Source organism: Eschrichtius robustus, chromosome 20 (assembly GCF_028021215.1).
Source record: "Eschrichtius robustus isolate mEscRob2 chromosome 20, mEscRob2.pri, whole genome shotgun sequence".
Classification (NCBI taxonomy): Eukaryota; Metazoa; Chordata; class Mammalia; order Artiodactyla; family Eschrichtiidae; genus Eschrichtius; species Eschrichtius robustus.
This window is the reverse complement of record NC_090843.1, coordinates 17661299-17722246: the sequence shown is the minus strand read 5'-3', so window position 1 is coordinate 17722246 and position 60948 is coordinate 17661299. Positions and strand designations below refer to the sequence as shown.

General features: G+C 53.5%; 2 protein-coding genes across 5 annotated transcripts; both read left to right on the top strand.

The window, feature by feature from the left end:
- Window positions 1-308: 308 nt before the first annotated feature.
- TBKBP1 (TBK1 binding protein 1) lies at window positions 309-17736 on the top strand. Of its 4 annotated transcripts, none has more exons than XM_068530876.1 (10): window positions 309-371; window positions 2305-2564; window positions 2974-3096; window positions 3331-3435; window positions 4476-4656; window positions 5268-5440; window positions 5634-5695; window positions 14139-14257; window positions 14476-15203; window positions 16271-17736. In XM_068530876.1, the coding sequence occupies exons 2-10, from the start codon at window positions 2340-2342 to the stop codon at window positions 16397-16399; spliced, it is 1845 nt and encodes a 614-aa protein (XP_068386977.1). In that variant the 5' UTR covers window positions 309-371; window positions 2305-2339; the 3' UTR covers window positions 16400-17736. The 4 variants fall into 4 exon arrangements, with proteins under 4 accessions (XP_068386977.1, XP_068386976.1, XP_068386975.1 ...); XM_068530875.1 differs by lacking the exon at window positions 309-371 and adding an exon at window positions 959-1909; XM_068530874.1 differs by lacking the exon at window positions 309-371 and having other exon boundaries at window positions 959-2564; window positions 3031-3096.
- A 21604-nt stretch (window positions 17737-39340) lies between these two features.
- On the top strand, window positions 39341-50151 carry TBX21 (T-box transcription factor 21). The gene is made up of 6 exons (XM_068530574.1): window positions 39341-39850; window positions 47081-47235; window positions 47621-47742; window positions 48348-48506; window positions 48661-48722; window positions 48959-50151. The coding sequence occupies exons 1-6, from the start codon at window positions 39360-39362 to the stop codon at window positions 49575-49577; spliced, it is 1608 nt and encodes a 535-aa protein (XP_068386675.1). The 5' UTR covers window positions 39341-39359; the 3' UTR covers window positions 49578-50151.
- The last annotated feature ends 10797 nt before the right edge of the window (window positions 50152-60948 follow it).

Genomic DNA, 60948 nt, shown 5'->3' with positions numbered 1-60948 from the left:
GGGCCGCGCGGCAGGGAGCTGGTGGGCGCCGGGCGCGCTGCCAGGCGGGGCCGCACGCCGGGCCGGCAGCCCCTCGCCACGTGGTGGTGGCCGCGGCCGGGTCCGGGGCGCCTTCCCAGCCGGAGAAACCCGGAGCAGCCGGGGAGGAGGAGGAGGAGGAGGAGGAGGCGGCGGCGGCGGAGGAGGAGGAGGAGCGGGGCGGGAGCGAGGGAGGGGGGGTTGGGGGGAGGGGTGGGGGGTGGGGAGAGACCCGGCGGCGACAGGGCGAGAGCAGAGCGCGGTGCCAGGGGGGTGGGGGCACCGGTGCCCGTCTGGGGAGGGAGCAGGCGGAGGGGGTAAGCTGCGATTACCAGCAGGAACCGGCAGCAGCTGTGAGTCCCGGCTGGGCTGGGTGGGGGGAGGGGAACGGCGTCCAGGGCCGGCCCCTGGGTCGCGGGGTGGACCGGAGGAGGGGGCGGGAGGTTGGCCCGCAGCTGGCCCAGGGTGGCGGGGAGGGGAAGGGTCCGGCGTCGGCAGCCCGCATTCCCCCTTTCCCCCTCCTCCGCCGCTCCTCAGGCCGCACCGCCTCCAGAGCCCCTTCCCCGGCCCGGCGACGCCGGACTGGGGCCCCGGGGCTCGGCCGGCAGTGGGGGAGGGGGCTGCCTGGTCTCGGCCCCTGAGAGGGGAGGGGCGACAGTTTCTGTCCGCCGAGCTAAAGGGGTTTAAAGGGCGGCTCTTAAAGGGACCGCAGAAAGGGCCCGGGGCCGAGGAGGCACCCCCTCCCCATCCGCCTGCTGTCGCTCTCGCGCGGGGTCGCTGGGCCGACGGGGGGATGCAGAGGAAGCAAACACTGGTCGCGGCCGCTAAGGGGCCAGAGCCCCGGCTAGTGGGGTTGGGCCCGAGGTGGCCGGCCAGTCGGGGGTCTGGGCGGGTGTGGTGAGCGCGGACGAGTGGAGTTGGGGGAGAGGGGATGGGCCTGGGGAGGAGAGGGTTAAAGGTGGGGCCAGCCGTACAAATACGCGCACACACTCCTTACTCAGACCCGGTCACACGCGTTTCCCTGGCACTTAAGGCGGGGCAGTGTTGGGGCCTGGGCCTGGGCCCTCTCCACCCCAGGCTCCTGCTGCCCGATTTGGGGAGGTCGCGGACCCCACTGCTTCAACTCACACCTCGGGAGCCCCCTCTCCTACGCGCACACACGCTCTGGCGCGCGCGCACACACCTCGGACATTCCCATAGTGCCTCACGTGACACACGGCCCCGAACGTGCCCACCCTTCACACACGCTCACGCACGCGTGCACACACGCGCACACAAACACACACGGCCTCCTGGCCACTTCCCCACTCCCTCCGACCCCCCCCCACCGCCCGCCCGCAGCCCCGCTAAAGCACTCATTGACTGTGACACACCTACACTCATTCACAGACACACACATTCCCCCCACACATGCCAACCACAGACACACATTCATAAACAGGGCCAGGAAAAGTACACACGCACCCCCTCGCCTACTCTTTCGGGAGCCCTGAGTCATTCCTGCCCCCTCTCAGGGCTCCCCATTTCCCTGTGTGCAGGCACACAGGCCGGGCTTCGGAATTCTCTGTCAGCCCTCTCCACCTGCGCCGGGCCCTCTCCCAGAGCCCCCTTCCCCTCTGTGTACCCTCAGACACTCAGCCGATGACCTCCTGTGGGTCCCAAGTCAGGGGTGAGGAGGGCCTGGAGGGTTGCCACAGCTGCCGGTGTGAGTGGGGGAAGCACTTCCTTTTCCTGAACTCTGGGATCCTAGAGGAGGAAGCCAGGGAGTTGGGCGGGGGCCCAGCAGAGGATGTTGTGACAGTGGTGGGGCTGACACTCCCAGAAGCACTGGGCCTTCCTTAGGGAGGAGCCAGGGGTGCCAGAGGCCTGGCATGAGGAGCTTGGAAGAGAGGTATTTGGGGAAGTGAGACCTGGGGTGGAGAAGGGGCTGAGGAGTGAGTCAAGGCAGGCCCCATCTGGGCCCCGTGTGCTGGGAAGGCAGCCCTCTCCTGGCCACAGTTCTCCCTCTCTCACAGTTCCGGAAGGAGCCCTTCCCTGCTGCTGGCCTCGCTTACTTGTCCCTATTTGTCACTGCTCCCCGCCCCCCCCACCTCCGTCTGGTCCCAGCTCCTTCCCCCAAAGGCAGCAGAGAAGAGAAGATGGGTCTGGGAGAGGGCTGTGAGACACGGGGGCAGCACCAGGCTGCATCTCAGCTGGCCGCAGAGCTCCTCAGGCCAGGACAAGGGGTATTAGGGACAAGCTCTGGGCCACCCTCTCCACCGTTGCTCGTTGCTCCTGCTCTCCCAGGAGGCCCAGGGTGGGCCGTGGCCCAGGCCCTTGCCATGGAGTCCATGTTTGAGGATGACATCAGCATCCTGACCCAGGAGGCCCTGGGGCCCAGTGAGGTGTGGCTGGATGCCCCTGGAGACCCCTCGCTGGGGGGGGACATGTGCTCCGCCTCCCACTTTGCCCTGATCACGGCCTACGGAGACATCAAAGAGCGGCTGGGGGGCCTGGAGAGGGAGAATGCCACCCTCCGCCGCCGCCTCAAAGTCTACGAGATTAAGGTCAGAACCTGGAGATGACGGGGGTCTGGCTGTGTGTGTGACAGGGGAGGGGGCTGCTGGGTGGCAGGAACTGGGGGTCTGGCAGAGATTCCAGGGATCCAAAAGAGGGGTCAGGGTACAGACTCTTGGGAACTTGAGAATCCCTCACGAGGGATGTGGCTGCTCTGGATGGATGGGAACTCTGGAGACCCCAGCACCAATCAGGAAAGGATCAGGAGGGATCCGCTTTGGAGTGCTGGACCTTGGATCTAAAAAAGATCTGGTTGGTGGGAGATGCCTACAGGGCCATGGGAATCAGGATGTACAGATCCCACTGGAGTGGGGAGGGAGAGGCGAGGATTCTGACGCAGGTTGTGGGATGGGGACACAGCAAGGCTGAAGCTGTCCTGAGGGCCTGCCCCACCCGCAGTACCCACTGATCAATGACTTTGGAGAGGAGCACGGCTTCTCTTTGTATGAAATCAAGGATGGCTCCCTGCTGGAGGTGGAGAAAGTCAGCCTGCAGCAACGGCTCAACCAGTTCCAGCACGAGGTGAGCCCTCCCTGAGCTCTTTGCTCCAGTCCATTTCTGATAACCTCCCCAGCCTCTGACCTTCCATCTCCTTGATCAGAGATGGCCATGGTCCTCCCTAGAACCAGCTGCAGCTCCTCCTACCCCTCCACTGGGTGCTGGGAGTGGGGGTGGGAGGCACAGGGTGCTGCTCTGCCCCCAAGTCAAGATGGGCCTGACTCTGGCTGCGCTCCACCCCCTCCGGGCCCCATCCAGTTGCAGAAGCATAAGGAGCAGGAAGAACAGCTCGGGGAGATGATCCAGGCTTACGAGAAGCTCTGCGTGGAGAAGAGTGACCTGGAGACGGAGCTGGGGGAGATGGTGAGGTCCAGGGAGCCCGGGTGCTTGAGGGTGTGACCTTGGCTGTGTGCTTGTGGAATGCACCCCACCGTGTTCGTGTCTGTCCATGAGTGAGTGCCCGTTTGGCCTGGTGAGTGGGGTTGTGTGTATCATACAGGTTGTGAGTGACTCTGTGTACATCCTGGCCATGCAGTGACAGGAGGTGACTATGTGAGTAGCCCTGTAGAACACTGTGAATCTGTGTGTACGTTTGGTGCTCACGCTGCGTTGACCCTGCGCCTATAGCACTGAGCTGGAAGGCTGTGTGGGTGAGGGCAGAGGTGACTGAAAGTGTTCGTGGCTGCTGGGATGGGCCTTGGCCTGTGTGTGATTCTGAGTCAGGGTATGGCCATGCATGTGAGCAGGTGGGCAGGTGTCAGAATCAGGAGGCATGGTCTCTTGCCGACTCCTAGCTGTGAGCTGGGCCAAGTCACTTAGCCTCTGTCCTGCCTCTGAAAAGTGGGGCAAATAATAACAACCTTGCTGAGCTGTTGGGCATTCGTGTAAAAAATGCTTTGACTTAACAATCATAAACACTTACACGGCACTTAACTGTGTGCCAGGCATCATTCTTATCTCTTTAGATATATTTACTCATTCTAATCCTCGTAACAAACTTACCTAAGAGGTAGGTGTGGTTAGCCCCATGTTATAGATGAGGTAGGTGAAGCCCAGAGTGGTTAAGTCACATATGCAAATGGAAGTTATTATGCTCCTGAGGGGGTGGTGGTGTCTGGACAGGGGGCTGAGTGTTCTTATAAGTGTCTCTGCGTGTTAGTGACAAGGAAGAGGCATTAACTCTGACCTTGCAAGGGGCAGTAGCCAGAAACATCTGCATTGCAGTTGCTGGGAGAGGAGACTCATGGCCACTTGGAGAGTGGAGTTGGGATATGTGACCTGGGGTCTCTGCTCAGTTTAGGGGGGTGATGGATACCCAGACATGGAGAAGTTCTGGGTTTGGGCGGCCCACAGGGGTGCCCTGACCTGATGCAGACCCTCACCCCTTTGTCTCCCCCCCATAGCGGGCCCTGGTGGAGACCCACCTGCGGCAGATCTGTGGTTTGGAGCAGCAGCTGCGGCAGCAACAAGGCCTCCGGGATGCAGCCTTCCCCAGCCTGAGCCCCCCCACTGCCCCTGCCCCGCCCTGTGCTGATCTGGACCTGCACTACTTGGCACTGAGAGGCGGATCTGGCTTGAGTCACGGTGAGATCTCAGCCACCCCTGATTTCCATACTCTGAAGTTCCCAAGCCAGCCCCCCATTTCAACACCATTGGGCACCTCCGGTGTTTCAGATTGATAGTCAACAACCCGTTACAATGTCTTAAACTTCTCCCATAATCACCTCATCCCTCCTTACCAACTGTCCCCTCACCTCATCAACTATTACCCCAGTTTCTCCCACTGACATATCCCCCCCTTTAACTCCTTTATTCCCAGGCTCTCCCATGCAATTCCTGTATGTGCCAGCAGAGGGCGGTCCCACCCAGAGTCCCCTCCGCCTGTCTTCCGTTGTGATTAGGAGAGGCCCCCGAGGATGCTTGCAGACTTGAGTCTGGCTGGGGACACCCTTCCAGAGCCCGTCTTATTTCTCCCCTGGCCTCCAGAAAGATTAGAAAAAGCAGCTCAGCCCATCGTTCCCGTCTGCCCTCAGTAGAGGTCTCTCTCTCATCCTGGGATATCTACCCTCTGGATGTCTCTCTTGGATCCTTCATGCGGCAGTTCTCACCTGTTTCACTTTGTATTGATCTGGGAGTGCGTGGAGAGTGTCCCGCAGCTGGTTCCAGCCTGACATTGTCCCTTCCTCTACCGGCAGGCTGGCCAGGCCCCACGCCGAGTATGAGTGAGCTGGAGCGGCGGCAGCTAGAAGAGGCTCTGGAGGCTGCCCAGGGAGAGGCCCGGGGGGCTCAGCTTCGGGAGGAGCAGCTCCAGGCCGAGTGTGAGCGGCTGCAGGGGGAGCTGAAGCAGCTGCAGGAGACCCGGGCCCAGGTAAAAAGGGGGGGCGCTGACCCGGGGTCCCTGCTCTGGCACCTGCAGAGCTCCTTGAAGGTCTGGGGGCTGCTGAAAACAACTTTAGAGATCTGGGACTTCCTCACTGAGTACCGACCAGCCCTGGGAATGGTAAAGAAGGGAAGTTTGGGCAAGGTGAGGTTGGGGTCTGACTGCTCGATCTTTCCCTTAGGATCTGGCCTCCAACCAGTCAGAGCGCGACATGGCATGGGTGAAAAGAGTTGGGGATGATCAGTAAGTCACTCTGTAATCCTCTTCTTCTTAACCTCTGCACCCCCGGGGATGGCATTTCCCAGGTTCCCCCTTTGGTTCTCTCCTCCCCCTCCACATTGTTTGAGGGACCTCTCTTCCACGCTGTCAGGGCTGTGAGGTTTGGGTTGCTTGTGTGGCTCTGCGCCCTTCACAGGAAGGAGGCGAGCTTCTGGAGGTGCTCAGGTTCTGGGAGGTTCCCTTTGCTTTCCTCTGGCACCCAGGCCTGTGTCTTCTCGAGGTGTCAGGTGTTGAGAGAGACTTCCTCAGCAGCTTTGCTGCTATGTTCAGTGTCCCCTGGTGAGTTTTGGGGCCTCTCTGGGGCCCATTTTCTATCCCAGTAACGAGGCCCAGCCACTTGGGTTAACCCTCTCCTCCCTGACAAGGAGGAAGGAGATGGTCTCTTTTAGGATTTGTGGTGCCTCGTCTCCTGTCTCAGGAGAGAGAAAACTGAGGCTTAGGAGAGGATGGACTTCCTTGAGTTCATACAGCAGCATGCAGGGAATTAGAACGTATTATGCTGGGGTGTTCCTTGGGGATCCTGCCATTAAAGAGTGGCAGCAGTAGGTGGGGAGGGAGCTATGTCAGTGTGAGCCTAGTAGCAGGGCCTCCGGGGAGGCACTGGGAAGCCAGGGAGAGGGTGAGCGCAGCCTGGCAGCAGTGAGCCTGGTGCCTTTCACATCCGCACCGGAACTCATCCTCTCCCACTTTCTGAGAAATAGAGCACAAACCTCCTTCCGCCTAAGCCTTCTCCCCCAAGATGAGACGTGTGGCACAGACTCCCTACTTTCATCAGAGGGGAAGGCTGAGGCCCAGCGAGGGCAGGAGCTAACCCTCCACCACACCACACACCCAGCTCCAGGACCCCCGGTCCTCCTCCCAGCAGGCTCCCCCCTCACCTTCCTCCCGGCTTCTGGCCAGTTGGGGGTACCTCTCACCTCCCTCTCCACCCTGGGGTGAGGGCCTGGGTGGGGCTGTGGTAGCTGGGGAGTGAGAACCCAGTGTGTGGGACTGATGGGCGGGACCCCTCAGCTGTTAGGGGCCTCTGCAGAGAGGGTCCACCCTAGCTTGTGGCTGGGGCTCAGGGTCCATCCTAGCCCGTGTGCCCAGACCCGGAAAGCGCATACACACACACACACACACATACACACGTACACACATACGCACATGTTCTAGAATCCTAGCTTGCCCCTAAAGTCACACCGTGGGACCCTTTATGGCTCACTGAATCCAACTCCCTCTTAGAAGACCAGCAGTGAAGCCTCCCTCAATTGGTTGAACCCAGAGAGAGGACTTATTTTGGCTGGAGTCCGAACAGCCAGGTTTCGAATCTCAGGGACCCCTCCTGGGATGCCGAGTGGCTTAGCTTTGCCCACTTCACCTGTCTGGCCCCAGGTTTCCCTCATGGGCTCAGAGGTCCGTCGTTGCTGGGAGAAGTGGCAGAAGGTGATGTGGGGGAGGCAGAGAAGGGGGCGGTGGGTCCCGAGGGGCCACGTGAGCGAGTGAGTAGAAGAGAACCCCTCCCGCAGATGCTTTTGGAGGTCATATATCGTCTATGCCACTAATTCTGGCCCGGCCAGCCACTTTTCCTTCGCACCCCAAGGCATCCCCCCAACCCCCGACCCTGTCCGTTTGGCCAGAGGGAGCTGGGCTCTGCTCCAGGGCTGGTCCTACCAGAGGTGACCTCCAGCTCCTCCCCTCGGTCTCTACGGCTTGGGCTCTGCCTCAGGGCCTCCTGGATGTCTACCCCTGGAGCCGGCTGGGCCCTGCCTGCCCAGCTTCACACTTCCTTTCAGGCCAAGCATCTCTGGACAGCCTCAGCTTGGCAAGAGTTAATTCTCAGAGGAAGTCCTCACTCCCCCGGTAGTTTTATTTTCTTATAAACTCAGCTCCTTTTGGTAATAAGCCGCTTCCCGAGTGCTCCCTCTCCGTCCTCCCACCTGAGGAGGCCTCAGTCACCTGCTCTCAGCTCCTTTTCCCCCACCAGCCCCTCCTTTTCCTTCTACTTCTGCCTAACCCTCCAGGCTAGTGGGAATTTTACATGTGGACCTTCCTAGGAGAGGATTGCAGGGGTGGATTATCCAGATGGAGGTGTGAAGGCTCAAGAGGGAGCCACAGAGGTTCCTGAGTCCAGCCGAGTCCTCCGTGGGAACCCAGTGTACCCCCGAGAGGTGCTCCCCCGTCTCAGTGTGGATGCCGTGGGAGTCCTGGCTGTTCACACGCCCTCCCTCGTACTGCCACTGCCTCTGTTAATTCCCCGCAGTGAGCCCCCCAGGTGCTGAGGGGGCAGTCCTGGGAGGCAGCCCCAGCCCCAAGGCTTCCAGCCCATCCCATCCCGGCCCTTGGCTCACAAGTCCAGGTCATCAGTGTTCCTCTGAAAATGGGCGCCCAGACCAGACTGCCACCCTCCAGGTCTGACCTCTGGTCAAGATTTCCCTGCTGTTTGGTCCGCCCAGCATCTGGTGGTCGGTGCCCAGGGGGACAAATTGCCCCAGAGGAAGAGCCGCTGAGGGTGACTCGGGGGCCAAAGGCAATAATGAAGGAGGAGGTGGGAGTGGAGACCACCGGCTCCTGAGGATGCGCAGGGAGCTGAGGACCCCAGGAGGGTCCCAGCCAAGTGAGAGGTGCAGAACCCATGGCCTCCTTCCCTCTGGGCCCCACACGGGGTCACAGGTCCTGAGTGTGGCCTTCCTGAGGGCGTGGCCAGCGCTGAGGGTGGAAGGGAGATTGTGGAGAGGGGGGTCCTTGAGGGGGCTCAGTGAGGGGAATGAGGGCCAGTGAGGGAGGGGGTTCATCCAAGAGGGGAGCACCCTGTGAGAAGATGGGGATTCGGTATGAGTGATGAGGGGGGGACTAGAGGCCTTTCTCCCCAACGTGGGGGGCTCAGTGTTGCAGCCTGGGTGCTTTTCCGCCCACCCCCCACCCCTCTCTCCACCCACAAGCCTCTGCGTGGGCTGCGGTTAGTGGTGGGGGAGAAGTGTGAACTCGGAGAGAGAGGATGGAAACTCTGCACAGAGGTCAAGGGCAGAGTGGGGGGGGTCAGGACGGAAGTCGGAGACCCCCGTGTACCCTGAGCTTAGTCTCATGCCCCAGAACCAGCGGGCCCAGGGCCTCCCCCTTCACGCTTCTCACCCTCCCTACTTCCTTTCTTTCAAATTTCCTTCAGCCTGGGTACCCGGCCCACAGGAATTAAGCCCTGAGCACTTGCAGCCTCTGGGCTGCCCAAGGGTGGGGAGGGGTTCTGAAGTTGGGGCCCACCACGCCCACCTAATTGTGGTCTGAGGGGCTGGTGGGCTTTGAACTGTTTCTGACCCTTTCCCTGCCAGGGAGGCAGAGAGCAGCTCTTACCCACGCTCTCTCCCTCGATGGGGAACTCCACGTCCTCCCCTCATTCAAACCAAACTCACTGAGCTGGTATCTCCAGAAAAGGATCAAAACTGGTTTCCCCCTTTCTCCACCCGTCTCCTAGGCACCTCCCTGAGTCTTCATCCACAGCAGACACTGTGCGAGGCAGTTTACCTACAAAATCCCATTTGATTCTCACCAAAAAATGTGTGACAGTATTGTCCCCTTTTACAGCTGAGCAAACCAAGGTTACAAAGAAGTAATCAGAGAAGTTAAGTGCAAATTCCAAACAGGTCCTGAGCAGATGGGGTGACAGTACCTCTGTGGTGTTTTTCTGGTTCACATTCTTATCCAAGTAGGAGGCCCTTATATGAGGGGCAGCCAGATGATTTGTTGACTAAACCCGATCATTTTTAAAAGTGAAAGGGGGCCCTATTAATAATTATGCCAGGTGACTCCTGTGAACCAGGACAGCCCTGGGCAAATTGGGATGTGTGGGCCCCCCCCAACCGAAATGGGGACTCTGGTTCCTAGCCCTGCTGTGAGCCTCTCGGTTTGGTTGTATCTAGGGAGGCTTTCTAGACACAGAGAACATCTGGCTGAGCTGGAAGCATGGCAGGGGCTGCCATGAAGAGCCGGGCTCTGTGGACCGCAAGTCATAGCTGGCCGAGGAGAGTGAAGGGGCTCAAGGCGCCTGAAAGGAAGTGGTGGAGCGCTGGGTTGTTGCATGCGACTTCCTCCTCCCCCGGCCCGCAACCTCAAGTCCCTCCACGGCCCGGTGCCTGTGGTCCCCTCCCTGAGGGTCGGGCCGGGTGGGAAGACTAATGCTGGGTGTGCCTGTGGGTGGTGGAAAGTTGGGTCCCTCAATTCCCCCGCGGGGGTGAGGTGGCTGGGGGCAGCAGGGGGCAGCTATGGGCAAGGATGGAGGGGGTGGGGATGCTGGATTTCTCTTTTCCTGCTGATTCTGTCAGCCAGGGATTCTGACCACATGACCAGCTCTGATCCTTCCCCCAGTCCTAACCCTAATACTGATCCCATCCCTCCCTGTAACCCTAGCCCTCATCCTGCCCCCAGCTCCATGTACAATCCTGACTGAAAATGAACTAATCTGGCCCCGACCCCAGCCTTAATCCTGACCTTGAGCCCATCCATCCCTAGTTCTAATCCCATGACCCAGTGCTGGTCTGAATTTCAACCCTGCCGCATCTGTGTCTGCATCCAAATCCGCATCCTCACGGAGGCTCCAGCGCAGCACAGGGCACCCAGTGAACTTCCCTGGGGAAGACACTGCACTCGGAAGCCCATGTGTCTGCCAGCTGGTTTGGGGCAGAAAGAGGCCTTTTATAGAGGCAGACGCTTAGGTCTCTAACCTTTCTCATCTCAGTTGCTTTGTCAGTAACAGTGAAGATGATTGTTTCCAGATGAATTTTTGAGCTCCCTCAATTATTCGTGGAAAGAATGAATGAAAGGATAAGTCAACAAAGGGTGGAAAGGTTTGCAGTGGTGGGAGCCCTCTTTCCTGCCAATGCTGCCATTTGCACTCTGGCTCTTCCGAAGGTGCCAGCTCAGCAGGCTGAGGTGCCAAGAGCCTGTTTGAATCGCTGCTCTGTGCCACCACTGCTCTGTGACCTTGACCCGGCCTCTTAATATAAACTCTGTCCTTCCACTTCCACACGTGTCTAGCGCCTTCCTCTCCCCTCCCAGGGCAGGGCTGGTGATGCTCAGGGCTCCCAGGCCACTTTGCAGGTCCCCAGCCTCCTCCTCCTCCTTATCTTTCCCTTCTGCTGCCTTCCCACCTCTCCTTTCCCCCCTTCCCTGATCCTTTTGGAAGGCAGTAGATAGCTTAGTGGTCAGTAGCCTCGACTTTGGAGTCCAGGAGACGGGAGCTCCCATTCCAGCAACTCCACTATTACTGGGCTTTATGGCTTTGGTCAAGTGACTTAACCTCTGTAAGCTTCAGTTTTCTCATCTGTAAGGTGGAGATAATAAGAGTGGTAACACTGTAGAGTTGTTGTGAAGATTAAATTCTTAGCACAATGCCTGGCCCATAAGGGCTCATACAGATTATTTATGATTCTTTTCTCCCTGAGTCCTTCCCAAGTTCTGAGAGACTCAGACAGGATTTTCCCCCATAATTTAAGCAATGAAGAAGCACCCAAATGCAGCCGTCTGCTGCCGTTCACCTGACCCATCCTTCCCAAACATCCCAAAGCCGTGATGGTGGAAAATAGCACTCAGGTGTGGGCCAGGAAGCCAGGAAGTAGAATGTGTATTCAGGTGCACGTGTGCGACTGTTGGTTGTGTTGTGAAGTTGAGATTTTTTTCCACTGAATTGGCAGTGTTTTCTAATGTGAGTCATTCAGGTCGTTAGAGCATTTAGCAGCCTGGGCCTGCACATCTTGAGGTGGGAAGAGACGAAGAGATGCCCGATGAAGGGGGAGGTCCCACAGGGCCATGGGGAATCAGGAGGTCGGGTCCCCCCACCTTGCCCGGGGTCTCAGAGGTCGTTGCAAGGGCTGGCTGCCTGGAGCTCCAGGAGGACACAGGGTCAGAGCTGGAAGAGGGGCTGGGCATTCTGGGCTAGGGCCTTCTCCCTTCCATTTCCTCCTGCCCTGTTTTGCTGCGAGGAGGGTGCCAGGAGCTGGGCGGTGGAAACTGGGGTAGCTCCTGACATGGGGAGGAAGGCAAGCAGGGGAGAGATGGGGCCTGGCAACTGAGTGTGGCAGGTGAGATCTCTGAGGCAGGGTGTGAAGGCGACGACCTGTATCTGTCACCTGAGATACAGCAGTGAAGGCGGATAGGGAGAGAAACTGTGGTTGCTCGGTCAGAGGGGATGTTCCATCAGTGCCCTGCCCAGGGCTCCCTCCTGCCCCCACCACTGAGGGGCTAGCATGATCCTCCAAAAGCCCCCAGTCTGAGCGGGGGAGACGCAGCTCCTGCCCTCAGATTCCCTCAGTTTGAAGAGGGGAGACTTCCACTGGGAAGTCCCCAATGTGGGACACAGACTGGCCTCCCAGTCTGATGAGGGCAATGCCATTTCTTCCCACAGACCCACGCTGAAGAAGAGGGTGGGGGAACACAGGACACACGACGGCCGAGATGTGATGGGATAGAGGCTGCAGCACCTTGGCAGGGGCTCCCAAAAGGACTCCCTCCTCTCTGCTCCTGTCCATCCGTGTCCACCATCAGATGGGTAGAGGGCACTCTCCGGCCTTTAGAAGTGGGCTTGTCCCCCAGAATCCCAGCCTATTTGCAAGAATTTGGCTTTGGTCCAAACGGGTTAAAAATAGCTTTGTTGGGGGAGGGGCTCCCCCTTCCACCCAGCTCCGCCCCAGGATTAGGAAGAGAGCGCGAGAGAGCCCGCCAGTGAGTGGAGAGCGAGGGAGTTCAGTCATCATCTACCCTCTGCACCTCGGCTTTTCCTGCCCTCTGAAGCCCTAACCTCACGACTTCCCCTCCTTTTCTCCGGGGTCAGACACACACACACACACACTCTCACCCTGTTCCTCACACCCATCACAGTGGTCTCACACCTCCCTTCATTCCCTCCCATTCACATACATCCTCTCACACGTCCGTCCATTACCATGGGATGAGGACAGGGCCCTCAGGGTCTGGAGAACTCCCTCCACCCTCCTCTCCTTGCTGCCCAGGGCCCTTCAGCTACTGGGGCAAGAGGCCCTCCCCTGTGAGGAAATCCCTCTGGACTGGCCAAGCCTCTGCCTGCCACTTCCCTCCAGCTCCAACTTCCACAAAGTTCCAGAGTCCCTTCTGGATTGAGGGGGCAAGATCTGAGGAAACAAAATCCCCTGCTTCCCAGGATCGGTCCAACCCCAGATCAGAGATGAAAGCAGTGACCCAAGGCCATGGCAGAGCCTCATGTGACATCAGGACAGGCCCCTTGGAGGTGTGCAGGCTGGGGTGGGAGAGAGCGGAGGGGCAGTGCTGAGAATGATAACCTTCAGTGATTCTGGGTCACAGGGACCCAAAGAGAAAGGAAGAGAAAAGGAAGTGGTTGAAGTCTTTGCTAAGTCTGTTCCAGCTCCATGAGGGTGGGTGACCAGGAGGCCTGAGCACGAAGTGCGAGGAAAAAAAGGGAAGAGAGAAAAATGGATAGAGAGGCTCAATTCAATATTCACTTACTGAACAGCTCCTGGGTACCAGACCCTGGACAAGATGCTGGGAATACGAATACAGTGATATAGACCCCAACTTTGAGGAACTCCCAGTGAAGTTCCAGAACAGGCAACTTTTGTTAGGTGCTTAATGTGAGTGGCGCCCCCTGGAGGTGTTCGGTGCACAACAACTCCATGTAAAGGGTTCCCTGCTGATCCTGGGAGTTGCAAGGCTGAATCGAGCTCAGAGGCAGCTTTGAGGTGGGAGCAAGAGCAGTGGACCTGGAAATAGGCAGACTTGGGTTCAAGTTTATCAGTTGGCACCTCTGCCAAGCCAGAAGGCCATGTCTTCACTTATGGAATGGGGCTCTTCATAGGCTGTGCAGCAGTGGTCCCTAATCTTTCAAAGGTGAGGACTCCTCAGGCACCCCCTGCCCCCAATACACAGATTGCACTTAAACTATTAACCATGAACTCTTTGAGGAAATTCACAGGGACAAAACCTACTATAAATTCAGTGCAGCTTTTTGATGAATCTGTGTTTTGTCACCACAGCTTCTGCACAGATTAGAAAAACATTCACACATACCTGTATGAGATGTGTTCAGGCCACAGACAATGCTCAGTGAATACACAATTTCAGGGATCCCTTGAAATCACTGAGCTCTCTATCCCCAGCCCATAGTCTGGGAACCACTGCCCTAGCCCAGGGTAAGGTTCGGGGTCGGGGGAGGGCTCCCTGGAAGAGGTTCCCTTTGAGGTGGCCCTTAAAGCCCAAGAGAATTTCTGCAGCGGGGCTAGCAGGGCCGGGGAGGGGAGGGCCAGATGCTGGGGCAGAGGCAGTTCTTCTCCACAGCTGTGGCAGTAAACCCATTTCCCTTCTCCTCTCCCCCACTCCCTGCCCTCTGACCTCAGGGTCAGGGCAAGCTGGGGTCAAGCCTTGACCTGAGTGACTGGGTGTCCTTCAGGGTGAATTTGGCGCTGGCTTACACGGAGCTGACAGAGGAGCTGGGCCGGCTTCGGGAGCTGAGTTCCCTGCAGGGGAGGATCTTGAGGACGTTGCTGCAGGAGCAGGCTCGGAGTGGCGGTGAGATGGGGCAGGGGAGGCCTGGAGCTGGACCCGGAAGGAGGGGGTAGCTGTGGCCACCGTCCTGCGTCCGGGGACCACCCTTCACTTCTTTCCCCGTGCCCAGGCCTTTTCCACTCGCGTTCGGAGGAGAGTGGGTGGGCAGTGGTCGCCGGCAAGGCCCTGTTTCCCCAGTTCTGACGTCTTCTCTCCCCACCGCTGTCCCCCTTCTCTTCTAGGCCAGAGGCACTCGCCGCTGTCGCAGCGCCACTCCCCGGCCCCCCAGTGCCCCTCGCACTCCCCGCCGGCCCGAGCGGCGCCCCCTTGCCCCCCGTGCCAGTCCCCTGTCCCCCAGCGCCGCTCTCCCGGGCCCCCCTGCCCTTCGCCCCAGCAGCGCCGCTCGCCGGCCTCGCCCTCCTGCCCGTCGCCCGTCCCGCAGCGCCGCTCGCCGGTGCCGCCGCCGTGCCAGTCCCCCAGCCCGCAGTGCCGCTCCCCAGGGCCTCCCGCCTGCCCGGCCCCGCAGCCCCGGCCCCCACCACCCCCGCCGCCCGGGGAGAGGACACTGGCCGAGCGAGCCTACGCCAAGCCGCCCAGCCACCACGTGAAGGCCGGCTTCCAGGGCCGGCGCAGCTACTCGGAGATGGCGGAGGGCGCGGGCTACACGGGCGCCTCCCCGCCCTGGCTGCAGGCCGAGGCGGCCACGCTGCCCAAGCCGCGGGCCTATGGCAGCGAGCTCTACGTCCCCGGCCGGCCCCTCAGCCCACGACACGCCTTCGAGGGCATCCGCCTGCGCTTCGAGAAGCAGCCGTCGGAGGAGGAGGAGTGGGCCGTGCCCGCCAGCCCGCCCAGCCCGGAGGCTGGCGCCATCCGCTGCGCCTCGTTCTGCGCGGGCTTCCCCATCCCGGAGTCGCCCGCCGCCACCGCCTACACCCACGCCGAGCACGCGCAGTCCTGGCCGTCCATCAACGTGAGTGGGCACGTGCGCACGTGCCTCAGACCCGGCGGGGGGTGGGGGGTGGGGCGGGCGGCGGGGGGTGGTGGGGCCCGCCCCTTTCTTCACGCCTGATTGATGGGCGGGGCTCCCTTCCTTTGATACCTCCCCCTTACCCGGGGCGCAGCAACCCCTCTCTCTCCAGTGGCCTTTTGTTGGTGCGAATTGGGGCCCCGCACCATTAAAACTTGTTCAGTTTCACGGTTAAAGGCCCGGGTCTTTAGAGTGACAGTCCTGGCTTTGATTCTGGATTCCACCACTTAGTAGCTTTGGGACCTCCGGCAAGTTACTTATCTTCTTGGCCGTCAGTTTTCTCATCTGCAAAAATGAGGTCAATGATTTCTTATCTAATTCCATTGGAGAGTTCTTAAGAGGGAGGCAGTGAGCCCAAAGCACTCTTGCACAGTGCCTGGCTCAGTAGTAAACATCTGCTATTACTTGGTGATGGAGGCTACGCGGATGCCATGGGTCTTGGTTCCGGACAGGGACAGGCCTGCTCATCCAGTTCTGTCCATCAGGCCTCAGAGCCCCTGCCCCTTTCTGTCTGTCCTAGAAGACAACCCTATCTCACGGCTGTATCGTTTCACCGAAATAATGAGTTTCCTGGACGTCAGAGCCAACCCTTGCCACCTGAAAGGACCAAAATATATTCCAGAGCCAGACAGAAAATTATTTTTGGGTTGTACATTGTTTAGGATTATCCATTGCTTTGAGTTATCTGAGAGCTGTGTCTTAGTCACTCTGAGGGCATGTCTGGGTCTTGGCTTCCCTTATTACGGCAGATGCTCTGGGAGGCTGAGCATACCCACCTCCCCATTCACACCTCCTGGGGACACTATGCCCGGGGTCGGGGCAGTGGATGCTGAACTGGTAGAAGGTGGTCAGGGAGGGGGAGGAAGGGGGTGATGCAGGAGAAGGGGTGCCCAGATGCCTTCTGCATGCTGCAGCCCTCCCTGCCTCGGGTCCCAGGAAAGGGCAGGCTGGGATGTGGGGACCATGATGGAGGGTTGTGGACCATGAATGACTCCCTTCTCTCCCCACAGCTGCTGATGGAGACAGTGGGCTCTGATATCCGCAGCTGCCCCCTCTGCCAACTGGGTTTCCCTGTTGGGTACCCCGATGATGCCCTCATCAAACACATTGACTCTCACCTGGAGAACAGCAAGATCTAGGGTGCCTCCCCCACCCGCTGGCTGTTTCTCCACCTTCTCCCATCACCCCCAAACACTCACTCACTTTGAATGCTGCATGAATCTCGTAGGGGGCCCCTGCCCCTTGCGACCCCCAGATACCTCCACTAGCTACCGAGTCAACGTGTGTGCCATCTTCCCTGGTCCAGGCACCACTCAGCCCTGGCTTTTCCCGGGAGGTCAGCTGGGGCTCTCCCCAGCTCCCTGGCTTCTGCTGGGGAGGTGGGGATCAGGGCTGGGGTGGGAAGGGGCATATCCCACCCAGCCTCTCCCTCTGCCTTTCTGTTTTCAAACGGTTGGATCCAAGAAGGTGTCTAGTGCTTGGGCCTGGGGGAGGGGAGGGTATCAGAAGACTTCAGGAGCTCCCCTAGCACCTCCCCAGATGTCCGTCTTTCTCAGGCTGTGCTCTGTCCAGGGAATGCCTCCCTGTGGGGTCTCAGAGCCTTCCCTGCACACTGACGCCAGTTCCTCCATCCCATGGCCAGGTCGGGACTCGCCGTTCCCTGCAGGCCAACCCTGTTCTCCCCCTCTGCCCACCCTGGGGAATAGGGAAGGTGGGAGAGGAGAAGGAGGACCCTGGAGGACTGGGAGCATCCAGCCTAAAGAGGCTGCCCTGAGGCACCATGACCCTCAGGCTAGGGAACTATCTGTGCCAGCCTCCCAGGCCCATGCCCTCCTCCTGGAGCCCCCAGCACCAAGGCACAGATTGTTAAGGCACATGCTCCCCTCCACCCTGACCCCACTCAAGCCCCGACACCACAGGTGCCCTGGAGCCCGGGTGTGACTCAGCCTCTGTTAGCTGGGTGGCTGTCATCAGCCCCACCTCCCAGTCCAGAACCTGAGGATGGGCCCAGGGTGCTGTGGAGATCAACTTCAAAAGAGCTAACCCCCTTCCCACACCCCAGCGACCCACATTCCCTCTGTGAAATCTACCTCAGAGTCGAACCCTCAGAAGGACGGGTAAGCAGGAGGCCAGGGGGTCCCCAGGGCTGAGGTGTGGAGCTTGCTATGGCAAGAGCCTGCCGCCCCACGATGAGTCCGCCTCCCTTCACTGCAAGCCTCTCCCGGGTCCCAGCCCGGTGCGGGCAGTGGACGCCACTGTCAGTGCATGTACCATTCTGATCCAACTCTTCCAGGTCCCCCACCTCCTCACACCCCTCCCCTCCTCCTCAGTGCAGGGGAGTGAGGGGGTGTGTGGGGCAGGGCAGGGGCTGAGGACTCCAGAGACACGTGGCCTTGTACTTTGAGTGTTCCCCCAGGGAGGGGAAATGAGGAAGGGGGACTGGAGAGGGGAGTGGGGCCCCTGAGCTCTCTGAACAAGTTGAAAGTCCAAATAAAACTTACCTGTTCCATCTGCGCTTGGTCTGTGCCCTCTGTGGCTGTGGTGGGGAGGAAACCCTTGTAGCGGAAGGTCTTGGAAACTGTCTCAAGTAACCACAACCGTGGGAGGGTGGGCATTGGGCAAGTAGGGGATGCACGGGGCACCCATGTTCCAAGGTGATTCTGGAGATGCAGGCATGTGAGTGGCTACAGGTGACTTGTGACATGGACTTTATTTGGAGCAGGTAGGGAGCAGCAGAGGGTGTCTTCGTGACCAGCCCTGAGCAGATGTCAGGGACTCATGAATTTTCCCTCCCATCAGGTCTGGCAGGTAGAGGTTCTGTAGCCTGGGGATTCATTTATGAGTAGCACGATTTTTTCATCAAATGATTTCTTGTGCCATGAACCAGACTGGGACCTCAAAGAGGAAGGAACATTTGGATCTATGTCCTTATGGGTCAGAGAGCAGGGAGGGGCTGGGCTCCAGGCTCAGCAGCTGCCTTGAAAAGTCCCGTAGCCTGGGAGGTCAGAGCCAGGTTGTGAACCCATGACTTCTGCCCTAGCTGGGGCTGTGCCCTCTTGTCTGCAGAAAGGGCCTGAGTTACTTATTCATCAACTCGGGGTGCCTTTCATTTCCACGTGACACTTTTGGCCAAGGATTCACTTAAAAACAAAAGGCAGGGGCAGTTGCTCATTGAAGGCCCAAGGTTCAGCTCCAGACCCAGGGCTAACATCCCTTTCCATTCAGTGCCAAGGTGCAGACCCCCATGGGGAGACGTCCCAGCCTCCCCTGCTCTTCTGTTGCAGTTGGCAACTATAGCTGGCCTCTAAAAGTTTATCCAACCTGGATTCCATCTGCAGCTGAGTCCTGCGTGCCAGGGAAGGTGAGAACAGACATCCCTATGGGACATGGTTTCTCACAAGCCCTGGGAAAGAAGCTTCCGGAACCTCTGGCACATGGGTTCCCCTGGTTTTTTCCCACCTCAGTCAGTTCCCGTGGAGGAAGGCAGCACCCAGGTTTCTGGGTCTGAGTTTGTTTGGCTCTCTGGAAGCATTTGCTAGAAGGGCATTAGTAAATTAGGGGTGGTAAAGAGACACAAAGCCAAGAGAAATCCTAGCCATAGATAAAAAGTGCAAAGGATGACCTGGAGTGGAGCTACAGGAGGGGGCGTGACCTGAGTAACCACATCTGGTCCTTGAGCGTGTTTGAGGGGGGAGGGCACCCAGGTATCCTGCAACCTGGACATTGCCCCTGTCACCGCGGTGAGGGGAGCATGGCAACATAGGGTGCAGATTCTGGCAGCTTGTCTCCTTGATTTCTGGCGACCCGGGAAAGGGCTCAGGTGTAAGGTGGGAAGCTAGGTGGAGCTGGGAGGGAAGGGGAGGAAGGGAGAAAAAGCTAGTGTTTCCCCAGCCCAGGTCCTCCAGAACCACAGCCTTTAACTTAATGCCTGCCCAGAAGAGAAGACATCGGGGGTGGGGGGGCTGGAGGAGGGGCTGGGGAGCCCTGCCAACACTCATCCTCCTCTTCCCAACCAGGGCTGTGATCAGATGGAAGGACTCTGTGGGAGTGATTCAGGGACACCAGGGCCTGAGAGAGCGTGGGGCAGAGGGGTCTGGATCTCTAAGCCCCTGGAAAGGTGAGGAGGGTGGGAGAACTTGCGCAGGAGCAAAGTCGGGGGAAGGTCCTGCTGAGGCTGGAGGAGACACCCAAGAGCCTATTCTCTGTCATCAGCACAGACCCAGAGCTGGACGGCTGGCGGTGGGGGAGGATTCACAGACACCAAGCTGTCCATGAGCTCATCCCCAAGTGCCCGGTAAAAGGCCAACACCCCACATCCCAGCTCCGGCCCCACTGCCCTCTGTCTCTCCTTCAACCAGCAGCTGCCCCTTGGGCCTCCCTGCCTCATCTCTGATTTCACAGCCAGAGCTACCGGGCCGTGGCGACCCCTGCCCCTCTCCTGGGTCCCCGTAGAGGCTGTGCCAGGCAATCAGCTGAGGAGAGCAAGAGCTCCTTTCAGAAGCTGTAGTGGTGATGGTGGTGGCGGCGGGGTGTGTGTGTGTGTGTGTGTGTGTGTGTGTGCGCGTGCGCGCGCGGCGCGTTTGGGGGGAGTGGAGGGGTGGGAAGCTGATAGCTAGCAAATGGGAGGGGTGTGTGGGTGAGTCAGCCGTGTTAATGAGAAACACCACACCCCGCTGATTAGGACTAATGAAGAAGAGCAGGGAGGGTGGGGTTTCAGTCAGTGATATCTTTATAGGGTCGGGGGAGCACGACTGCTCCCCCAGTCACATTTCTTCCTTAGCAAGGGCAAGAACAGAGCCACTTTGGCTACTGCAGGAAGAATGGAGGTTAAACACAAGGATGAACCGTCCAGGTCAAGGGGGTCCTACCTGGGAAGGAGTGGAACCAGGAGTCTGGGCAGAGACCACATACGGGGGGAAACGGTGTGCGATCCTGCAGCACCTGCTCCTATTCCTGCCCTTCCTCTGGCTTCTCTATGTTGATTCACTCCAGAGAAATTCCTGCCACTCGGAGCTGTACCCCGCAGTGGCCTAAGTGCCTTTTGAAATCTAACTGACATCTGAAGAGGACCTGATGGAGGGGGTGCTGTGGAGAAGGCTCCAGGCTGTGCCCCTCCCGTCGGCAGCCTGGAGGGGAGGCTCTGGTTTGAGGCATTGACTGTCTATGCAGATGTTCACGACCCAGGGGGGCCTGGCAGGGCTGAGGGCAGAAGGGAGCTGGGGTAGGGGAAGGCCTGGGCATCGCCGAAGGCCCTCTTGGTGGCTGCCCTGTCCTCATGGCAGAGACAGAGGCCCCCGAGAACCCGCAGTGTCGCCCTCCCTCCATGCCAACTCGGCCAAGGGCAAAGGCACCAGGCGCGCCTCGCAGATGTTCCAGTCTGCTGTGTGAGTGTGGGCCTGCAGGGAGGGAGGGCAGAGGCTGGGAGGGGGGACAGGATGGGTGTAGGCAGCACCTCCAACACCTCCTAATTTGCATTACCGCTGACACCCTTCTGGACCAAGAAAATGGAGCCCGAAATAACAAAGGGGGAGGTGATTCCCTGAGGGGGCCTTTGAGGTTCTCTTTCCTTGCCTCCAATGCTCCCGGTGCTGAGGGCAAGAGGGCAGCCCCACAGCCGGCCCCTGGTGAGGGAAATGCACCTACTGTTGCTCCAGACCCCAAGCCCTGCCCCTTTCCTTCCTGGGAGCCTATTCCCCCCACCCTTCCTTCCTCTGGGAACCCTCTCCCTGGAGCCCCTCTCACACCTTCGCTGACCCCAGCTCTGCCCAGCTGGGGACTTGTTCTCTCCAGACCCTCCTGCCTCCACCTTCAGACTAGGCACTTCCCAGGGCAGGGCCCAAACAGCCCCTGCCAACCTGGGAGCTGCTCAAGAGAACATTCTGCATGAGAACTAATCCAAACAATAGCAAGGGAGCTTGTGAATAGATTCTAGAAATGGTGTGAGGGGTCCAGTGTGAGACCCGGCCCTAGGGCTACGGGGTGGGAGGGAGAGGGGACTCCCAGCTCCACTGGAAGAGGACTCTGTCCATCGGAGGTATTGCTAGATGTCAGGTCTCTGCCCTGTAAGATCCATGGAGAAAAGGACCAGGACTCTTCCATTCTGAGGTAGGTTTCCTCTGCCCCAGGGACTACCGCACCGACCCCCACCAACACATTTGGTGCTCGATTTATGTGCACTGAATTTACTTCTGTCCCAAAGAGGGCAGGGAATGATGTGGCTGGCAGCCAAGGCTTGGAGGCGGGAGGCGGCGAGTGTGACGGGCTGAGGAGAGGGAGATGGGACCCTCTGCCGGAGGGTCCTGGGACCTGGACGAGCCAACCGTGAGGGTGGAGACAAAGCAGAAGGACCTGGCAGGGAAACCAGGTCGCGAGAGACAGCCGAGAGAGCTGTGAACACGCTGTGGGGAGGAGCGAAGGGTGAGCTGAGAACTTCCCCCACTCCCCTCCAGGGATGCTATTTTGGAGGGAGAGAATATATGCAGTGCAGGGGGCAGGGTGAGGAGAGTATGGCAGCTTCCACAGGGGTCAGCGGGACCCCCCCCCTTCTGCCTCCACTCTCCCCGGTCAGCCATCTTCACTGGCCCCGGGACCCCCACCCCCGCGCCCCCGCCCCAGCACTTCCCTCCTCATTGGGAAAATCTTGCTCTCTTGAGCGCAGGAGGAGAAAGAAGGAGCTTGGAGATTTGCAGCTGGCTTCTTGGCACCCGCCTGAGGGTCCCCTGGGTCCTCAGACCTAGGGAGAAGCTTCTATTTCCATGACTGCCTTGGAATGAAAATGTGGAGGGTACCATGGGGCACAGGGTGAGACAGGCACCGAGTACGGCTCGGGGCGCGGGGGGGGGGGGCCTGAGCACTTCTTGTCCCCAGCTCCATACTTAGGCACTCAGCATGGATCCCCCTCAAGCATCAAACAGGGAGCGAATTTGGTGTTAAAAGAGACCAGGGCAGAGGCTGCTTCCAGGGCCAGCTGGGTTTACCCACAGGAGGTCCAGACCCTCCGGGTGGAAGCCCATCTTGCCCCTTTGGGCCAAGGAGGCTGGACAGAGGTCAGTGTGAAGTAGAGCCTTGCTTGGCATGAAGGGAAATTCCTGTGCCCCAGCTCAACCCTTCTGAGGGGCCCTGACTCATTTTGGGATGAAGGCTCCAATGCCCTGCGGGTTTCTGTGGTAGCTGGAGGCAGGGGGCGGGCAGAGTGTGTAGAGAGCACTGGGGACAAGGAGAGACTTTTGTTTTCGTTTTTGGAGCTTGGCTCTTTACTGCCTGAGAGCTCAGCTTCATCTGAAGGAGCAAGGTTGGCTGAGATGGGAAGAAGGTGCTGGGCACGGCTGCAGTAGAAGGAATGTTAGGTTAGACTTTAGGCAGAACTTCCTGTGAAGACACTGGGATACATTTCCCAGATGAACCGAGGGATCTGGTTCCCCGCATGTTTTCCACAGTGAATCCCTCCCTCTCTCTAAGGCTGGGAGTTTGGGCTGGCATTGAGGCAGTGCAGGCCAGAGGCAGACAGATGAGCAGAATGACCCACTGCAGGCAGCGGGGTCTGAAGGCTCCAGGGAGGAAGGATGAGAGTGGGTTCAGGTGTCAGAAGACATATGTCCCCACCCCAGACATGGGTGAGGGATTTGAGTTAGAAGACCACAGGTGAGAAAGCCTGTCTCATCTCGGTCCCTCTCCCACTGTCCTAGCATCATACTTTTCTTCTTCTGGCCCTTATAGACCAGGGAGGGAGGGAGAGGAGGGGAAAGCAGCCACAGTGAATGGGAGACTGGCTCCTTCCCCTGTGCCTGGAGCAAGAGGCCTGCAGGACGTCTTGGCCGGGGGAAATGGGGGTAGTGGAGCCAAATTCCCTGTGGCAGAGGAGCTGGGGGGTGATCAGCAGAGGGGCGGGGGAATGCAGGAGCCCATGTTATTCCGTCCAGGGCCCCCTGCTCCAGAGGGATGCCCAGTCCAGGCTTTCAGCCCACGGTGAGTAAGGGGATGGGGCCAATTGAATGATGATCACATCCCTCCCCCTTCCTGGGGCCTGCGGCCTTGTAGGTGTTGCAGGAGCTGAACTCTCCCATCCCCCACCCCCCAACAACAAAAGCAATCTGTGGATGGGAGGTGGGGGAGGATCAGGGGATGGTGTGAAGGAGATAAGTCACCCAGAAGCATGGGTGAGGGGCAGGGAAGAGGACAGTGCCCCCTGGTGCTGGCCTTTATAGTGGGCCCAGCATACACGGGAACTTACCTGGGGGATCAGAGGGCCCCTTGCCTGCCCTGGCATCCCACTCCCTCCTGGGCTGGCAGGTGGTTAAGCCTGAGGACAGAGGAGGGACTGAGCAGCACTTGGCACAGGGGGTCTCTGAGCTCAGGGATTTGTGTGTCTCTGGTCTCAGGTGTGGCCCTAGTCCCCCACAGTGAGCACATGTGGGTCTTTTCCCCACGGTGGTCCTCCAGACTCATCCTGTCACACATAGCCCCAGATGCACAAAGCACACACACACCCTTCCAAAGTCCCGGTTGTGCGCACACACACACACACACACCGTTCCTCGCTTACCAGGCTCCCAGTGACACCCACCTGCAGAAGCACACTCCTCCCAACACGCACGGCCCACACGCACAGTCTCAAACAACCAGGAGCAGAGTGCCACACAGTATGTCCCAGGTTCCACAGGGACATGGGCACGCACTGCCATTCATTCGCACATGACCCCACGTGGACCCCAGGAACAGTGCACACCAACACATGCGTGAAGTCCCACGTGCATATGCTCCTGGCTTTGAAGTTGACCCCGTTATCCAGTGGTGTGCTGGTAAATGTTCAACAATGGGCTCTCCAATTTGAGCTGCCACTAGGATAGCACTGAGCATTGGGAAGAGACACATAATCAGCTCTTGTGAGCTGGTGTAAGCCAGCTCTAGCCCACCACTCCACTATCCTTTGTAGAAATCACATGATAAACCTTAACCGCAGATGGGCACCACTATCCTTTGTAGAAATCACATGATAAACCTTAACCGCAGATGGGCAGCCCCCAGGAGGGCTGCCCCTGGGCAGCAGTGACTCATTAGGGCAGCTTTTTCCCCATGGGGGTGCCTCCCCTTCCCTAGCTTCTCCACCCCACACACCCCACTCCTGTCCAGACCCCACTTCCTGTCCCAGGTATGGAGGGTGACAGGCCCAAAGCTACTTCAGGCAGGCTTCCTGGAGGAAGAGGACAAGGAGATGCCACACGTTCTCAGAAAAATGCAAAACCTCTCTGTGCCCAGCTGTTGACGCTCTGTATCTGCCCCCCTTGTGCCTGGCCCACCCCTCGTTTCCTGATTCTTCTCCCTGGTCATTAGGACCAGAAGTCTGGTCAACATTAAAAGCTGAGAAGAGGGAAAATTTGCACCTTGTAGGGCAGTGACGGGAGGTGCTCAGAGCCTGTTCTGAGAGTGAGGACCTCTCGTTCTACCCAAGCTCTGAGAATGTTGCATCACTTCTCAGAGATTCTGCTCCTCAATTAGAAAAAAAAGGGAAGGGACTGGATTGGGCGGTTTTAATTTCCCTCTCGGCTCTGACCTTTTGGCATTCTAGACTTCTGAGATTCTTCAAAAATCTACTCCCTTATTGCTAATCTGGATCCCTTCTCAGCTCACGAGGTAGGTGAACAGATGTGGTCTGGGGACTGGGGGCAGTGAGTGCCATAGCCAAAGGAGCTGGAGGCTAGGCCTGGGCGTCTGTAGGTTTGGATCTGGGGCCTGACAGCCCATTTTCATTTGGAGGACCTTCCAGCAGCCTCTGTTCTCTTCGCTGTGGCTCCTGAATTATTCCTGCCCCACACACATATTAGAGGAAAAGGGGAAGGGAGGGAGAGAGAGGAGAGAGGGAGGGAAGAAGGAAGGGAGGAAGAAAGAAAGAAAGAAAGAAAAAGAAAGAAGGGAGAATGAAAGGAAGGAAAAGGAAAGGAAATGAAAGAAAGGAAAGAAAAACAAAATGAAACAAAAAGGAAGGAAAAGAAAAGGGTTCACCCTGGATCCAGGAAGCAGCCAGCCTAACCAGTCAAGTTGCTGGGGGGACATGGAGAGGATGGGGGAGAGCGGTGTTCCTGGTTGTTACAAACTCTTCCCTGTGAATCTGTGAGGTGGGGGCAGTTCCGGGCCTTCCTGAGCTTGGGCTGAGTCGTGCCAGGGCAGAGTTGAGTGCCGTCACTGTGCCCCAGGCAGGGGCTGGGGTCCAGGAGGCAGCCCACTCCTCTGCCCACAGCCTCCTGCTGCTGCATTGCTGCTCCTTCTGAAAACAACTGAAACCACAAAATTGGCTTGTGGTTGGGTGAATATCAGTCACTGCTATTCAGCTTGGCTTCCTAGGATGACTAAGGGGGTTGGAAGCCCCTCCTATTAGCCCCCCAAATTTTCAGAGGAATCAGAGGCAGACATGGAAAAGTGGTTTCTTTTGGAGGCTTTTGCTGGAATCTGAGCTCCCAGATGGCAAGGCTGCAGGCACTGTATTGCAGCATGTCTGTGGGCCCAAGGGTTTGGGAGGTCACCAAGGTGGAGGGTAACATTATTCCTGGGCTACCTCACCCGACAGCTTGGAGAGGGAGGGGGAAAGGATGAGGACACTTAGGTCTCCAACGAGTCTCCTTTCAATCTGCCTCTTCCAATTCCAGTCCTCAAGGGAGCCAGGAGCCGAGCTGCTGCTGAGGGCGTGACTGGGCATGGTGGGTCCTATGGGCAGGGCCTGGGTATCAGCCTGGCAGCCCAGCTGGTGCCTGGGCCTGGGATCAGTGTCCTCGGCTGGAGTTCTCCCACCTCCCTCCCAGATGGCCGCGTGACCTGGAGACAGTCCCCTCCCCTCTCTGGGCCAAATTGTGCTGGTGGTCTTTCAGGCAGGGTGCCGCAAATGGGAGAAGCCAGGCTGCACTGTGAATGCCCAGCCCCCGGTCAGTGTCACCTAGAGTTTGATAGTCTGGGGTTTGACAGGGCCTAACTCTCCATCCTTCCCAGAGTCAGGAAGAGAAAATCCAGGTGATCCTGAGTTTGGGATGGAGGTGGCGTGGGTAAAAGAGACACTTTCTTTCTTTCTTCTGGATATTGAAACCCCCTTGGCCCCTTTTCCTATCTCCTCCTTCCTGTGCATCAGTGGCAGCCAGTGCCAAGGGAGAAGGTTGCATCCCCTCCTCCCAATGTTATGTTATGTAAAGTGGGGTAAAAGCATCCTTTAGAAAGTTTTGCTATTTTTATTGATCTGTAACATCTCAAAGGAAGAAGTGCGCTTGCCGTGCAAATACACGTCAAGACCAATCTCCAGTCTCCTTCCCCCTTGCCACCCCCAAGCCCCACCATAGAAAACGTGGGAAGTGCCGGCTGAGCTTGATCATCCGGCTGCCTGATCCTCCAAAACTGTCTGGGCTTTGAAAACGAGCTCGGTCTGGGAGGCAGGAGGGTGGGTTCTCCCCGGCTCGGCTCGGTGTTCCCTCTTAAGTGACTCTATCACTAAGCCTCGATTTCCCCTTCTTGACCTGAAAGACTTGCATTCTCTCAGCGCTGACCGCTTGTGCATCTGTGATGCTGGTGAAGAAAGGGAAAAGGCAACCCTTCCCTTGACCCCTGCTGCCCGCGCCCCCCGCCCCCTCACCCTCACCGCCTGCCGCAGTTCTGCTCCCAGTGGCCCCCTCCCTACCCAGTTCTGCCCTTCGATCTCTTTCTGACTCTGATCTCTTTCTGTCCATCGTCTCAGTTTCTCTCTCCGGCTTTCATTCTCTGTCTCTCCATCTCTCTTCCTGTTTCACTCCCTCGTTCTCCCCGCCCCGCCCCCAGGCTGCGGGTGGGCGCGCGTGAGTTCTAGATTGCCGACTCAGGCTTTTCTAACTGCCCCCTCCCCGGGATTCAATTTCCCCAAACTCACCTGCCCTCATCCAGGGTCTGGGAGTGGGGTTCATGGAGTTCACATCTCTTTGAGCCTTTGACCAGGTGGGAAGGTTGAGGGTCTACATGACCTATCTGTGACCTGCCCCGACCAGCTGAGGGTTAGGGGTCCCCTGGTTGGAGGAAGAAGGGTCATTTTTCTGTGAAGGGATGGGCCTACCTCCTCACTGATTCCTGAATTCCCCAAACTTTGGGGAGGCCCAAGGCGGGGCTTCTCACTTAAGGAGAGGGAGGGACTCTGTTTAATACCCCAGGCTGCAAGCAGTAGGGCCCACAGGGAGCAGACTTGTGATTCCGGGAGGGATGGAGAGTGCACGTGGACAAGGAACATATGAATAACATGTGGGTAAAAAAACCTGTGACACTCATAGACACACCAGAGGCATGACATCTCCCCTCCTCCACCCCACTCTCTCCCTTGGGGGTTAGGGGCTCACCCCTAATACCAACCGTATGTGTGTGTTAAGCACACACACACACACACACACACACACACTACGCTCCTGCACTGGCGCACACATGAGCTAGAAGAGCAGGACTGGGGAGCTGGGCTGAATGAGGGGAGGGGAGGGGAGGGGCAGGAAGGCAGGGTAGCCCCACCCCCATCCCATGCCCCATGCCCACTATCCGCCTCCCGGTAATTGGCCAGGTCTCTGCCCCCTTGACTTTTCCCAGCTTCGAGGAAATACCTCCCTTTAGGGGAAAGCGAGATCGTGAGGGGAAGCAGGGGAAGCACTGACTCGGGCAGAGGCATGAGCCTGATTTTCCAGTCTGAGGTGGGGCGGAGCAAGGTGGCACTGGGGACGCCCGGGCGGTGGGGCCTGACTCAGAGCCAGAACCACAGAGCTCGTCCGCTGTATTGTCGTCGGGGAACAAGAAGCCACCAGGTTTATAAGAAACTGCGATTCATCTCTGCCCCCTTCCACCCCTCTGCAAGGGATCACAGTTAGGCTCGAGGAAGAACTTACAGTCCAGGCAAGGAAAGCACTCTGTCTCAGATGATCTTTTTGGAAGTCTTCCCTGGGTTTGTTAAGGAAGGATGGTATGTTTCAGGGAGTTTAAGTCTTGAGAAGAGTCTCGGGCCAGAGGATGGGGCCCTTGATTTCCCCACATAAGCTGTCAGAGAAAGCCCCTTCCTCCCTCCCAGACAAGAACAGGAGCTCTTACGCCCCACTTGCTGTCTCAGAGCTACTGAGGCTGCAGCAGGGGCATACAGGGGTCCCCAGAATCACAGGCAGTTGGGTTGGCATGGAGAGAGGTGGGGCAGCTGGCAGCTCCAGCTGGCTCTGCTGGTCCCCTCTTGGCCACTGGCTCACAGCTCCCAAGGTGAGAAGCAAGACGGGGAGCGAGTGCAGCTTCTATTAGCAGAAGGGCAGAGCTGAAGGTGTGATGAACCTCAGAGTGCGCAGAGAGAGGGAGGCAACACTGCCTGGCAGGGAGCATGCCCAGTGGCGTCCTCCTCCTATTTCTAAGAGCTGCCCAGGCCCCCTCCCCACTCACACAGAAACACCAAACCGCTTGGATGTGTGGCAGTGGGCCCAGTTTTCAGGGGTGGGGAGTTCAAAAAAGTGAGGAATGCCTCTGCCCCCACCCCTACACCTGGAAACAGGACTCCTGGACTCCTGGGTTCTTCTGTCTGGACCTGTTTTCCTCCACTGCCGCCATGCCCAGCGCAGCCTGGGCTGTGCATCTGAGCCAGTGCCTGCCCCTTTTAGTTCCTCCGTCCTGCTTCCCCACCGCTCCCCCCTGGCGTCTTGCCCCATAAGTGGGATGGGTTTTGCTGAGTAGTGAAGCTCAATTCTGCAGGGTCTCAGACAGAAAAGGACACTAGGAATGACTTCCCAAAGTACAGGGGACACACACCAGGGGTGACCTGGGGAGGCCTTAAGGTCTTGCCTTTCTCCAGAGGGAGGGGAAGGACTCTGAGCCGAAACTGGGGTGGGCAGGATACTTAGTGAGCAGAGAGGGATAGGGGATAAAAATACCTGAGAGCCTGGGGAAATAAAGTCAACCTCTGAGCATCAGTTTCCTCATCTGTAAAATGAAGAACGATAGTATCCTCTTTACAGGTGGGGTCATGGGAAGGGCACAGTGCAAGCATAAGGGTTCAGCACAGGGTCACCAACTTGACAAGGTACTTAACTTCTCTATACCTCAGTTTCCTTCTCTGCAAAATGGGTACAGTGGTCCTCGCCCCACTGACCTGCGGCCTTGTGGAGCCTAATGAAATCAAAGGTATGAATTGCCTGGGAGTGTTCTCCTTTCTCATCCTCTGTGCCCTTAAGCAGCAGTAGGATCACCAGGAAGAACTCAGGTTTTTCCAATTTCCGAACTCACTGGGAGTCAAGGGATGAGACGAAGTACAAGCTGGACTCAGCAATATGTCCAGGGTGGTGGGAGCCTGAGAACCCGGGCACACAGCCCACTCCTGGGGCCCTGAGCCTCGGGTGGTGATTCCAGGTCAGTGTGCACGTGTGTGTATCTGTGAAATGCGAAGACCCTGGGCCCAGTATCTCAATTCCCAGCCACTGGTCCAGTTGCTAAGAACTTGCCTAACCATAGCCATCCCTCGCCAACCCACAGAACATGTCAGGTTCTGGTGCCAGTGATTGGAAAGAAACGGAGGCAGGCATGAGGTGGGGAGGCTATGGGCAACCACACCAGCTTCACGACCCCTGTGGCTGGAGATGAGGGTCCAGGGGCTGCCAGCTGCCCATGGCTCTGGTGGAAAGAGGTTGGCAGGTCGCCTTGTGACACTTCCTGGGTAACTGAGGGGGGTGGGCAGCAGACAACAGGCTCCCAGGGAAATCTCAGACCTGTGTGCCAGAGCGGATCTGTGTCTGGTATGGTAAGTGGGGTTAAACTCAAGGTCAGACGGAGCCAATCTATTTCCACGCCTACCTGGCCTTGGGTGCCCTCTGTTGCAGTGGCTGGGACCCAGGTGTCCACTCAGCTGGAGATGGCACTGCTAATGCCTGCTCTGTTCTTCTGCCCAGACGCTGGTTGTCTGCCTGATTTCTGCCTGTGCCTGGGATTTATGAGGAATGGAGCACAGCATATAGGGCCTAGGCCTCCATTCCACTCCCAAGTTGGGGGTGTTAATCTCTCCAGAGGTTTGGGGGATCTCAGAAAAGGAAATGAGATTGAGCTGCGGTATGAAGGGCTGAGGGAAGACAACTTCTTAGCCTTGAGTGGATGAGGTGGGAGGTGGCTCTAAACTGCTTAAACGGAGGGAACACTACCAGGTGTCTCAGAGTTCTGTACAATCCAGACGCGATCACTTAGCCTCCACCTATGAAGTGCCAGGAGATCAACCTGCCCCAGGCTCCTGGGTCTCCTACGTCACTCCTCCTTGCTCTCTGTCTTATGCCATTCCCAGGCCACTGTTACATTTCATGGAGTTGAGAGGGAGGAAAAGGAGGGAAGGAGGGTAAAGGAAGCCCTGAGTACAATCTGGAGGGCCAAAGTGGATCCCAAGCAGGATGCAGAGCTGGCAAGATGACAAAGAGGATACAGTGGTAGGTGAATTTGTTCACAGGGGCAAGAAATGTAGGATAAGTCGGCAAGCTGCCTTTGCAGCAGGGGGACCTGAGGTAGAAGGTAAGAAGGGTTTCCGAAGCGGGCAGTAGTCTCGGTGTTTCTGGAATAGGATTTGTATGTATATTGTGGGTGGGGTAGGGCTGGACGGAGGAAGAGCTGCATCTTCCTGCCCTTGAGGAGGAGATGGCACAACAGGAAGGCCAGAAGGGGGACTGCAGGTAGAATTCCAAAGTGCCCCATGAGATAGGGATGAGGGAGACAGAGGGCCAGCTGCTGGGCCTGCAGCCTCCTTGTCCCCGCTCCTAGCACTCCCGCCGCCTGCAAACGCTCCTCAGCTCCCCCACCCCATCTTGGCCCACAGCCCTGGGGAAGCTACATGGCGTTCTCACCACGGACCCAGTGCCAGCTGCAGCTTCTTCCCTCTGACCTATTTTTTAATCATCTGATGGGATCCCCCCCACACCAAACCTAAGCCCTGGCCCCCTGGGCCCGTCAGCTTCACCGCGTGTCAAAACTGCCCCTGTCACTTTGCGTTGGTTTCTCAGTCCAGCCGGCCCCTCCCCCAGGGCCTGAGAGCGATGGCTAATTCCCCAGCTGCTGAGCCTCCACCCCCAGCCCCAATGGAGGCGCCCCAGGACCGCTGGGAGGAGGATCTGGGGCCTCCTCACCCTCCTGCTGTGTGGCAGGAAGTCCTTCCTGCTATCTAACCCCCATTCTTCCCTCTAAGCCTGCCGGGAGCTGAATCACAGACACAGAGGATGTTGGTACTGGAAGGGACCTTGGGATACCTCTCAAGGGACAGAAAAGGGCAACCAGTCTCCTGCCCTGGGTTTAGGGAAGTCTGCTGCCCCCTTGGCTCTCTCACAGAATTCAAGAGGATGGTCTCTACTGACTGTTTCATTTTACAGAGCAGAAAACTGAGGCACAGTGAGGGAAAGCACCTAGCCCAAGGTCATCGGGAGCTAGTGGTGGAGCCAGGGTCACAACCCAGAGCTCCCCTTCTGTATTTCCATTTGCTTCTGGGTCCTCCCCATTTAATGTCTGTTTCAGTTTCTGTGCAACTCTACCCTTGACCCTGACCAGAAGTGTTCCCTGCCATGTCCCTCTCTCCCTTGCCCACTGGCCTGGAAGAGCTTCATCCTGGTTTTTCGGGGCTATCCAGCTTGCTTCAGGCAACGTTTAGGAATGGGATTTGTCCCTTCATCTCCTCCCGCCCCACTACTGCCTGTGTCCCCTTTGTCCCTTCCTCTTTGGTCCATCCCTGGTCCACTCCATAAGTTTGCCCCATCTAGTCCCCCCCCCACCAGTGTTAACCAGATGCACAAGCCAAAGGGCCTCAGGCCAGAGACAGGCCCAGAGCAGACTCACAGATGGGGGCCCAGTCCCCGACAGACAGGCAGACAGACAGACATGCAGCAGGCACACTGAGACCTAGAGAGACCTCAAGGCACCGACAGAGACATGGAGACGTTTGCAGACTCAGCCCCAGAGAAAAGCAGATGGACAGACACAGAGAGATCGACACGGAACCTACACTCAGGACAAGCACACTAAGATTTTACAGATCCCAGAGATAGAGGTGGGTGTAAAGAATACTCACAGCCAGGCAGGCAGAAACACGGGGGACCCCGAGACACACAGAATCAGACAAACACAGCAGAGAAACACAGAGACTCAGAGCCCTGAGAGACCAGTAGAGTCACGGGGCAAACAGGGATACATACAGCTCACAGGAAGCCAGGAGAGGGCCTTGGAGAGCGAGCGGACCAGTCAGGGGCTGTTTGGCTGCCCTGTGGCCAGAGGCCCCGGGGAATGGCCTTCCATGGTGGCCTGGCCTGGCGGAGCCTGACTGTGCCAGGGGGTTGTGCAGTCTCCAAGAGCACAGGATGGGGAGAAGAGAGGAGCCTGCCTGTGGAGGGGTCAACCCTTGGCCTGCATCCCACTACTCAGCTCTTCTTTCCCTCCCTGCCCCCCACCCCAGCTCCCTTTACCCAAAGCCCTGGGTATTCCCCCCACCCCCACTCCTGGTAACTGGACCCTGCTTCCTGCCTGAGATTAAGGGCCTGTCTGCTGAGATTCCCCAGGAAGGGGAGGGACACAGTCTCTCCTCGGCCTCCCTGGAGCTCAGGCTTGCCCACCCATAGCCTGGCATACCCCCAAGACTACAGATTGCTCAAGTACCCAACATCTTAAGGTCCCTTCAGGAGGGCGCAGGGACCCTAGCCCAGGAACACAGTGGGGGTGGGGTGCTCTGCGGGTGTGTGTGTGTGTGTGTGTGTGTGTGTGTGTGTGTGTGTGTGTTTTGGGGAGTGAGGGGGTGGGGATCTAGTGTGAAGAGCTGGGTCTGGGGTGACCGTGGTTAGAGAAAGAGAGAAAAGCTGATCTGAGATAGGATGCCCATGGAGGGAGGACTGAAATGCAGGAGGAGCCAGGCATGGCCTGGAGCCAAAGGGTAAGGCTGCCCAGGCTTGAAGGGTGTAGGGGGTGGGGAAGGGGAACCAGCCTGGGGGTGAGAACCCGGAGCCCTCGACCTTGGGATGAGCCCACACTGACCACCTGGTGCTGGGTGCTGGGGACTTGGAACTCCTCCAGCTGTCATGGGGGGAGGGGCCTCTACAGGTGCTTGTCACTCCCCTTCTGCCCTCTCTGGCTGTTAAGCCGATGGTTCCGGCCTTGCTCTCTGAAGGACTGGCAGTCTGGGCCCAGAACTGGAGGAGGTTCAGGGCGGGTGTGGGTGAGCAGAGCAGATGCCCAAGGAGCTCAGGGAGGCTGCATGTGGGACAAGAGAAAGGGTGTGGCTGCAAGAACTGGATCACAGGGATTTGTCTAGCATCCCTCTGTGGGCCGTGTGTGTGTGTGTGTGTGTGTGTGTGTGTGTGCGCACGCGCGCGCGCGGGCTCTTGTGTACACGTGGGCATCATTCGTTGTAGGTGCACAGGCTGCTGTGTTTCAAGTCTGCATCTGAAGGACAAGTGCCCTGAGGGGAGAACTCTGACCCCGAGGTCACCTTGCTAGGAGTTCTTTGGGTGCAGAGGCTGAGCCTAATTTATCTCTGTGATCCCAGAGTCCCCAGGGTCTGGCCTCTCCCAGTCCCCAGGAATGGTGTATGAGCATCAGGAGGGGAAGGCTGTCCTTTCTGAGATGGGGTCTTACAAACAGAGAGGTTCTCTTTGGGCCCAAGGCCCTTAGTGGAGGCTGGAGTCTGGATTTGAAGTCTGGATTTGTGGGGAACAAATGGATGCCAGAGGGAGGAAGGGGAAGCTGCAGGCAGCTTGGAGGAGGGGAAGAGGAGGCACTTTAGCACAGCCTGTGCCTCTGCTCTGTTCCTGCCTTGGGGCAGACCCCCTCAGCCTTTACACCACCTTACACCTCACTCGAGACCTGGCTTGTCCTGGCAGAATGTCTGTTAGCTCCATTTACTGTCAAGGAAACCAGAGCGGTGAAGATACTTGAACAGGCCACACAGACAGTTGGAATTGGGGTTCCAAGCCTGTTACCCCATTTCCCTCTGCCCCAGCCTCCCGTCCCCACAGGTGTCTCCACCTCTCCCTGGCCCATCTCCCTCTTTTCTTCTTTCTTGCATCCCCCTTTTCCTGGCCTGAGATTTTCTCACTGAGTCACACTCTGGGTTTCTGACTTTGTGGTGCCTGTCCCTCTCCATCTCTGAATCATTCAGAAACTCAGCCCAGGCCCCTCACACTGTGCTCTCTCTTTCCTGTCGTGCTTCATCCCCAACACGCCACACCCTCTTCACTCATCTACCCTCTCACAGCCTCTCAGGCTGTGCCCAGCAGGGTGACGGGCAGAAATCCTTGGCCCTGGTGTCTTTATGTGCTGGGTCTCCACCAATAGCCACCCTTCCCCAACTCCCCCACGGGCCGCTCAGCCCTCCCTGCATCTTACAGTATAAGCCCATTCAAGAGCCTTCTGGTACCATACTGTCTTGATTACTGTAGCTTTGTAGTATAGTCTGAAGTCAGGGAGCCTGATTCCTCCAACTCCGTTTTTCTTTCTCAAGATTGAAATAGGTAGCTAGTGGGAAGCAGCTGCATAGCACAGGGAGATCAGCTTGGTGCTTTGTGACCACCTAGAGGGGTGGGATAGGGAGGGCGGGAGGGAGACGCAAGAGGGAGGAGATATGGGGATATATGTATACATATAGCTGATTTACTTTGTTATACAGCAGAAACTAACACAACATTGTAAAGCAATTATACTCCAATAAATATGTTTTAAAAAAAAATAAAGAGCCTTCCGGGTCCCAAGAGGGCTCAGCACCCACACATTTTAAGGAGAGGACCCAGGTGACTGTTAGATTCTGGGGTGAGGAATTGCCTCATCCTGGAGCTTCAATAAGAAAATCTTCTCAATGCCTGTAGCGGCCATCCTCAGCCATTACACAGTCTTCCAGGCGCCGAGGAGCACACAGCAAGCAGGGTCAGGGCACAGGCTTTCTCAGGCTGGGACATAACTTGGAGGTGGAATAGCAAAGTGGGAGGGGGCCTGAGAGTGGGATACATGGACTCTGTGGGGCCCAGAATCACCTGGAGTCCTTCAACATACAGATTCTGGGGGAACCCACCACAGGCCTGGGAATCAGAATCTCTAGAGGCCCATCCCAGGAATCCACATTGTAACAGCTTCCTGGCACCGTCTGCGACCCACAGGTGTGGCAGGTGCTGTGTGGCATCAGGTGAGCCAAGCTCAATTTGAGTCTTGATAAGAAATGGCTTGAAAAGAAGCCTTGAATACAGGCAGAGGACAACAGGGTGAAGAAAACCACTGTCCAGGCTGGTGTTGGGGGGGCAATTTTCTTTTCTGTTTTCCAAACCTTTTCTTTTTTTTTTTTTATAAATTTATTTATTTATTTATTTAATTTTTGGCTGTGTTGGGTCTTTGTTGCTGTGCGCGGGCTTTCTCTAGTTGTGGTGAGTGGGGGCTACTCTTCGTTGCAGTGTGCGGGCTTCTCATTGCGGTGGCTTCTCGTTGCGGAGCACAGGCTTTAGGCGCACGGGCTTCAGTAGTTGTGGCACATGGGCTCAGTAGTTGTGGCTCGTGGGCTCTAGAGCACAGGCTCAGTAGTTGTGGCGCATGGGCTTAGCTGCTCCATGGCATGTGGGATCTTCCCGGGCTAGGGCTCGAACCCGTGTCCCCTGCATTGGCAGGCGGATTCTTAACCACTGTGCCACCAGGGAAGCCCCCAAACCTTTTCTGATGTGATCATATGACTTTTCATTTATTACGATTGTTCTCCCTCAAAATGGGAAGGCAAACACTGTTGTTGAAAGAGCACTGGATCAGGAGTCAAGAGACCGGGATTGCAGCCCTGGTTCTGCTACGAATGGGATGTGAGAGTTTGGTAAGTTGTTCGTTTTCCCATATTTACCATCCAGCCTGTCTCGTAATATTTGATGTTTGTTGGAGACGGTGTCTCTCCCATCCTGGACACACACCCTGTGTATCTTTGCTTCTGCCCCACCAGGGCCAGCCTTCTGGATGCTCAGTGGGTTGATCCATGAGGTAGGGGGGAAGGGCGGCGATGGGAATTGAGGGGATCCCAGGGGACCTCGTCACAGCCTTCTCCACCTTCCTCACCTCTCCAGCCCTCGGGGCCTGGGAAGAGGGTGAGGTGGCAACAGGAGGAGGAGGTGTCACTGCAATAGTTCTTCTTCTCACCCAAGCTGGCAGAGGGGCAGGACTGGCACTGGTGACACCAGGGCCACTCAGCCCCCACTTTTTTTTTTTTTTTTTTCAAACTAAGACCACTTGACTGTTACTGAAATGAATAGCCCAGTTTGCTTTTTTTTTTTTTTTTTAAAGAAATTCACGTTCTTTTATTTATTTATTTATGACTGTGTTGAGTCTTCGTTTCTGTGCGAGGGCTTTCTCTAGTTGCGGCAAGTGGGGACCACTCTTCATCGCGGTGCGCGGGCCTCTCACCATCGCGGCCTCTCTTGTTGCGGAGCACAGGCTCCAGACGCGCAGGCTCAGTAATCGTGGCTCACGGGCCCAGTTGCTCCGCGGCATGTGGGATCCTCCCAGACCAGGGCTCGAACCCGTGTCCCCTGCCTTGGCAGGCAGACTCTCAACCACTGCGCCACCAGGGAAGCCCCAGCCCCCGCTTTTCACAAGTACTTTCATTTTTGGGTGGAAGGAATTAGAGGGAGGGGGTGAGGAATCTGGGGTTGATGAGCCAGGCTGTAAGACCCTCTAACAGACCATCAAGTTACGAAAGACTGCCCCCAGCCACCCTCTTCCCTCAGGGACAAGTCCCCAGGTCCACCTGATTCCGAGATTCATAATCCCTCCTGCCCCAAAAGCTGGGTGGGAGCTCAGGTCCTTCTGTTCAGAGGTAGGGGGATGGATCCCTTGACCTGAGGATTAGCATGGAGAAGAGGAGTGGGGAGAGAGAGGGAGGAACAAGGCTCCACTCAGCCCTCCACAGCCAAGCACTTAGCGAAAATGTCTCCCAAAAGAGATGTCAGCATTCAACAGTCTCATGTCTCCTGGGGAAATCAGTCATTCAGGGAAGACTTACTAAAATCTTTCACATTTCCCCAAAAGTAGCCAAGGGTCCCAAGGTTACCCTCTCTTTCAAGCAATGCTGCCCGGTTGCAAGAGCAGGCAGAAACTTCCCCCTTCCGTAAGAATGGGGAATGGCAGGTTAAGGGCCAGGAGGAGGCCAGTCCCCGGTTCTGGTGCTGTTGTGTGCTGGCCTCTATGCTCAGGGGATGCACTGATTGTCTCTCCTCCCTCCCTGGGTCATGCCCGCCTCCTGGGGTCCCCAGCTTTGCCTTCACCTGCCAACCTGCCTCTCGGTTCAGCTCTAGTTGGGAGCAGAGAGTCCCCATGGGCCCCTAAGGGTGAAGCCCTGTTGGGCTGGGGCAGGGATGCAGAGATGGCGCCAGCCCCCAGGGGAGAATTGAGGAGGGCTGGGGTGAAAGGGGGGAGAGAAGAGGTTAACTTTTAACATGGTGAAAATGTTAAAGTATTTTTCAAAACACTCTTACAAATGTAAAGATTTATCTATATACTGACATGCAAAAAATTCCACGACACCTTGTTGAGTGAAAAAAATACATTACAAAGCAGCACGTGTGGTGTTTATACAAAATTATATATATATATACATATATATATATATACACACACATATATATATGGTGTGTGTGTGTGCGCATGTGCAAAAGACGGGGGTGTGTGTGTGTGCAAGGAGTGATGTCTGGAAGGGTGTTCACCGAAATCTTAATCCTGTTTGCCTCTGGGGGATAGAATTTGGCGTGATTTATACAGTCCTATTTTTACTTTTTTCTACTGCTGAAATTTTCTATATGAATATGTTTTATCTTTATACATAGGAAAACTCCCAATGATGATATTTTCAACCGGGGGGGAAAAAGGATTGTTTTCATGATAAAAGGAATATAGCTACATTAGTCAGCAGAAAAGGAAAATAGAGAAAGAAAAGCTCCCGTAGTCCTATCACCAAGGCGGCCCTTCAGAACATGCGGTGGTTTTCCTTCCTGTCAGCCGGCTCTGAATCTGTTCAAATCTGAATCTGTTCAATCTGGCTTTTCCATCCAGGTATCACAATAGACTGGAAAGTGCTGCCCAGGTGTGCCCTCTCATGTAAGGCTCACAGCCCCTCTGAAAAGTACATCAGTTTGTTTTCTCTAGCCTAGGGGACTTGAGGCACTTGAGGCTGACTTTCAGGCAAGGGAAGTGACTTGCCCAGGTCACATATACCTGAGGGAGGGGCAGAGCCAGTCCTGGGACCCTGAGCACTGGCAGCCCAGCGCTACTTCCAGTGTGCATGGCTGCCAGGCCCCGGCGGTGGAGCTTTTGTGGGCCTGGACCAGCCCAGGACTCTGCAAACCCTCAGCTGTTGCGATGCAATTCGTTTGAAGGAACTCTTCTTGCTGCCCACCAGGTCCCAGGTCTGCCCTGGGGCTGAAGGAACAAGATGCCTCGGACACAGTCCACTTGGGTCTCTGGCAAAGAGAAAGAATGCAAACACTTCACACAAGGCCACTCAGCACGGAGCCTGGGCACACAGTGAGCATCAGTGAACATCTGTCACATGCCCACGGGCGAAGCGGCTCGGAGCCTGCGAGTAAGCCCATCTGGGCCATCACCGAAGGCTTCCCGTAGGAGGGGGCCTTTGAGCTGAGCCTTCAAGAATGGGTGGAATTTCCAGAGGGTCCAGAGAAGAGAAACAGTCTGGCGTTTCAGGTGGAGGGGTTGACTCTCCCAGAAGGCAAAGTATGCGAACTACAAAGCGCGCGGGGACTCGCTGGTCTACACGGTGGGGGCCCTGCAGTCCTCACCAACCGCGTAGAATTTGCCGAGTATTAGCCACGAGGGGCGGGGTGAGGCGGGGCGGGGCCGAGGTGGGGTGGGGGGGGGTGGAGGCCCAGAGAGCTTCATAAAGCCACAGCAAAGGCGCCGCGACGCTAGTGACAGCGGCCCGCTGAAGACGGAGCCCGGGAGCTGCCGCGCGCCCGCCAAACGCGGGCGCAGGACCCAGGCGTCCGAGCCCGGGCTCCGGTGGGGCCCCCGCCCCGCCCCCGCCAGCCTCCGCCCAGCCGACCCCCCGCGCCCGCCCCCGCGCGGAGAAGGGCCGGTCCTCGACGGCCGCGGGAAGGTAGCAGCCCGCCCCGGATGGGCATCTTGGAGCCAGGCTGCCGAGACATGCTGACGGGCACCGACCCGATGCCAGCGAGCGACGAGGGCCGGGCGCCAGGCGCCGACTCGCACAACCGCTACTTCTACCCGGAGCCGGGAGCGCAGGACGCGGCCGACCGTCGCGTGGGCGCCAGCCCTGGGGCGCCCTACGCCGGGGGCGCCCTGGTGCCTGCCCCACCGGGCCGCTTCCTCGGAGCCTACGCCTACCCGCCCCGACCCCAGGCCACCGGCTTCCCCGGGGCGGGCGAGCCCTTCCCGCCGACGCCGGGCGCCGAGGGCTACCAGCTGGGGGACGCCTACACCGCCCCGGACCCGCGCGCCACACTCTACCCGGGGCCGCGCGAGGACTGTGCGCTGCCGGCGGGGCTGGAGGTATCCGGGAAGCTGAGAGTCGCGCTCAACAACCACCTGTTGTGGTCCAAGTTTAATCAGCACCAGACGGAGATGATCATCACCAAGCAGGGACGGTAAGTGAGGCGCGCGCCGGGAGCGCCGAGCTGTGGGAGCCTCCTCGGTCCCGCCGGCCCGGACAGGGACGCGCTTTTCTTTTTCTTTTTTCTTTTCTTTTCTTTTCTTTTTTTTTCTGTCTAGACTTTGCTAGTGTCTCTGTGTCTCTCACAGCTTTGGCTCAGGCTTTGTGGGGAAAGAGGAGTTGAGTTTCGGACAGGAAAGTTCTGGGGCTTGTTTACTCTCAGGACCAACAGGCACAACTCAAAAGGGAGGTGGAGGAGAGGGGCGCAGTGAGCTGTCGTCCTGGTTTAGGGGGAGGGTGCCTATGGTTTCACCCAGCATTGGGGTGCGGTCTCTGCCTGGAGCGGGGCGCGGAGGGCGCAGGGGGAGTGTGTGCTTTGGGTTTGACAGAGCAGGGCGCCTCTTAGCCCCTATGTGTGGGGAAACGGAGCGGAGGGCAGGGTCTTTCAGTGGGGTGGACAGCAATCCAGCCCTCATCTCCGGGGCCCCTTGTGCCCACCTCTCCCAGCCCCCTTGCTGCTGTTGTGTACAGGTCAGCTCTGGGGTTGGGGGGTGGTGTGGTAAAACTGGGATTTGGTGACATGGAGAAGTGGTCGCCAAGTTTCCTTTCCGGTAGTACTTTGAGATCGTATGTCTGGTGTGCGCATGTGTTGGGAGGGGGGAGGTCGTAAAGTGGGAGGGGGCATAGATTCCTTCCAGACACAGTCCCCTCCCTGAGGGCACAGATGTCCATGGGCCTGAGCAGGTGACGCTAACCCATGGGTCCCAGCTGGCAGCCATTCCCACACTCTGTACCCTTCAAGGCTTGTCCCTGAAAGCCTGCCCCACCCTCATCCAGATACTCACCAGTCTATCCTGGGGAACCCATGGTTCCATGGTTCAGGGTCCCCTGAGCTCCGTGCATGTGGGGTAGGGTTTGGGGCCAAGGGTGCTGCTTCCGGAGAGAGTCTCCTACAAGGGGAAAGAAAGAGAAACTTGCAACTTGTGTGGTATTTGTTTAGTAAGCAACACTCTGAGTGGGCCCTGCCTGTGTCTGGTGTGTGAGTGTGCACCCACCCTTCCCGGTGGGGGCCCGTGTGGGCAGGGGACCAGCGAGGGCCTCTGTGTGGAGGTGCTATGTCATCAGTGGACCTGGGAGGTGTTGAAGAGCAGATACCGAGGGTTGGGCTTGGGGAGGGAGAAGGGAGAGGCCATGCTGGGCCTGAGGGTTGGCATTCAATCTGGGCATTGCTGGAACATTCATCCCTCCTGACGGATGATTTCTATGGGGTGGCTTGGGATTGAGGGACCTGTCCACCAACCACAATTGGCTTCAAGTTGCTGAACTGTTCCTCTTTCTCAGGGATGAACCCGGGAAAGTTGGCATTTTCTTTCACGGCACGGCCTTCATCTTCTAGGCCTTCTGATAATTCCTCTCTGCTCCCCCAGCCCTAGCCCCTGTCTGGGTGCACCCAGGCATAGCCTAGGCTTCTAGGCTATCATGTCTGAATTGGAGGGGACCCAGAAGATCCTGTCCCATCTTCTCCCTGGACAGAGAGGCAAATGGACCCAGAGACAGTAAGAGACTTTTCTGAGGTTACACAGCACATTCATCGCTGGCAGAACTGGCACCAGCATGCAGATGTTATGTGCCTGGGTTTCTTTCTCTGGTCCCCCACGACCAGGAGTAAAAACAGCCACCCACACTGTCCGAAGGCCTTGATGCATTCAGAGTGCTTTCACTTCCATTATTTCACTGTGTGCTAGGTAGGCCAAGCGGCCTCCCCATTTACAGCTGAGGGCACTGAGGCCCAGGGGAGCTAGTGGCTTACACTGGGTTACACGGCAGACCTGAACTCAGGCTCAGGCCTGAACTCTGTTGAGTGGTCAGGAAGCCTTCCCACCCTGGGGCCTGGTCGGGGGGGGGGGGTCTCCCCACAGCCTTGCAGCCAGGCCCCAGCCCCTCCAGTCTTGAGGGATGAGGTAGACAGAGCTTCAGCAGAACCTCAGGGCTCTGGGGATGCAGGGCTAGCTGGGGGTCTTAGGTGGATGCGTCTTTCCGTACTGGTTGCCTCCTTTACACCTACAGCCTCCTTCTTTCCTTTATTTTCCTGCTGAATAATCTTCTCTGGACAAGTTTTGTTGTCTCTCTTTTAGATCCACACACTTAATTTCCTTTATTATGAAAAATTCCAATATATACAAAAGTGAAGAGAAACATGTAACGGATCTCCATCTACCCATTATCCAGCTTCAACAGGTGTCAATACTGGTCCAATCTTGTTTCTGCTTTATCCTCGCTCACTTAACTTCTGGTCTGAAACTATATTAGTGATAGTGTAAGTAGTTAGTAAGTAAATCCTAGACACTGTATTACTTTATCCTTAAGTAGTTCTCCATGCACCTCTAAAAATGGCTTTTTAAAAATAAACACAATGCCATTAGCAAACCTGAAAAGAAACTCTTAAATATCAAATTTCCCTGATTGTTTCTTGTATGTGCACACGCGCGTGTTTTACAAGCCTCACACTTTCAATCCATCCTAACGGACTGCTTCGGACACTGCGGGCTGTGGGGCCGCTGGAAGGAGGCAGTGGCCCCTCACCACTTCCTCTGAGGCCTCCTCTTGGATCAGGCCTTGGGGGCCCCATGGTGGGGTGGAGAGGACAGAGGACACACCGCCCCCGATTCAGCACCCCTGACTGTGAGCTTGGGCTCCAGTGATCTGGGAAGTCGGCGGCCATTTCCTTCTGCTACTGGCTTCTGAAAAGGAAGTCTTGGGCTCAGAGAACGGCTCCCTTTCTGTCCTCCTGCTTCGGTGGGCTGGCCTGTCCTTCCATGGTTTCCAGTGACCCACCAGTCACCACCACATCACCCACGGCTTTCTTCCTTTTTGAAAAATCCTTCCAGCCCAGGCCCACCCACAGTCCCGTAGCCTTTCGCCTTGGGCTGACTCACTCCCTCCCAGATCCTTCCTCTCCCACCCACCCTAGACCCGTTCCTCAGTGTGCACACAGTAATGCTCTCCTCCATGGGCAGGAATGGGGTGGGGAGCAGGGGGTGATTCCAGGGTCCAGAGACTGATCCAGGCAGCTCAGATGGGGCTGGGAGGGGAAACGGAGGACAAGAAGATGGACTGGCCAGCTGGAAGGCTGAGAGTTCAAGTTTGCGTGTTTGTGGAGGTTCACGGCCTGATAGGCCCACTCATGTTGCCCGGCCTCGTGTTGTTTCTGGGAGGCAGTCTGTGTGCTGCGCCCAAGTCGGCCGGTGTGTGATAGTCGACGGTAGACGTTCTCAGTAGAGGAAGAGAGAGGCGGCTGTCTCGTGTGTGGGTGTGTGGGTGTGCAGCAATTGCCGGCAATCCCCACTTTTCTGGGTGTAATTAGTTGATTATTATAATTAAGATAACTCTTGTTAAGCAGCTCAGTTTGCATTTGTGTATGTGTGTGCGAAGTTAGGGCTTGATAAAACAATTTCAGTCCCGTACCATCCTCAGCCCTTTTGGTTTTCTCTTCTCTACATTCCAACTCCGAGAACTTTTTAGATCTTTAAATTTTTTTTTTTTTTTTAGCTTTAAGCCTGCTTTAATTTGGGCTGACTGGCTTTATTTCTTTTGGAGCAGGTGAAAACGGCTTTGCTTTCTCTTCCGCCGTTTGCTGGTGGCTGTCTGATTTCTATTCAGTGGGTCCGAGGTTGGTGGGAAGAGGCGATCCCTTGATGCCCGAGCGCTTTTTGCATTTGGATCGGTACAAGGCATTGCCAGAATACCCTCCTCAAAGGTGGTACCGATTTACACCCCCACCAATAGTGGCTGAGAGGACCCATTATCCCACAGGTTCATCAGCATTAGATATTGTCAATTTTGAAACATTTTGCCAACGTGACTGATAAGAACCATCTTTTAATTTGTACTTAACGATGGTGAATTGGCGCATTGTCAGAGGTGCACAGGATGGGGATGGGATATGATGACTTTGTGAATCATTTCAAACTGGATGGTCCTTAGAAGCAGCAGAGGAACTTGGGGTCTTGGACCCTGTCCCCTGAGGGCTGAGTGAGTGGTGAGCGGTCTTTCCTAGGGGCTCAGTTTGGCACCAGACCCATCTTCACTCCTGGTTCCTTCCCAGCAAAGTGTCGTGTAAATCAGAGGCTATTTTGGGATCCCAGCTGGTGGTGATTCTAGACTTTTAGGGTGAAGTTGAGACCTCCCTTCTCCTCTCCCTCTTCCCCACAGTCTTCCTGTGTCTCCTGCCTTTCACTCTACCAGCGATAAGCAGGATGGGGTGAGGGAGACGATAGCATGCGCTCTGCCATCAGGAGACCCCATTTCTGCTCTCCCAACGTGGAGCCATCACCAAACCTCTCTGAGCGTCATTTTCTTCAAGTATAAATTGGAAATAACATTTTATATCTCAAAGCACTGGTTCAGTGAACTGGCTGCTGCATAAGTAGTGGCACTTGAATGAATATGTTCCTTCTCTCTATTACTACATGTTTAGATAGGAACTGGTTACAGTATAGGCAACATGAATGACCTGACCACTGTTGTAGAATGAGCTGGTGGTAGAAATGGGTTGAAAATATTCCCCCACCCTCGATTGCTCAAAATCTCATCCCTAACCTTTGATTTCTCCAGTTGACTGGCATACCGAGCTCCTGGGACCGAGGGCCTCAGACCGTAACCCTGGACTCTTGCTTGAGGTTCTTCAGCCAGGCCAGAGGGCTTTCATAGTTCTGGGCCTGGGAGAAGATGGGATGGGGGTGGGATGGGAGAGACGGTGAGCTGAGTTTCACATCCTTCAAACTCCTTAACAGCTCTCAGAGGAAAGATGGACAGGAGTTATTATCTCCATTTACGGGCGGAGAAAGTGAGGTTTGGCTTGGGAATTAACTTATCCAAGGCCATAGGGCCACTAAGTCTCTTTTTCTCAGCCCAGGAGAGTCTGGGGAAGACAGGAATGTGACAGTACCCTCCCCGGGAGATCTTTTTTTTTTTTTTTTTTTAAATAAATTTATTTATTTATTTTTGGCTGCGTTGGGTCATCGTTGCCGCGCGTGGGCCTTCTCTAGTTGCGGCGAGCGGGGGCTTCTCTTTGTTGCGGTGCACGGGCTTCTCATTGTGGTGGCTTCTCTTGTCGCGGAGCACGGGCTCTAGGCGCGTGGGCTTCAGTAGTTGTGGCTCGTGGGCTCAGTAGTTGTGGCTCACGGGCTCTAGAGCACAGGCTCAGTAGCTGTGGCGCACAGGCTTAGTTGCTCCGTGGTATGTGGGATCTTCCCGGACCAGGGCTCGAACCCGTGTCCCCTGCATTGGCAGGCGGATTCTTAACCACTGCGCCACCAGGGAAGTCCCCGGGAGATCTTTCCAAGGTTATTAGTGATGTTGATCTGGGACCCTCTGGGGACTAGAATCCACCCAAAAGTGCTCCTAGGCCCCTAGAACTCTCCCTCCCCCAGGTTTCCTCACTCATGAACCAGTGCCTTTCTTCCCAACCTGCAGGGCTTCTTGTAGGGGAGGGGAGAAGTGTGTGGGAATGAAAAGTAATTCTCATGAGGGTGTGACTCTTCCAGCTTAAAAACTCTGCTCTTCCTGCTTGGGTTAGAAGAGAAAGACTAAGCCATAGATGTGCTGGTTGTAGTGATGGTGGTGATGGGGTGGTGGTGGTTGTAGTGGTGGTGATGGGCTGGTGGTGGTTGTAGTGGTGGTGGTGGTGGGGGTAGTGATGGTGGAGGTGTTGGTTGTAGTGATGGTGGTGATGGGCTGGTGGTGGTTGTAGTGGTGGTGGTGGTGGGGGTAGTGATGGTAGAGGTGTTGGTTGTAGTGGTGGTGGTGGTGATGGTGGAAGTATTGGTTGTAGTGGTGGTGGTGATGGTGGAGGTGTTGGCTGTAGTGATCGTAGAGGTGTCGGTTGTAGTGATGGTGGAGGTGTTGGTTGTAGTGGTGGTGGTGATGGGTTGGTGTTGGTTGTAGTGATGGTGGTGATGGGCTGGTGGTGGTTGTAGTGGTGGTGGTGGGGGTAGTGATGGTGGAGGTGGTGCTTGTAGTGATGGTGGTGATGGGGTGGTGGTGGTTGTAGTGGTGGTGAGGGGGTAGTGATGGTGGAGGCGTTGGTTGTAGTGATGGTGGTGATGGGGTGGTGGTGGTTGTAGTGGTGGTGGGGGGTAGTGATGGTGGAGGTGTTGGTTGTAGTGGTGGTGGTGATGGGGTGGTGGTGGTTGTGGTGGTGGTGAGGGGGTAGTGATGATGGAGGCGTTGGTTGTAGTGGTGGTGGTGATGGGGTGGTGATGGTGGAGGTGGCGGAGATGGTTGTGGTATGGTAGTGCTTCTTCCTCTGAATCTGTTGCTCAGCACAATAGCACAACATCCCAAATCCAACTTCCTCCACTTTTCCTGGGAACCAGGACTTTGAACATGGGGGCTGTGCTCAATAGAGTCCCTCTTCCAGGTGTATGGGAATCTCCAGCTAGGACTTCAGTTACTTCTCTGAAGACCCTGGAGCAGGCTGTGCTACAGACATCAGGCCCAGGAGGATGGGGCAGGGAGAGCCTGTGGATGGGTGCTCTGGGGCTAAGTGCATGTTAGCACCGTGAGAGCCACGATGGAGAGGGTGGATGACAGACTGAGGCCAGACCAGGGTTCAGGGAACTGAGAGATGAGGACCTACTAGGAACTGCCTGTGTGGGGCTGGCTTGTGGCTTTGCTCCCCCTCTAGGGAGCAAGCTAAGGCTAGGGACAGGGGTGTGCAGCTAATGTCTAGCAACTGACCCTCTGAAAGAAAAACATTTTTAAAAGCCCCGATTCATAGTGTTTGCTGACTTCCGTGGTAAATACCCCTATAATGGCTGCTCGTAAGCTGCCCACATGATATCACTGAATGCGGAGTTGGGAAGAGACCGTGTGGTAGTGCACATAATCTGGTATCTCCACCGGACAGGTACAATAGATGTAAACAATCTCAAGAGCAGAGATAATAGTAAACCGTAGTAAAAAAAATTGAGAAGTGATTTTTTTGAGTATTTATTACCGTGGCTTGTAATGTAATATATTTAATTGTAAATTTATGTGATTTAATTTTTAATCGTGGCTGTTTAACAACTGGCTGGCAGACTTCCTGGACTTCTCCAGCTGGCTCTGGGGAGGGGTGGGAGCCGGCTCCAGCATACCAGCGACGGACAGCCTTTGCACAGGGCACGGCTGTCCGGGGGATTGGGGGCTGATGGATATTGATGGGTCTCCCTGTTCTCCCCAGGCGGATGTTCCCATTCCTGTCATTTACTGTGGCTGGGCTGGAGCCCACCAGCCATTACCGGATATTTGTGGACGTGGTCTTGGCGGACCAGCATCACTGGCGGTATCAGAGCGGCAAGTGGGTGCAGTGTGGAAAGGCTGAGGGCAACATGCCAGGTACGCGCCTCCTTGGGAACTGGGGGGCATGCTTTTTAATCTAATACTGGGCGCCCCCTGGTGGATCCAAGAGGAACCCCCAAGCCCCTGGCCCTGACTCCTAGGATTTCATTCTCTGTTCCATCCCTCCCATCCCATCCCACCCCACCCCACTCCACCCCACCCCATCCCCTCCCACTTCTCACTTCCGTTCTGTTTGTCATCTCTTCTACTTTGCTCTAGCCTGTCTTCGGCTCAGTCCTCTGCCCACACCTCCCCCTGTCCTGCCCCGTCTGTCCTCCCCCTGCATCCTTCTTGCCATCCCCCTCAGAACAGGCAAAGAAGCCCCACATCACCAGGGGTCTGGTCCCAGGGGCTGCATGCCAAAGAGATTATCTGTCCACAGGGAACCGCCTGTACGTCCACCCAGATTCTCCCAACACTGGAGCCCACTGGATGCGCCAGGAAGTTTCATTTGGGAAACTAAAGCTCACGAACAACAAAGGGGCCTCCAACAACGTGACCCAGGTGGGACTCCTCCCCATGGGATAGCCCCGCACCCCTCCCTGTCCCCGAGGTCGCAGCGGGTCCTGCAGGCTGCTTCTGTTCTGTAAGAGCGACTTTTCTCCCTCTCTGACTCTGGTTCTTTTCCACCCACCTTGGGAGGAAGCTGAATCTCAGGGCAGACAGGCGTCACATTCGGGCCAACACGGACCAAACCAGCCAGGGGGTTTCTTCACTGAATCCTGGGCTACCATCACTCGTGTACCATATTGGGTATAGAGTTGGTACCGGTGGTCCCAGGGAATGGATGCAAAGTTTCTTTGAGTTGAGCAATGCTATTAAAAGTGCCCTTACCCCTGAAAAGCCCTGTTTGTGCTAATCCCTTGGTCACAATGGACATCTGGGGATAGGTAAAGGGATAGGCAAGAGAATAGAATTGGTGCCCTGAAGAGGCTAGGGACTGGGGTTGGAAGCCTGGGAAAAGTTATGTGGTGGCGGGGCAGAGGAATGGGCACGATGACCTCAGGGTCCTTTCTAGCTTGGCCGTAGGGTTGGCCACAGGTGGGGCTGGGAGAGGGTTCCTTTGAACTCCCTCCTCCCACCCTCACCGCCGTCCTACCCTCTCTCAGATGATTGTGCTCCAGTCCCTCCATAAGTACCAGCCCCGGCTACACATTGTCGAGGTCAGTGATGGAGAGCCAGAGGCGGCCTGCAACGCTTCCAACACGCACATCTTTACTTTCCAAGAAACCCAGTTCATTGCCGTGACCGCCTACCAGAACGCCGAGGTGAGGGCTCCCTGGGCGAGGGTGGGCTGAGCCTGTGGCAGGGCGGGGGGACGACGAGGGGGAGAGTGGAGCCCCCAGTCTTCCTGGGAGCGATTTTGGAAGTTCCCCAGCCTCAGACTCAGGACTCAGGGGACTCTGTTTCACTTCTCTCTAGATTACTCAGCTGAAAATTGATAATAACCCTTTTGCCAAAGGATTCCGGGAGAACTTTGAGTCGTAAGTGCCACTGGGTTCATCTCATGTTGGCAGAGGCCTCCTCTTGTCCCTCTGAGACCAGACAAGTGCTCAGCACGTCCCCTGTCTGCCTCTGCAGTGGGGAAGTGTGGGCTGGGTACTGGAGGGCGGCGGGCAAGTCAGGAAGGAGGGTCTGGGGAGGGACGTGAGACAGGCAGGCTCCTAAGTGACCAGTTCTGGTCATGACCCCTGTCTTTCGCTTCCTGTTTTTTTTTTAGCATGTATGCATCTGTTGACACCAGCGTCCTCTCCCCGCCTGGACCCAACTGTCAATTGCTTGGGGGAGACCACTACTCTCCTCTGCTCCCCAACCAGTATCCCGTTCCCAGCTGTTTCTACCCCAACCTTCCCAGCCAGGCCAAGGATGTGGTTCCCCAGCCTTACTGGCTGGGGGCCCCTCGGGACCACAGCTACGAGGCCGAGTTTCGAGCTGTCAGCATGAAGCCTTCATTCCTGCCCTCCGCCCCTGGCTCCACTATGTCCTACTACCGAAGCCAGGAGGTCCTGGCGCCTGGAGCTGGCTGGCCTGTGACCCCCCAGTACCCTCCCAAGATGGGCCCAACCAGCTGGTTCCGCTCCATGCGAACTCTGCCCATGGAACCTGGCCCTGGAGCCTCAGAGGGGCGGGGGCCGGAAGACCAGGGCTCCCCCTCCTTGTGGACTGAGATCACCCCCATCCGGCCAGAGTCCAGCGACTCAGGACTGGGTGAAGGAGACTCTAAGAGGAGGCGTGTGTCCCCCTACCCTTCCAGTGGCGACAGCTCCTCCCCTGCGGGGGCCCCTTCTCCTTTTGATAAGGAAACCGAAGGCCAGTTTTATAACTATTTTCCCAATTGAGCAGATGACATGGTGAAAGGAACAGAAAGAGTGTCATTGGGTTGGTGACACCAACTAACGTAGACCACAGACCCAGGACTGAGCCGTCCCCAGCTCCCTCTGTCCCATCTCCTTCTGTAGCTGGTTGAGGAAGAGGGGGGCCAAGAAGGATTCTGGGGTTCACTTGCTGCCTCCTGGCCCACAGTGAAACCTGCGAGGAGTGTTCTCTGCCCCTTCCTCTGTCCCAACTACAGTCATTTACCTGGTGCTGCTTCTGGCTGTGGGTTCCCAGCTGGAGAACAGAAAACAGACAGTGGAAGGTCTGGGACACAAAGGAGCTTCCTCCCTTCTGCGGGGTGTAGGGGTGGGAGTGGGGGGGGGCGGTCAGGATCAGGTGGGACAGCCAGACTGGAGACTCAGATCTCTTCCTCTACAGAGTAACTTTCAACATTTGTGTGTGTGTGTTAATCCCTGATGTGGAAATAAAGACACATGAATTTTATAACAGCCAGCCAGCCACAGTCAGGGGAGAGGACCCAATGACTTTGGGCAGCTGGCTTGGGCCCCACCCTCTTAGAGGCAGTGGGGTCCCAAGGAAGGGGCTGGGAAGGGGGGGGAATTGTGCACGATTCAAGAAGCAAGGTCTTGGCGGGGTGGTGTGTGAGGGTGCATTTTTCTTTTTTCTTTTTTGGGAACGGGGGAGGCTATTTATTGTACAGAGAGTGGTGTCCGGATATATTGCTTTTGTCTTCATCACTTTCTGAAAATAAACACGAAACTGTCAAGTGTGTCCTGCTTTAATGCCTGGGTAGGGGACACGACACGGGGGACTCTACCGGGAACTGCAAGTACACCAAAGCTGTTCTCTCTGCTCTAGAACAGAACTTGAAGTTCCGAAGACCATGTACCTCCTAGAAACCAGAGGTGACTTCATTCAGGGGATAAACTGAGTCAGAGCAATGCTATGTGTCCTGCCTTTAGTGCTCAGGTTAATGGCTGATGCCGCTTCTTGAGGTGTCTTGGGATACCCTGACCTGTAGAGCAGGGTGTGAGGGCAAGGCCAGAGGATGGGGGCTGGGTCGGGGCGGGTGGGTCTGAGGAGAAGGATGGCACTTGATTTCTCTTTGCATTTCTAGCAGCTTTGGATCCTCCATCTTCATCTTAGGGTTGTTCAAGGATTAAAGGAGTAAATGTAAATAGGACCACATGAAATTGCTGTTTTTGTAGGTCAAAAACAGCCAAATATTGGCAATTTCATATGATTTACCCTAGTACATGTAAAGGGTTTAGAACAGTGCCAGATAAACAGTAAGCACTCAGAGTGTAAACTATCATCATTGTCATTATTATCATTCTCTAGCCGTTTCTCTCTCTCCTTATACACATACTGAATTGCATTTGTAAAATGATACATGCTTCTTTTAAAGAACTGAAGCAATGCAGAAAACTATAAAGACAACAATAAATTATCCTAAATCTTACCACCCATCAATAATTATCATTAACATTAGATAGATTGGAGAGACAGAAACACTTTTATAATATTGGAATCATACTGAAAATGCTTTTTATTAATGAAATCTATTGAATTTTCATTAACAGAAGTTAATAATAATAATAATAATAACCCACCAAACCATCAAAACCCCTAAGAATCTCAAGTGAATGAGGACAATTGCCGAAGTCAAATCTTCCTTCATGATAAGAGATATTTCCTAAAAGAGCACTCTAAGGTTAAAAAAGGAGCTTATGAGAAACATTAAGAGGTTGGAGTTACTATGTTTGCCTCATCCCAGTCCAGAGTATACCCCATTCTAATGTGGGAACATCATTATAGGCTGTATAGGTGTTCTCCCAATTCTTTTTGGAGCCTGGAAAACTTCACTAATGTCTCACAGTTCACATTCCCTCTTTTACTGGTCTCTGCCCAGAGGTAATTTTCATCACCATCTAGTCAGAAGAAGGAAAAGATAAGGAGACATACATATCTGGTTCCATCCTCTTTGGATTCGGAAGCTCATCTTTTTTTTTTTTTTTTAAACGTGATAATCCATTTATTTATTTATTTATTTATTTATTTATGGCTGTGTTGGGTCTTCGTTTCTGTGCGAGGGCTCTCTCCAGTTATGGCAAGTGGGGACCACTCTTCATCGCAGTGCGCCGGCCTCTCACTATCACGGCCTCTCTTGTTGCGGAGCACAAGCTCCAGATGCGCAGGCGCAGTAATTGTGGCTCACGGGCCTAGTTGCTCCGTGGCATGTGGGATCTTCCCAGACCAGGGCTCGAACCCGCGTCCCCTGCATTGGCAGGCAGACTCTCAACCACTGCGCCACCAGGGAAGCCGGGAAGCTCATCTTTTTAAAATGACATGAGGAGTTCAGCCATATGGCACTCCGTGAATGCAGATTAATCCTCGCCATGCCCCACCCCTTGGCTGTCACTCTTTGGAGTTAATGATATTAAACTGAGCCTATTTCCTTTCTTGGGAACTGTTGTGAGTAATTACAATACTCTTCTTTTAAAAAAAATTTTTTTTTGATTAATTTATTTATTTTTGGCTGTGTTGGGTCTTTGTTGCTGCGCGCGGGCTTTCTCTAGTTGCGGCGAGCAGGGGCTACTCTTTGTTGAGGTGCACAGGCTTCTCATTGTCACGGCTTCTCTTGTTGCAGAGCACAGGCTCTAGGCACTCGGGCTTCAGTAGTTGTGGCACACGGGCTCAGCAGTTGTGGCTTGCGGGCTCTAGAGTGCAGGCTCAGTAGCTGTGGCACACAGGCTTAGTTGCTCCGCGGCATGTGGGGTCTTCTCGGACCAGGGCTCGAACCCATGTCCCCTGCATTGGCAGGTGGATTCTTAACCACTGCACCACCAGGGAAGCCCCTTACAATACTCTTCTCCCTCACTATTTTTAAATGATTTTGGTTCAGTACATTAGACATGAAGTGAAGGGAGTTGTGATTGAGTCATACTCTTCTTTTTCCAGAGGTCTGGCTGCAGATGTTTTGATGCTTTGTTATTTGACTCACAAAGATCCCTTATTATTATTTCTTCACTATTAGATGTACCTTTCCTGAAAAAAATATATATCTGAATAAATAAGTAATATATTTATTTATTTTACTGAATATATATGAATACACATACACAGAGTCTTTAGATAATGTAATGCATTTACCTTAAAATTATACGGTCTGGTATTAATCTACTAACTTGTTTTTATTTGAATTCATCTGATAAATTTTCTCCTTTTTAGTTGATAGTGTCTTAGTTTCATTTTTGTTGTAGTTATGTCTGTGTTAAGCAGCAAACTAAAAAATTTAAAAACACATTTTAAGACTCTTAAGGACTTCCCTGTTGGCGCAGTGGTTAAGAATCCACCTGTCAATGCAGGGGACATGGGTTTGAGCCCTGGTCTGGGAAGATCCCACATGCCACAGAGCAACTAAGCCAGTGCACTACAACTACTGAGCCTGCATGCCACAACTACTGAAGCCCACTCGCCTAGGCGAGTTGCCTGTGCTCTGCAACGAGAGAAGCCACCACAATGAGGAGCCCGTGCACTGCAGCGAAGAGTAGTCCCCACTCGCCACAACTAGAGAAAGCCTTTGTGCAGCAACGAAGACCCAGTGGAGCCAAAAATAAATAAATAAATAAATAAATTTATTTAAAAAAAAGATTATTAAAATATTTTCTATTTATTTATAAATATAATGATCACTTATTAACCCACCACACAACTTAAGGACTAAAACATTAATAACATTACCCCATCCCATTTCCTGCCTTTTCCTTATGGATAACTAGTATCCTGAATTTTGTGTTTATCTTTTTCTTGCTTTTTAAAATTATGTGTTAACACTTTATATATCTCATTATTATATTATTTGGTTTTTGGTTGTTTTGAATTTATAATATATATGTATATATCTTTGTATTATCTTTCTATGCATGAACATGGAATATTTCTTCGTTTATTTAGGTCATCCTTAAGGTCTCTCAGTAAAGTTTTATAATTTCTAGGTATAGATCTTGTACACCTTTTGTTAGATTTAGTCTTAGGTATTAAGTTTTTTTCTCTATAAAAGGTATCTTTTAAAAATATATATTTCCTAATTGTTACTAGTATATAGAATTACAATTAATTTTTGTATGCTGATCATAAGATCCAGCCACCTTGCTAAACTCTCTTATTATTTTTCAGTGGTTTGCTATAAATTCATTACTTTCTCTATGGCCAGTCAGGTTATTTCAAATAACAAGAGTTTTATTTCCTCCTTTTGAATCATTATGCTTCTAATTTCCTCTTTTTTTATTTTTAAAATTTTTATTGGAATATAGTTGATTTACAATGTTGTGTTAGTTTTAGGTGTACAGCAAAGTGAATCAGTTACACATATACATATATCTACTCTTTTTTTAGATTCTTTTCCCATATAGGCCATTACAGAGTACTGAGTAGAGTTCCCTGTGCTATGCAGTAGGTTCTTATTAGTTATCGATTTTATATATAGTAGTATGTATATGTCAATCCCAATCTACCAATTTATCCCTCTCCTACCCTTATCCCCTGGTAACCAAAAGTTTGTTTTCTACATCTGTGACTCTACTTCTGTTTTGTAAATAAGTTCATTTATACCCTTTTTTTAAGATTCCATCTAATTTCTTCTTTCCTCTTCTTATCATATTGTACGGGCCAGAACTTCAAGTGCTAGTTTCTTGCCTTTGGAGGGATGATTTTCCCCTATTTATTCCACTTTCTCCCTTATGCTGGTTTGGTATTTCTGTAACCTATTTCTCTTATTTTAGTGGTATCTCTATACAGTTTATATGCACATTTAACCTAACAACGTTGTAATGTTGAATAATATTTTGCCCTCCATTCTGGTCAGTAAAACAATTTTAGATCACTTTAGCTCTGCTCTAACCCCTACTGACTCACTATTGCTTTTCCCCAGCTTACTGATTTTGAACATTTCAGCTCTGTTTTTTGGTTTTTTTTTAATCCCACAGATTGGACTCCTGTATTATTTTACTGAGACAGAACTTGTTTGGGCTTACTTTTATGTTACTATTCGTTTTGTTCACTTTTCCTTTTTGCATTTCTACTTTTCTCTGGGATCATTTTCCTACTTCTTTTTAAAATTTTGTATTTTATTTTATTTTATTATTTGGCTGCATTGGGTCTTAGTTGCAGCATGCGGAATCTTTTGTGGCAGCGTGCGGAATCTTTTGTGGCACGCTGCCTTCTCTCTAGCTGCAGTGCACGGGCTCTAGAGCGAGCGGGCTTAGTTGCCCTGTGGCATGTGGGATCTTAGTTCCCTGACCAGGGATCGAACCTGTGTCCTTGCATTGGAAGGCGGATTCTTAACCGCTGGACTACCAGGGAAGTCCCCATTTTCCTACTTCTTGAACTAAATCCTTTATATGTTCTTTTGGAGAGGATCTCTTTGTAAACTCCGCATGTGTTGTTTCTTATAAATATTACTGTTTTTTCCCTCATTAATGAATAAGATTTGCTGAGAAGACAATTCTAAATGCTTAGTAATTTTTTTCTTATCATTTTATAGAAGTTATTCCACTGTCTTCTGGCTTCCGTTGTTGTTTGTGAAATCTGCTGCTACTCTAATTGCCATTCTTTTGTAGGTCATCTGTCTTTTTCTTTCTGCTTTCCAGATCTTCTATTTATATTTGATGTCCAACAGACTCACTATGATGTGACAAGGTATGAATTGATTTTCTTGCTCATTTTGGGATATTCTGTGCTTCCTGGATCTGTGTATTCATGGTTTTCATCAGTTCTGAAAATTCTCAGTCAATTATCTTTTAATTTTTTAATTGAAGTATAGTTATTTATAATATTAGTTAATTATTTTTTTTAATATTGCTTCTTTCCATTCTCTTTAATTTCACCCTTTGGGACTCCAATCAGATGGATGTAAGAATTGTTATTCTATTATTATTCATGTCTCACAACTCTATTATATTTTCCCCCTTGCCTTTCTTTGCTGCATTCTGGATAAATTCCTGGGATATATTTTTTAGTTAAATTCTACTCTCAGCTGTATTGAATATGCTGACTGATTAGCCCATCCACTGAGGGTTTTTTCCACAGTTTACAAAAGAGTTTTCATAAGTATTTTATATCTCCATTAAGTTTTACTTCAAGGTTATGCTTTGCATTTTCATAATTTCTATTTTTTCCAATTTGTACAATCCTGATGATTTCTTATTGTATGTTTTCCCTTATACTTGCATTCTTTGTTTCTGTAAACATTCTAGACGTAACCATTCTGTATTTTGTATTTGACATGTCCAACATCTGCTGTCTTTGTGGGGGTGGTGGTAGGGGTATTGTCTAAACATGTTGTTTCTTCTGGTCCTCACTCATAGTGGGTTTGCCTTCTTGCACACTTGATAGTCTCTGTAAGGCCATGTTTGACTTTTAACCCATACAAGTCCGGTAAGACTAACTTGGGAAACTTTATTCCACAGATGTTGCCTCTGATTCAACAGATGTGGAACACCAAGTAGTGGCTGGACTTTTTTTCCAGCACTAAAGTTTGATTTCGTGGCTAAGGGCTTCAAAAGAGTGAGACAGAAGCTTCCAGACCGCTAAGGGCCAGGCCTGGGACTGGGACAGCGTCACTCCCACTACATTCTATTGGTCAAGGCCAAACCATATACAAGGGGAGGAGAAATTATTTCCTCTCTGGATGGAAGAGTTGCATGTGCTGCCTAGCCATTGTCCTGGGATCTTTCCTTCATCATCAGCCTGGGGATTACTTTCATGTCTCTCTTGTGTTGGATCTCCTGTTTCCTGGATCACACCTTTCTGTTTCTTTGTTTATTCTCTTATTTTACTGAAGGACATTTTTTTTTTTTTTCTGAAGGAGTTTTATGGTGCACAGAAGGTAAAACTAAGTTTTCAACATGTCTGAAAATGTCTTTATTTCACTTGGACATCTGATTGATGGCTTGACTGGGTATAAAAGCCTCAGTTGGGAGTAACTTTCTCTTGAAATTTCCAAGGTATTTTTCCATTGTATTTTAGTTTTCAGTATTGCTCTTAAGAAGTCTGATGCCATTTTGATTCATGATCCTTTGTGTTACGTTTTTGGATCCTCTCTTTATCCCCAGTGTTTTGAACATTCTAGATTATATGCATTGGTTGGAAGCCTTTTTTTTTTTTTTGTCTATTTATTATTCTGGGGCACTCAATGAGACCTACCAATTCAGAGACTATGTTCTTTAGTCTTAGAAAGTTTTCCTTTTATCCATTCTTGTTTATTTCTCAACTTCTTTTTTTTTTTTTTTTTTCACCAAATAGCCCTTTATTATTACTACTCGTGATGTACTCTGGTCTTTCTCATTTAACCTCCCAACAACTCCATGAGGATAGGGTTCTTAGCCCCACTTTACAGAGGAGGAAAGTTAAGCTTAGAGAGGTTAAATAACTTGCCCCAAATCAGCAAGTGGCAGAGTTGGTTTCTAATGAAGACCTCTCTGACGCCAACCCCCATATTCCCAACTACAACGCTTACTGTTTCCTAATGGACTTGCTTTGGGGTTTCTATTCAAAGCCCTGACCCATTTGGTGAATGTTCAATTAAAGACAGTAGTAGAGTGTGGTAGCAAATGATGAAGTGTTACCAGTGGGTGTATATAAGGGAAAAAGAAGCAACATTTTTTAAAGTGCAATATCCTAGGCATTTTGTTTGTTATTCAACTCAATCCTTCCTACAACTTTCAAATTTAGGAATCATCTTTTTTTTTCCATCTTACGGATTTGGATGCAGAGAGGTTTAGCAACTTTTTAAAGATAAGTATTTTATGTAGCTATTGGACTGTAAGCTCTCCGAGGATAGAGACTGACTCTCTCATTCGTGCTTCTATTTTCAATGCCTAACAGTACCTGGTTCATAGTAGGAGATCAATACACATTTCCTAAAGGAATAACAGAAGGAAATAGCCAAGTGTTAAATCCAGATCTGCCCAACTCCCAAATCTAATTCTTTCTACTTCTGAACTCATAATTTATTAAAAGCAATTGGTATTTGGCCCGTGGCTTTTAACCCCTTACTTACTGCATAATTGGAAGTGTTTTGAGCTCTGGTTGCAATGCCCGTTTGAAGCTGTAGGTACATAATTAGTTACTGAGTTCCCATCTCTTGGCGGAATCTGTAATTAAGCAGTTCTCAACTTCTTTTAATCATATGGTAGATGTCCAAGGTGATTCTCTAACTTTATTTCCTAACTTTAATCCTTTTTCTTTTTATTATTTTAAAAGAGTTTCTTTCTTTTTAAAATTTATTTATTTATTTATTTGGCTGTGCTGGATCTTAGTTGCAGCATATGGGATCTTTCAGTTATAGCATGTGGTATCTTTTAGTTGCAGCATGCAGGCTCTTAGTTGCAGCATGTGGGATCTAGTTCCCTGACCAGGAATCAAATCCAGGCCCCCTGCATTGGGAGCATGGAGTCTTAACCGCCAGGGAAGTCCCTTTAAGAGAGTTTCTAGTCTTTATCATCTGATTCTGTTATGGACTAAAATTTCTCCTAAATCGTTTTTAATTCTACAAACTCTTTCTTGTCCTCCAAATGTTTTTATAGCACCCTGTACTTCTTTTATGGATGAAATATCTTCTCATATCTCTAAATATATTAGCTGGAAGAGGGAGTTTTTATTTTGCTTCTTGCAATATATCTGTTTTTTCAAAGTTCCTTTTTCCTGCTTGTTTATTTTAGACTCTTTTTCATACTGGAGACTTTGCTCAAATATTTAGTAATCCTTGACTGTTCATGTTTGAGAACAAACCACTATAAGAATAATAATTTAAAAAAGAACAAGGCACTAAAGCTTACATAAAAGCTCTTGTGTGTTCATGGGCGAGGGGTTAATCAACCAGTGGGCTTCATTTCAAGGTGATATCAAAGGATGGTCAGGTTGAGGACCTGGCAATGGTGTGCTGGAGCTGGCTGACACCAGCTTGCAGAAGGTGAATGGGCACATATATCCCAACTCTGCATTCAGTGGCATCATGTTTGTAGCTTGAAATTGTCCGTGGGAATATTTACACCAGGGAAATCAGCAAACGCTACAAGCAAGGGTACACTTCCTCCCAAATTGTTGGTTGTTAAACATTTACTGCCACATCACTGGGAGCTGGTATATTAGGTTGGGAAGCTCATAATGAAACCTGAGAGAAGTGTATAGAGGTCTTTTCTCCTAAGATACTATTCAGTTCTCCTAAGGAGACTTTCAAATTTTCCCTGGTTGACAGCATTCTAGGGGTAGAATGTGAGAAGAGAAATTGGGGGTCCCATTTTTTCTTTTATAAACTTTCACTTAAATTTTCTGCTTTCAGCTTTGCCTCACCCTTCTCAGCCACTGACTTTGGTATCCCCAAGTCCCATGTCTGTTCTCACTTTCTTCAGAAAATAACACTCTGTTCTTTTAGGTGGTGGTAGACATCTTGATACCCATGATTTCAGTCTTTTAGCCCATCCACCAATTTTCAGTACCATGCCTTAACTGCCACTGTGCCTGATACTCCCAAGTCCTGAGCCTCTTAGGGGTTATTGGTCGGTAAATCAGTTCACTTATTGTTGATCCTGTTTGCAGGCATTTCAGATGTGCCTACATTTTAGTTTTTTGCTCCATCTTGCTTAATCAGATACTATTCCTTCATCTATTTTCTATATTCCAAAAATTTGTTGAAATTTATTGTCTGCTTCCTTTACGTCTGTTGCTTCTGTGGTTCTATACATTAAGAAAATTCTTGGGCTTCCCTGGTGGTGCAGTGGTTAAGAATCCGCCTTCCAGTGCAGGGGACACGGGTTCGAGCCCTGGTCCGGAAAGATCCCACATGCCACAGAGCAACTAAGCCTGTATGCCACAACTACTGAACCTGTGCTCTAGAACCCACGAGCCACAACTACTGAGCCCATGTGCTACAACTACTGAAGCCCGCACGCCTAGAGCCTGTGCTCTGCAGCAAGAGAGGCCACTGCAATGAGAAGCCCGCACACTGCAGTGAAGAGTATCCTCCACTCACAGCAACTGGAGAAAGCCCGCATGCAGCAGCAAAGACCCAACACAGCCAAAAATAAAAAAAAATTAAGAAAATTCTTATATTATCATTTTTGTAACCAATATACAATTTTAATTGAAATACAGTTGATGTACAATATTATGTTAGTTTCAGGTGTACTACATAATGATTTAACATTTGCATACATTATGAAATGATCACCACAATAAATCTAGTAACCATCTGTCCCCAAAGTTATTACAATATTATTGACCATATTCCTGTGCTGTATGTTACATCTCCATGACTTGTCTATTGTATAATTGGAGATTTGTACCTCTTAATCCCCTTCACTGAGTTTCTCTTCTCCCTACCCTCCTCCCTTCTGGCAACCACCTGCTTTTTCTCTGTATCTGAGTCTGTTTTTGCTTTGTTTTATTTTGTTTGTTTTGTTTTTTAGTTTCCACATATGAGTGAGATAATGCAGTATTTGCCTTTCTCTGTCTGACTTATTTCACTTCTCATAATACCCTCTAGATCCATACATGTTGTCAGAAATGTCAAGATTTCATTTTTAATGGCTGAGTAGTATTCCACTGCATGTATGTGTATGTATATATATATATATACCACATTGTCTTTATCCATTCATTTATTGATGGGCACTTAGGTTGCTTCCATATCTTGGTTATTGTAAATAATGTTGCAATGAACATTGGAGTGCATATATCTTTTCAAATTAGTGTTGTTGTTTTCTTTGGGTAAATATCCAAAAGTGAAATTGCTGACTCCTATGGAAGTTCTATTTTTAATTTTTTGAAGAACCTCCATACTGTTTTCCATAGTGGCTGCACCAATTAACAATGTCACCAACAGTGACAAGTTCTTTTTTCTCCACATCCTCACCAACACTTCTTATTTGTTATCTTTTTGATGAAGGCCATTCTGACAGGTGTGAGATGGTACCTCACTGTGGTTTTGATTTACATTTCTCTGATGATTAGTGATGTTGAGCATCTTTTTACGTGTCTGTTGGCTGTTTGTATGCCTTCTTTGGAAAAATGTCTATTCAAATCTCTGCCTATTTTTAAATTGGGTTGTTTGTTTTATTGATGTTGAGTTGTGTGAGTTCTTTGCATATTTTGAGTATTAACCCCTTATCAGATATATCATTTATAAATATCTTCTCCCATTCAGTAGTCTTCCTTTTTGTTTTGTTGATAGTTTCCTTTGCTGTGCAAAAGCTTTTTAATTTGATGTAGTACCATTTGTTTATTTTTGCTTTTGTTTCTCTTGCCTGAGGAGACATATCCAAAAAAAATATTACTAAGACAGATGTCAAAAAGCATACTGCCTATGTTTTC

Coding starts and splice junctions, on each gene's coding strand:
- TBKBP1 (XM_068530873.1), top strand. CDS start 2,157: ATGGGTCTGGGAGAGGGCTGTGAGACACGGGGGCAGCACCAGGCTGCA. Junction 2,565..2,973: donor TCAAAGTCTACGAGATTAAG/GTCAGAACCTGG, acceptor CCCCACCCGCAG/TACCCACTGATCAATGACTT. Junction 15,204..16,270: donor AGTCCTGGCCGTCCATCAAC/GTGAGTGGGCAC, acceptor CTCTCCCCACAG/CTGCTGATGGAGACAGTGGG.
- TBX21 (XM_068530574.1), top strand. CDS start 39,360: ATGGGCATCTTGGAGCCAGGCTGCCGAGACATGCTGACGGGCACCGAC. Junction 47,743..48,347: donor CCTCCAACAACGTGACCCAG/GTGGGACTCCTC, acceptor ACCCTCTCTCAG/ATGATTGTGCTCCAGTCCCT. Junction 48,507..48,660: donor CCGCCTACCAGAACGCCGAG/GTGAGGGCTCCC, acceptor ACTTCTCTCTAG/ATTACTCAGCTGAAAATTGA.